General features: G+C 35.4%; 1 protein-coding gene across 2 annotated transcripts; it reads right to left on the bottom strand.

Annotated features, from left to right (window-relative positions):
- Positions 1–355: 355 nt before the first annotated feature.
- On the bottom strand, positions 356–42,760 carry LOC145687858 (testis-expressed protein 264 homolog). Of its 2 annotated transcripts, XR_014131803.1 has the most exons (7): positions 42,386–42,760; positions 32,087–32,308; positions 27,847–28,045; positions 24,185–24,237; positions 13,425–13,490; positions 10,529–10,571; positions 356–1,217 (listed from the first exon to the last, which is right to left on the bottom strand). XR_014131803.1 is itself a non-coding variant. In XM_081761348.1 (6 exons), exons 1-5 carry the CDS (start codon positions 42,647–42,649, stop codon positions 10,549–10,551), a joined length of 774 nt encoding a protein of 257 aa, XP_081617474.1. In that variant the 5' UTR covers positions 42,650–42,760; the 3' UTR covers positions 356–1,217; positions 10,529–10,548. The 2 variants fall into 2 exon arrangements, 1 of the variants encoding a protein (XP_081617474.1); XM_081761348.1 differs by lacking the exon at positions 24,185–24,237.
- Between the last annotated feature and the right edge of the window lie 29,329 nt (positions 42,761–72,089).

Genomic DNA, 72,089 nt, shown 5'->3' on the forward strand with positions numbered 1-72,089 from the left:
CCTTTACATTTTCAAGAGACCTTATGGAGTAGATTTTGATGCTAGAAGCAGATGGTTGATATTGCTCGTGAGAACAGAAAAATAAATGTTTGAAGTTAGCAAAAATTTCACCAACGTTGGCAACATTGCGAGTGAATTGCGCGATTCCTATTGGACCAATAAACGAATTTTGGTCCTCCACCGAAACATACAACTTTATACTCTTCCTGCTATTGCGATTATGTTACTAAGTACACTCGTTTCTCTACAATAAAATTTTTAGTTTGACATGTTTTTCAGTTTTTCGAGCAGTCCGAAAAGAGGGCAGCCATTTCAGCAAAAAGAAAAAATATGAATCTAATAATATTGCATGTAGATCCCATATAAAAGAAAATAAATGAAATCTGAGACTATGAGGGGACCAATTGTGGTTTCCTGGACGATTTGAAATGGAATCGGTCAGATATTACTTCCTTTACAAAAGAAAAAAACCTTTTCAGTTAACAACTAAAACATCATTAAAACTCTTAATTACTAAAACAAGAACGCGAAAAAATATGTTAAAAACAGAAGCAAAATGCAAATTAGAAATTATCGGCTATTAAAAAAAAATGGTATTTTAGTTTATCCATTTCAGCTTCTACATTATTTTCAACGCACGTCAGATAGTAAACATTTTTTTAGTCGAAAGCCATCTTAAACTTACGCTGAAAAATCTTATGAACTCCAATACCAGCAGTCTTAGAATTATAAACTGACAAAATGTTAGCCCACTAAATCTGTATACATAGTTTGAAGCACTAGTATATATACATTATAACTTCCGTCTATTCGCTTGTAATAAAAACTCAACATTCCTTGGTATCAGCATTAGATTCAATGTTTGCCCTATCTTGATCAGGACAAAAAAAATGTATCACTGAACGTCAAGTGAGAAAACTGATCCCTGAGTTTGCTTTTCACTTAAAATTTGTGAAGAAATAATACATTTTTCTTAAAAGAAAATCATAAACGAAAAAAAAAAAAAAAAAAACACCGAACACTGAATTCAAACAGCTCGACTGAACACACTCGAATGTGCAAATTGGAAGACTCCTCTCAAAACATTTTTTTTTTTCTATAAACATTACAAAACACAAAAGAAGGCACAATCATTATTTGTTCAGTTGTTTGGTGAGTTTATCGCCACTGAAACCACACACAATACTCGCATACGCAAGGCGAGTCTCGCGCATCACCTGAAAGACAGAATAGTACGTAAACAGCAGGTAATATTTGCACATAAAAATATATTCAGATAATACAACCAGCATTTTGAAGCGCATAAATGTGAGCTCCGTTACTACCTTCTGCAGTTAACAGTAAACAAAGAGGTTCCACCTATACAACTTCTTACGCTAGTAACTAGAAAATAAAGTCAAATTTGAGTACATATTTTCATAGTTTGTAACAAAAGAAATTTTGTGGAGACTCGCTTTTGCTACCGACTGTACACAAGCAGGGCCGGATTTAGGCACGGGGCACATGGACCCGGAACCAGGGTGGAAAATTTTGAAGGGCGGCAAATTAGAAAATATTTAAAAAACGATAAAACTATTGAAAATACGTATTTTACCAAGGACTCAATAAAATAAGCGAAAGTCATTTTTTTTTTTTAGTGGCCGTGACTACGATAATATTGTAGCAGATTAGTCGTAGCAAGTACTATCGTAAGTCAGTTGATTATTCTGGTGGTTTGATCAGTTGTCGATGGATCTTCTGAAAAGGGTAGCAGTAAGCAGCTCGACACTCGTACTTTCACAAATTGGCGTGTATTTATTTACTTATTTCTTTATTCAACAAATACCACATACAGCCCGGAGGCCATTTTACACTGGATATGTAACAAGGGAAAGAAATCGGGAAAATCCGGAAATTCTAGGGACCGCTTTGTAGATTTTTTAATAAACCAAGGATATACAGGGAAGGAACTGGCTGGATCAGTTTTTTTGTATTTCTTATGGCTTATAGCTTATAGACATTCAGAATTGTTGCGGACAATCTTTTGATAATGCATCAAATATGTCCGGAATATATTCTGGATTACAAGCTAGACTAAAAGAAGCAAATCTATTAATATTTTGTGCTATGCTCTGCCCATTCCCTCAATTTGGTAGGATCTGTCACAGCAGAAAGTTGTTATATCTCATTTTTTGACTTGTTACAAGAACTCTATAATTTTTTTTCTTCCTCGACCCATTGATGGAATATTTTAGAATCATTTTTCAAGGCTGACGATAAGAACATTTCTATCAAATCACTGAGAATAGCAAGATGGTCCGCAGGGGAAGATGCATGCAAAAGCTTCAACAGAGATTTTGAGGCAATTGCAAAGGCTCTCAAGTGTATGATTCTCAGCCAAGATGAAAGTGAAAAAACAAAGACCAAAGCTAAAGGGCTTTCAAGAAAACTTGTTTCTCCTGAAACTTCGTTTATGGCAGCCCTATGGAAAGACATTATCAGTAAATTTAATTATGTGAATGAAAAATACAATGCCATAATATGACTAGCTACCGTTGTGAGTCTGTACACATCTCTCATTACATTTCTGGATGAACTGAAAGGTATGTTTAAGTTCTATAAAGATGACTGGTGAGAAAAAAACTAAAAACTGTCCAGACTGTTCTTGAAACTGATGGTGAATGCATAGGAAACAGGCCTAAAAGATTAAGAAAAAGGAAGAATTTTGAGAAACAAAATCATCTGAATCAGAAGAGGAAAAGGAGACAGAAAAAACCCAGATTATCGTCTTCAAGAAACCTTTGTTGTGGTCATTGATAAGCTTCTTTCCGAATGAGAACTAGAGAATCGCAGTCTACAATGAATTTTTCAACAGATTTTCCTTCTTAACAAATCCATGCAACTTGAGTGCCGAAAAAACCACCCCAACAGCGACTTTTCTGCAGGAATTGTATGCAGCTGACATCGAGGAATCTTCGTTTGTTGTTGAGTGCCTTCATTTAAAAAGGACTTTTAGCTCAAGAGAAGTTGGGAAGTGCTGAAGAAATGTCACTATCGCAACTTAACCGATTTCTCATATCGAAAAATCTTCAAGACTTATATCCTAACATAAGTATTTGCCTTAAAGTGTTTTTATGTACACCAGCAACTAACTGTGCGGCGGAAAGATCATTTTCCACACTGTCAAGAATCAAAAACTATCTGAGATCTACTCCTTCTCAGAAGAGACTGGTTCATCTAGCTGTTTTAGCTATTGAAAATCACTTGACTGTTCAACTTGATTTTGATGACATTACTAATGATTTTGCCAATGACAAAACAAGACGTAAACAGGTTTGATACACAAAAGTTTTAGAAACGTCATTTTGTAAATTTTTAGGTACAATAATATAACTCTTTATATCGTTTAAGATCGTTTTATATTTTGCCGTATTTTATACCATGTAATGTTGAATAGGTAAGGCAGAAACCAGGTAAGTTTTAATGAATCTAGTCCAAATGCTGGCCAGATACAGGAATTAAAATATATGACGTAAAAGGAGTAATAAGAAATAAGAACAGCAATAACTATTAATAGTAATAATTATAATTTAGTAACAAACGTAAAAGTAACATTTTAACAAGTGGATCCAGGAGAATGGAAGTTTTGGGGAGCGATGCAATTAGTGGGTTAGGGGCGGCAATTTCGCTAGGGACCATGGGCGCAAAACATGGAAATCAGGCCCTGTACACAAGGAATCACAAATTCGATTTCATGTGTAATTACGATATTAGAGTTTTCTTTGAAATGGCCAATTTCAACTAGTTCTCGCTTGAATCTATTTTTTCAAATCTTACATATAAGTTTATATTTTACGCGTATTTATATTTTAAATGTAATTTTTAGTAATATATATCTTTACAAAGTAACTTATTTCAGAGTGAATTTCTGTAGTTTACTTAATCTGTATTGTTCATGGTATTTAGTTTATTATTCTTATGATAACTTAAAAGAAATTTGTATCTCGCCTAAAACCCAAACAATAGTCGTTGGCATAAAGTATAAGACATTTTCGACAAAATAAAATTATAGAATAGTGACAATTTAATAAAAAACTAACACAGTACAAAACACATTCGCTAAAACGTTTAATCACACTCGAAGGGTAAGTACTACAGAAAAATTTAAGAGCACAGTAGACAAGCTTCCAGATGGGAGTCATGTGGGAATGTAAGATCACGTGGTGGCATAATAGTGTTACCACGCTAAAAAATGGAGTTTGCCAGAGGTAGATAAAACTAACGGAACGGGCAGGGGTGCAGAGAACGAAGGAAAATGAATTAAGAGTTGTTTTTCTCGTATATTGTGAGGGGCGAAAAAAACTGAAAAATAAAAATGAAGAAATTTACAAAAAAAATAGCTAAATTAATCAAAATGTAAAGCACTGAAGATAATATAGAATGAAGTGTGTAGGAGAAATAATAAAAGAAATTGGTTGAGATAAACTGTGTTGGGAAACGTACAAAGGAAAAAAATGTGTTTAAAAAATTCCCTGAAGTTACCACTTGACTTATTTTTAATATCCTTGTACCCATATCAAATATCTACTACTGACAGTGAGAATTTACATTGCTTTTTATTTTTTACTGCAGTATGTGGCAAAACAAACATTATTGATATTCGCGTACGGACGGCGTGCAGATGCAACGTAAGTTTAATATGAGCTGTGAGCGCTACGTGTGTGTTCAGTTGTGTTTGGAACTGGACTAGCGTAGTGTGCAATTGGCAGTAAGATAATGTTACTCACAACAGAGAAGAAGGTTTATGAGTACTATTTCCGCTCATACGATGTGGGGCAACGTCTCACTGCAGGACATAAGCGCGTACGTCTACTGTATTGATCTGCAATGTTAGCAACAGCATACGAAGAATTCATCAGCAATATATGGTTCAGTGATGAAAGCCATGTGTACCTTGATCGCTACATCAATCGACAGTTGATTATTGACCCATTCTTCTATGATTTGTGCAGTTTTGCTGCACCAAAAATGTGTCGTTACATGACGGAGCTACTGCCTACACTGCAAGTGAGTCACTTGCCCTTCTGCTCACAATAAATAGTTCAGACATCACTTGAATTCCCGTGGAAGGATTTTCCAAATCCTTCCCACTCACGGCTGCAGATGCCTATATATGGAGTATGCTGAAGGAAGCAATTTTCGGAACAGATAATCTCCCTACTACTATACCAGAGTTAAGAGAGAATATTTCGTCACTTCTTTTGTCCTCGTGTTCACTAACATGTTCATAATCTACACGACCATTACGAAGAACGTGTGTGAAGTAATAGTCAACATTTTGAACACATGATGCCAGGCACGAGTCCCCTTAAATTTACAATATATTTTGAGTAACATTTAGTTGACATCCATTTGCCAACACGGGTTCGATTCCCGGTGGGAGCACTCGGTCGAAAAAGTGAGGCTTTCCTGAATGAGGTTTTCCTCATTCACACCAGGCAAATGCCGAGGTGGTACCTAACTTATATGTCCCAGGCCGCTTCCTTCCTTCCCCAATTTTTTCTTCCTTCCCTTTCCCCGGATAGTGTGCTCACCGAGGGACGTCATCCCTCAAACGTGACGGGCTAAATGGCCTTAGATGCCGAAAGCTCAGAAATCTAAATCCTAACTTCTAACTCTTTTTGCCAACATTTCTTATGTTTCATTATGTTGTACAACAAATAAATTAATACATGTCAACAACGTGATTGCATACTGTATAAGTAAAGCTTTACGTCGTATATTTGAAATTTATACTAAGTCACGTACACCGTATTATATATTCTGTAGTGCTACACGAGAATACTATTGTGAGCATATACATATTCTGACAGCATTTCCATGAATAACAGTGATCCATCTATTGTTTATATTTGTACTACGAATACATTGCACGTAAAATAGAGGACTGCTAAACATGTAAATGAAGCCAGAAAATTCACAGATTGACATTATTTTCGTGAAAGACTTAAAAAAGGTACGTGACTTGGTGTAAATATCGAATATACCGCGTAAAGCTTTGGTTATGGTAACAAATAAAACCAATATAAACTCTCACTGTCAGTAATAGATATTTCTGATAATTAGTACAAGATTTTAAAATACTAGTCCCTACAGTCAAGTGGTAACCTCAGCGAGTTGTTTTAACACCACAAGTTTCTATTATTATTATTATTATTATTATTATTATTATTAATAATAATAATAATAATAATAATAATAATAATAATATTTTTTACTGTGTATGAAATGTAATGAAGTAGGATATTAGAACAGGGTGGCGGTTCGCGGACAGTGTCTTTCCATTTCTGTGTGAGGGAAAGATTTTAGGATGCTTACGCAGAGGATGTATTGTTATGATGGGTTGTATAGACGAACAATTTGAGCACTGCAGGAGTATAATGGCTGCTGATAACAATCAGCAGAGAAGAAGGGTGGACAGTGGGTGCATTTAAAGGTGTAAATTACTTTGGAAGAATCACAACTACCGGAATGATTCAAAGTGTGCGTTATTTTTGTGGTGTGACATTGGAAGGTCAAACTAGTGTGGGATATAGAACAGGTTCTGCATCTTGGTTTCTGGCATTTTTTCGGTGGAGCTGTATAACCTTTCAAGGAAACAGTTCTCTTGTAGTGATGGTGTGGAGGTTGCAAGATCTTTGGTAAACTTTTTTGGGGGGGAGGGAGGGGAGTTTCTTCGAAATACCGTGAGTATGGGGTAAACAACATTCATTAGGTAGAGAATGGTAGATGGCGTAAGGAAGTTTGAAGATTCTGCAGTGGCAAGAGTAGTCTGTTCTCGAGGACTTCTTGTACGACTAAATAGTTTGCTGATTGAGGCTGGAGAGTACCGACGACAGGATCTTGAGGTGATAACGTAATAGGCCCAATAAAAGTATTTGTATATAGGAATGTTTGTAAGAGCACTATTATTAATTCTCTGTAACGAGAGAGAGAAAATCTATTACTTCCATTCCAGTGTCTGAAATGTGTTGCCACATAGTGTGCAACTGCGGAGCTAGAGCCAGAAATTAACCGTGCCGTTCCGTGGCTGAATCACTTTGGATTTTCGCAGAAAAGGTATAAGAGTAGAATTCTAGACTTACCATATATGGGTCGAATATACATATGTGTATTTATATAATGTGTTAAATATTATGTAGAATGGGAAAGGAAGTTCCGTAGTACCATTCTGAAAAAAAAAAAACACTAGTATTTCATTTATTTGGTATTATTAACTTCAAAAACTCAACCTTTAAGATAACATTTCCACGAGACCTTTCAACCAATATTAATAAAGTGGTCAATATTAGGATTGAAGTTTGAAGTGTTTCAAATATAGTGTGTAATTATAGAACAAGTATTCACGTTATTAAGATGTGCATATAATTATTTATCTACTATCACTGGTTGTTTTCAACTTCAGTCACACTTTAAAAAACTATATTTCTACATTTACATGTTAATACATATTTGTCTATTGAAATTTCTTACTCTCTTCTGTGCACGATATATACTTATTTTGACCCGTGCTGGCCTCCGTCTATTTACAAAATTACTAGAGAGATTGCACGTTATAAGGTGGCTGTTAACGAAATTCACCTAGTCCTTCGCCAACCAGATTGTAGCCTTCCTTGATTTGGTCATTATACTCGAGAAAAAAAGTCAAGTTTGACGCATATATCAAACGTACCTAAAATATGCAATACCTCCCACTTACCAGATCAGATGTTCCCTACGCTATGCCTTGGCGGAAATAGGGGATCCTCTATCTGTTCCACGACAACGTCTCTTAACAACCATCTCGAGATACTGTCGTCAGCACTCTCTAACCGAGGCTATCCCCACAACCTTATCAGCACACATATCAGTCGTGCAAGAAGCCCCACTGACAACAATAAATCCGTCAATGCATAACCTTCTACTACAAACTTCCTTTCTAATACGACCTCAACCTCTATTCCCTATAGAAACTAACTATATTTTGCGTACCCCATGCTTGCCTTCTCGCTTAAAACTAAAAGAATTTTCCGTCACGCCCTAAAATTGTTTATAAATGTCTCTCAACCTCCACATCATCATTACGAGAATTGGTCCCTTGAAAGATCTCACATTTCTTCTACAAAAAATTCAGATGTAAAACTTGTCCTTCATTCAACATCTGTGAACATTCCGTCACGAGGATACAGGATACCTTTTTTTATCATTCCGGTAGTTGCGGTTCTTCCAACCTAATTTATACCTTAATATGCACCCAGTCTACTATGTTGGCGAATATATATATATATATATATATATATATATATATATATATATATATATATATATATATATATATACACAAAGGGTGTTCAAACAGGTTTGCACAGTGGTCTCTAATTTTTTTATTTGTTGCAGGAGGAGAATGAATTTTATTGTGAACATACTTGGAAAAAATGAAATGAAATCTTTGAGTTTTACGTCCCACGATTATGCCTGTTAGGCTAAGGGAGACAATGATGATGAGTAATGAATGAAATGGTGGAACGAAGAAAGTGGGAGAAACGGAAGAACCCAGAGAAAACCCACGCACACGGTGTTTGTCCACCACAAAGTTCACTTGGCGGGGGCTGGGATCGAACCCGGGACCCCAAGCACCAGAGGTGAACGCTCTACCACTGAGCCACCGCGGCCCGTGAACATACTTGGAACATTTAGCTATAAGTTGGTATATAAAAGTATTTTCTTTTATTTACAGGTGAGCCATAATGGACCGTGAGCCATAATGGATGTCAGGTTGCGACAACGGTCGGTGATGGAGTTCCTCTTCAAGACCGGCGATGACTTTGCCACATCGATTCACAGGAAGTTGCTCCCTGTTTATGGGGAGGACACATTGGATCGCAACAGTATTCAGCGGTGGTTGCAGAGGTTTAAAGAAGGTGATTTCTCTCTAATGGACAATCCACGATGCGGTAGATCATCGACGGTAGTGAGTGATGTGAATAAGGAGAATATTAATCAAATCATCCAAAATGACAGATGTGTAACGACACGACATCTTGCTGAAATGACTGGTTTGTCAATGGGTAGTGTGGTATCAGTGGTACAGTCACTAGGGTACAGAAAAATCTGTGCACGTTGGGTGCCTAGATTATTGACAAAAGAAATGAAAAAGACGAGGAATGGTGTGTGCGAGGGTCTCATGACGACCTTTATTGAAGAGTGGAAACAGTGTTTTGACGGTGTCATTACCCAGGATGAAACATGGTTGTTTTTGTCCGAACCTCAGAGCAAAACACGTCTGAAGGCCCACCTGCGCGGTAAAACATTTGATAGTGAGAAAGACCTTATTTCTTGTGTCAAGCGATGGTGTATAAGTCAATCCCAAGAATTTTACCAAAGTGCATTTACATCATGGAAAGAACGTTGGACCAGATGCGTCACAGCTGATGGAGGCTACATTGAGTAGACTCAGTGTATAGCTAAATGTTCCAAGTATGTTAACAAAAAAATTTCATTCTCCTCCTGCAACAAATAAAAAAATAGAGACCACTGCGCAAAACATTTTGAACACCCTTTGTATTTACTTTCTGCTTTCAATTTTTTCGACCTATATTATACAAAAATGTGTTCACCTATTAGTCTTTCCCTCTCCTGAACCCATACCGACCTAAGTAGTCCATTAGTTTTATCTTTCTCAACTTAACAACACCTGCTTCAAGCCTAGTAACACTATCACATGACTGCATTCAAACATGGCGCCCATTTACTTTCTCTGTTCTTCTTTTCACTTTCCCCTACTTCTCCCCTTCACTATCTAATGAAGCGTAAACGGAAATTCTTTCACTTTCCTCTTAGTATGTGACCATGCCTCTATTTTGCATCAACATATATGTTCTTCGAGGAAATTATACACATCATATAACCTTCCCTACAAATACTGATATCACAACTACTACCCCTTATTTCATAAACTATAAACCATACCATACATAACTTAAAAACCACAAACCACTATTCCTAATAAATAAATAAATAAATAAATAAGAAGTATTAAATCTTAACTTTTACAACATACTCTTGTGTAAATTAAAGAAAGCATTAAAATGATCAAACGGAAGCAAAAGAGAAAAAGCTCAAGAAGAAAACATTATAAGATGGGGATCTGAATAACAAAAAGTAGAAGGTAAAAACAACTCTCCTCCACCACTCCAAGACTTACAGTGAATACAAAATGAAATGAAATTCCTACTTTTTGGTCCCACGACTGTTATGCCCTTGAGGATACAGAAGGCGGGTGATTGATGAAGGTGAGTAATGAAAGAACTGGTGGAATGAGAAAGTGGGGAAAAAGAGAAATCCTCCCCCCCCCCAAAAAAAAAAAAACATCGATGCGATACCGTTCACCACAAACTCACTTCACCAGAGACCAAACCAGAAATCCCCTAGAACTAGACGTGCGCGCTCAACTATTGAGCCACCGTGCACCCTACAGCGATATACGGAAACAACAGAAAGGCATACTTACTCATAAAAGGCACAGGCAATTCATACGCTGTATCGCCTCCAGACTTCAAATGTAAAAAAGAAGGAGTTATTAAGTAATAAAAAAAATAGCTCAAAAATAATTAATGTACACAGTATGTTTCGACCTAACATGCTTACAACCTTAGATTTGAACACACAGAAAGATAGTTTGTTGATTACATTCACCACTGCTTACAAGCGCTTATAGACCCTCATAAAGACACTTGGATATGAATAATCTATCAACAGATTTCCATACAGAAAGATCCTTTGCCAATTGAGAATGAAGTTTTTGATCGAAAAATACTAACATAGCTATGTAGTTTTTACTTTTATAAAATCACATCTTCAATCTCCACGTTCCTTCATTCTCAGATTGTCTTTCTTTCATTAGCAACAATAATTAGCAACAAAAACATACCGCAAGGAGAAGCTTGAAACAGACGTAGTAGTCTTGAGGGCATCTTTAAGTTTAACCACCAACAGGAAAATAAAATTTTGAACATCACTGTTTGCTTGTTGCACGCATCATACTGACAAGTTCATACTTGTTGTCTTTGAAGAAAATTAATCTGAAATAATGGCTACATTTTCTCGTGCTTGATAACACTGTCGGCGCTCGTTCACCAGCATTGGCTACCAGCTTCCTACGTGTTCAAATTTTCAGACTGTAAGCAAAAGAACGCCCCTGAACATTTCCATAAATTACAGTTGACAAATATTCAGACTTCTACCCAACGCATATTTTCGACATCACCTATTAAGACAACTTCGTAGAAACAAACAGCCCACTCAAAGTACCTGTTCTAAAATAACACTCTCAACTATTTATTTTGAAAGGTGAGAATAAAACTTTTAAATACGTGACAATAATGGAAAAGTAGCTTCAGAAATTCCCTTATGGATAAAACTGTGACAATGATGACTTGACAATATTGTGTATATATATATATATAGGGTGTTTCAAAACAACACCGACAACATTTGAGAGGTAATTTCTGACACCAAGATAAGACGAAAAGTATAGACCAACCTCGGTGCACAAATGTTTCCTCCCGGAGTTATAGGCTGCCAAAGATATGAAAAACTGAACTTTAAAGGTCCATAGCTCCAAAACTATGGGACCTACCGTAGTCGATTGAAGACTTTACTTACGAACTAATATGTACCCTATTCAAAATATATATTTCAGAATCCTAACATACTATCGCATCAATGTTAATAGAGGGAGTTTGGCTACGGGGTAATAATTTAAAGTACTCACAAAGTACGTTTCTAAAAATTGTTGTGGAAGCACCGCAGGATTCTGAAATATGGATCTTTGGATAGGGCAAATATTAGTTCCTAAGTGAAGTATTGACCCGACTACGGTAGGTTCCATAGCATCGGAGCTATGGACCTTTAAAGTTCATTTTTTCATGTTTTCAGCAGCCTATAACTCCGAAAGGAAGCATTTGTGCACCCAGGTTGGTCTATACTTTTTATCTTATCTTGGTGTCAGGAATCACCTCTCAAATGTTGTCGGTGTTGTTTTGAAATACCATATTATATATATATCGTTCGTATTCATTTATTTTCATATTTAGGAAAACCAGCGAGAAAATTCCTGAAGCCAATTGCTCACCGTTATACTGCTTGCGCTATTTAAGAACAACTAAAACTACGTTACATCACACCACCTGATGCACCACAAGTAGACTCTGTTTGTCTCGAGCTGAAGGAAGGAGGCAGGATAACATGTGTAACTACAGAAGCAAAGTTTACATTTAAACAGTAAAATGCAGCAAATGATTTTAATCAATCTAACATGAAATGAAGAATTCACTCTTAGTTCTTCGAATAGGGTAACTTTGATTTCGTTGTTGCTTGGTTTACATTGTTGAACTTCCCTCAAATAAATCAATAAATAATACTAAATGGACCATCATTATAGGAAGAAATTACGAAGCTTTTAGGTGAAAATATGCCGATACGAAACACGGCAATCGAAAGAATAATACAATAGAAAATATAAAAAGTAAGAGTATCTATCTACGAGTATAATTCCTTTTCCAACAAAAAGGTCTGGTAATTTTTCATGTAAGGCGATCCTTGTTGCAAAAACTTACAACGTAATATACACGAGGCTTTCTTGTCTAATTCGTATAACCCAAAAACAACATTTGGAACATCAATGTATCCACAGACAACTAGCAATTGATCTCGAATATAACAGTCACATTAAGTTGTACGTTATTCACCTCTCTGATGTTTATTATCCCTTTAATGATTTTTAACCAAATTCTTAAACATAGTTTCTACATGTTTCATTCAACATGGAACGCAACTAATTCTAACTTACACTGCTTTCCTTTTTCCCCAAGCAGTCAGTTTACCTACACATCCTGAACACAAGTAAATGTCTAGCAAGAAATGACGTAACTCATGAACGTTTTCAAAGGAAATGAGATGTACAGAGCTAAAGTGAATCACGTCGTAAACTGTCGTATGTAATAAATTAGCATGTTATTGCTTTGAGGTAATAATCAATTGATCCTACTAATTGCAAATAGTTCATCCAACATTTTGAATTTAACTTCTATTTTATCAAAAAAAAAAAAAAAAGTTATTTATTTATTTGATCAAATTTTGCTTTCAACACCTCAACAATGTGATTGATTGCACACTCAACGCAGAAACAAGTTTACCCAGTACAAGTGTGAAATAAAGTTGAATCAGTTTTTAACACGCACCACTCAAAAGTTAATTGCAAATTTCAACGGTTTAGAACTGGTTCAAGTTAAATTTCAATACCTTACATTACTACCTAGAAAACACAATAAAAAGTACGCATATCAACTGATTTAAAAATTCTTATAAATAAATAAATAAATAAAACAGGATTGTAAAACGCATACTTTGCTCAGACGATGCAGACAGCAGTTGACGCTCTCGCTGCGGAGATTCACTGACCACCCTGAAAGCTACATCGAAGAAAGAAAGAAAAAAATGCATTTTAACATTATTCACGCATAAATGCACGCATATTTTCAGGTAATTACCATACTTCCTCACTACATATATATTTCAAATGCAAATACCACGGAAACTATGTTAAAAAATAAATTTTGAATGGATGAAGCACGCAATTTTCACAATTCCAGTTGTCAACAGAACTCTACGGCACCAAACGATGTATCTAAGTATGTTGAGTTCTAGTGTGATGTTTGTTTTTAGCCCACTGATAAGGAATTATTCTTTTTAATGTTTTTTTTTATTCATTTCTTCTTTTTATCTTATTAAAAAGCCCCTTACTTACTGGTTGTTCCCTCCAAGCCCTCGGCCTGCTGTACACTTTAGGTTAAGATCATGCTTGAATAAGGGCTCTAATTAACACATAAAGAGTGAAAAAGTGAATGACTGGACCCTGATTTGAACCCGGAATCTGCGGCATACCGTGCTTATGCGTTAACCACTAAACCATCCAGTCCACTTAGCAGAACAGTTAAACACTCTCTCACTCCTGAAGTCGGTGTTCTCTACTCGGACCACAAGGACAGAGTTGCGTAGTGGTTAACGCATCGGCACGGTACGCCGGAGATCCCGGGTTCGAGTCTCGATCGAGTCATTCACTTTTCCACTCTTTATGTGTTATTGTACTCGCACCTATAGAGGATCTGGTATGTAAAAAATTTGGTTGTTTCCTCCTTTCTTTAATATATGAATTCTAATTGTTTACATTTTTTTCTTACCAACTAACTTGCGCTTACACAAATCTTAATCTTCAACAACTCTTCTCTTAATAATAAATAGAAAAGCACGTTTATGTTCAGTATCATCATATCCATTTTGAAATATTTGAATTGAAAACTACAGTTCTTCAAATTGCAACTGAACTGTCACAATAGTTTTACATCGGAAAATTGTCTGCACCCTAATTGGTCTTCGTACATAAAATTCTAATAGGACCAGAGCTTATTTAAGACAAAATTCAAAATTTGAACATGACTAATGAAATCAGAATGAACTGTATTGTCTGTTCTATTATCACTTTTAACTGTTTTAGAAGTGTTTGAGTACTAAAAATTGAAACTATTATACTAGGTTTATAAATAATCAAAAGTACTATTAAGCGCACTCGTCTTTGATGCACGAAGTCTCAGGCTTGATTTCTGGTGGGAAAGTACCGAACGCAACAAGATGGTTTGGTTCCATTTTACGAGGTGTAATCAAAAAATACGGTGCATTATTTTATTAGAAACAAAAAGCTCACAGGGAATTTGATTTAATCTTCAAAATACTGTGTTTGGCTAGAAACGCACTCATCCCACCAACGTTGAATCCATGACTGGAAGCATTTTTTTCCCCCCTTCTTTCTTGGAAGGGCGTTTAGCTGCTCTGTTCTGGTCCTTTCAATGTTAGAAATGGCGTCCAAATGTTTTCCTTTAACCACAGGTTTAATTTTTGGGAAGAACAAGAAGTCGCATGGTGCTACAGGGTGTCTACTGGAATACCAGAAAGTAAATTCATGACTTTTTCATAATTTTTCATGACCTTTTTGTTCAAATTTTCATGACCATGGCGATAAAAATTTACCATTAGCAATAATAAACCCCTACCATCAGTGGTGCATCGGAACTATGCGGGTTGCTAGTCTTAAATGTCACTTATTGTGAATCTTAAAGAAAGAATCTAAAATTCTGCCGCCTTGTGCTCGAGCACAGAATAGCACTTACCTAAATACGGGCCTGCTCTTACCAGTTAATCACTCTATACTGTATTTGAAGTTTTAATTCTGAGTATAATTATCCATCTAGCAGAAATTTGTCTAAAATTAAGCACTCAGAGAACTGCCCAAAGACAAAACAAATTATAAAAGAAATTCGTTTTAAAAAAATAGATCATCAAATTTAAAATCTGCAAACTCAAACGAATAATAATATTTGCATAAGTCTAAAGGCCCAAAAATACACAATTTACATTTCTTAGAAGTAAAGAAATAGCAGATCACAAAGTTGGACAGTAAAAAGTTGTTACTATATTACAGAGACTAGAAGATGAAATGGGGAGCAGCTAGGAAGACAGTAAAGTACCAGTTAGCCAGCACTAACTGGTGGGGGAAATTCTCACAATTACTGACCTGATACAACTGTTTCAATACATGCAGTATGAGGTATAAAAGTATGAAGTATAAAAATATACTCTGAGATTTCAGATTTTCATGACCAGTTGGGTAAATAAAGGACTTTTTCATGACTTTCATGACCACTAAGCAAAATATATGACTTTTTCATGACTTTCATGACTTTCATGACCAGTAGACACCCTGTGCTATATCTGGAGAGTACAGTCAATGTGGACAGACAGGAATATTCTTTTTTTTTTTTTTTTAGCCGAAAGTCGCGGATAAAAAGGAAGGTGTGGCACGACGCGTTTTCAAGGTGAAGAAGGAAGCCATCTAATCGGCGATTAAAATACTTTTGAAGGACCCATAGGAGATGTATAGTTCTTCGGAGAACTCTCGAATAGTCATTCGCCTGTTTGAACAAATCATTTGTTCCATTTATTGCATGTTTTCATCTGTTTTTGACGTCGAAGAACATCTCGATCGTTGCTCGTTTTCAACCGACTCCTTGTCACTTTTGAATCGCTCACACCACTTATAAACAATCTTCAATGCCACTGCTTCATCACCATAGACTGATTTTGACATTTCGTAAGCATGTTTGGCACTTGTTTGCAGCTTAGAACAAAACTTAATGTTGGCGCGCGCCAGATACTCTTAACACGTCCTCACTGTTCTGCCTCTGTAAGCCAACTAACATGTCACAACTCGTTCAAACCCGACACTGAATGTACCAGAAGTTTAGGCTACCGGGCTTACTGGTTGCAATGGGTACAACATCGGTAGATGGCACTGTATAACTACATTCACCGTTCTTTTTGATCACACCTTGTAAACAGTACGTCTACGTCTCATAAAGCTTCGGTGCCGAAAAGGGACATTATGCTCTACCCAACCAATCAACTCAAACAAGTGAATACGGAGAGCTTTTGAGTCTGAAACGACTCGTCAATACAGAAATGAAATTAAATGTCTAGCGTTACTCCCATAATTATGAACCGAGGCTAAGGGAGTGAATGGTCATGGTAAAGAATGAAATGGTTGAATGAAGGCAGTGGGAGAAAACGGGACAACCCCGAGTATCAATGATGACAGGAAGTACCATAAAACAAACAAACAAACAAAAAAGTGACAGTTTGATAAGTTGTTCTCAGTTTACAGTTAACAGATAAAATAAAGGTGCGTTTTCTCCTTTGTGTCTAAACGGGGGATGTTTCCTGAATGAATTATGTTAGGATGTAGACAGTTAAATTCGTTACAATTAGGATTGTAACGGGTATCTTTGTTTGGGTAAAATCAGGTAGAGAATTTCGACATTGCAAACAGTAACGCTGATTATTGACACATACATGTATGAGAGTGTGTGTTTCCAATGTGTTACGATGATGTATTTGAGGAAATTAATATATGTGAGAATTCAAAACTATCGGTGTAACGCAATGACATACTACAGATTTCGGGATGTTCGAAGATCATATTGGTATCGCACATATATTGCATACGTTGTCATTTTGTGGGAAAGAAAACGAGGAACTTTATATTAAATCAGTTCTTGTGAGCAAGAGCGTGTAAGTTGGTAAAGCTACAGTAAACAAATTTTTAGGGAACAGAAAAGGTTTCTGTCTTTTCAAAACTGTGCACTATGTGTATGCAAGGTTGAAAACCTTTTGACCTAAATAAACATTGATTGACTGATTGGATTGATTTTAAATTTAGCGTCCCTTTCAGCAGCGAAGCTATATGAGACGTGGACCTACAGTTTAACATGGAATCCAAGCCACGTGAGGTGGTACGGTGGCTTAGTGGTAGAGAGTTTACTTTCGGTGCGTGGGGTCCCAGGTTAGATCCGTGTCAAATTAGTTTGTGATGAACAACATCGTGCCCATGGGTTATCTTGGAGTACTCCCGTTTCCTCCCACTTTCTCATTCTACCAATTCTTCCATCATCATTCACTCCCCTTAACCATCGTCTCCCTTAGCCTAAAGGACATAATCATAGGACGTTAAACTAAAAGATTTCATTTCCCAAACCACACAAGTTTCCGTTCGGAATCAGAACACACACACACACACACACACACACAAAAAAAAAAAAAAAAAAAAGAAAAGAAAAGAAAAGAAAAGAAAAGAAATGTTTAAGTTTTACGTCCCACGGTTATGCCGGTTAGGCTAAAGGAGACGGTGATAATGAGATGAGTGAAATGGTGGAATGAAGAAAGTGGGAGGAAACGGGAGAACCCCGAGAAAACCCACGAGCACGGTGTTTGTCCACCACAAAGTCCACACGGCGCGAGCTAGAATCGAAGGAACAATCAAAAAGAACCATGTAAATATCTTATATTTTACTTATAATATATCCACATTAGAATTCCCTTGTGAGAATATAACATACCCAACTGTGCCAAAACTTTAGTTCAGTAAATTATTAATAATTACCATTGCACTACTTACAAACCAAACGGAACTCAAGTTTAGAATCACTGTCATTTCTACTATGTTATATGAACGACATCACTCAACTTAGACCTTATATACCTTTTGTGCTCCACTAGAAACTAAATTTCAAAACAAAAATTTAAGTCATACACAGCACACTTTTCCACAATGTGAGGAAGAATTCTTTCTTCTCCTTGGACTTTTAACTTACATGTAACAGATGTTATAACCAACACAAGACAAATATAGGAAAAGCATGGGAAGCAGTTAATAAACGGACAAAACCATCACACCGTGTTAATAAAGAAAAGAAACCAGCAAAATTACATTGATTTAATTTAGAAAAAAAAAAGCGCCAAGTATTACATTTAAGCTAAAACTGTTAGCAAGCAAATTGCATATTTTTATTTACAACACGCATATTGATGGAACAACGGACACCACGTTCCAAACTGTAAGTTGCATTTCAGAGTGACCCGTTGGAAGAGTAGATTAACAAAAAAAAATCATCTACCGAAATGAAAAAACTTGAAAATGTTTGAAGCTTCGAAATTAATGTAGTCGGCTACGTGATGGGGTTATAGTTAATACTGCAATTTCTTAATATTCTTGTTATGGATTAGAAATGGAAAATATTTTTCCCTTTATTATCTTTCACTTTCACTGAACGAAAAAAAAAGGAGCTGTAAAATATTAAAGTGGTAAGATAGCTCTTTGCAAGAATGGTTGATTATTAAAGTACTAGCTAAAATGTCCGTTCTTCGCATAGGAAATTTTATGGAAAACATCTGAAAGGTATATCTGTATTACTTTTATATATACTGAGAAAAATGTTACAGAAATTGCAACCCCCTTCCCTTAGAATCAATGGTATTACTCGAGCAGACGGTTCTACCAAATGTTGACACATTTCTTATATTTTCAAGTCAGGTAAGAGCTTTATACTTCTTTTAGCAGAGCATGCACTAAATAAGAAGCTCCACTACCACTTGCAGATTGGCTTTAGAAGGACTAAGGAACGTACGGCATAATAACTACAGTGCAAGGAACATGAACCAACTTGTGCTAGGTGGCCACTAAAAAGCACGAATTATATCTAACCGATTCAGGGCAGGAGCGCAGCAAAGTGCCCAAGCAATAAAGAGGACAGCGTCCGTAGGGAGCAGGCGCGTCAGCGACGGGGATATAGAAATAATAAGGATAAATAATACTTTCACTTATAATTCATTTCAATATGCTGTGCACTAAGAGTAATTATTTATATTCACTCTCATTCCTTCACAAAAAATGTTTCACATCGTATTTTACCTATAAAGTTTCTATTTGGTAGAACCGTCTGTTCGAGTGAACTCGAAACAATTTTCTACAAGGCTGGGGAACATATCCACTTATTTTTAATAAAAAACTTACATGTGAAGTTGTATTTTCTAACATACTCGTGATATACTGTCTTTTAGCACACATTTTAACCACCTCATTGTTTCGGATACGCATTTTAATGGAAGTAACATGACACAAACCCGGCTCGACCCCGGTGCTAACTACGGTCGAAAATTCGTTTCACAAACGTTTCAGCTGTTTTCGTGATGGTGAGACAGATGTTAATTGGAATTAGAAAAAAATATAGAAACTATCTACCCCCTCCTGCAAACAGAATTTTTTAAAACGTTCAGATACATGTCCAAATATTGAGAAATTTATGTACCAAATTTTAACTTCCTAACTTTAGGACCTCAAGAGAGACTATATTTTGGCATAAATTTTCACGCACCCCCCACGATAAGCATTTTAATCACAGTGACATAATAAAGGCTCTATTTCAGGTAATTACAAGCTACAGTTAAAAATTCATTTCAAACAGTTCAGCCGTTTTCCCGTGATGTGATCGGAAACCAGATCACTTTCATTTTCATTTAAATTGATATATAATATTACAAACCCACTAAGTGAAAAAGAATCTGTTAAAGGCTATATCACCAATACAGATTTTTAATCAATCCAATTATGGTAGCGAATGTGTAGTTATTTCAGTAACTGGAGTATGGCATAAAAAACTACGAAAATATTTCTACTTCAAATACGATAAGTTTCCGCTCTCTTCCAGTTTCATTCAGCGTTTTCAATTCAATATCCCAAATCTGCACTGTTAGTGAGCAAGATTTATTAACCCATAACATGTCTGGTTAGTGGCGTCCTTGAAAAAATAATGTCCCGAAATTTCTCAATTTGCGTAACTTCATAATTGGATTGCCACTGTCATACACTACGCAATAGAAGAGCGTACTATGGAGTCCCCAAAGCAGGTTTTTCAACTTTCTGCGACGACTTATGAAAAACCCAAAAACTCTCTGCGAACATTTTAGTTAAAGTGCAGTAAAATTATAACGAAATTTGTAAGCGCATAAAAGCAAAATGTTTTTACAATTCTATTTTTCTAAACTTTTTTTCTTTTACGCTTTTTATTTATGGAGAAATATACAGGGAGAAATAACTGAATAAGAACCAATCAAGAAATCTCCATCTATATTTACTCAAAAAGAATTACAGGTACTTAGTTGGTATTTTTTCTTTTTCTTTTTTACATCTTAAAACATAGCGATGAATTATTTAAATCTTGAATCCTTCTTACAACTTTGAATATATCACCTCTTCAGACATTAATTTGGCTCCAGAAACAGACTTGAAATGATTGTGGTATTGACTAGTATATCTAGGTATTTCTGACAAAGCCATTTTCAAAAATTTCCTGTTTCTCTTGTGGCCAGCTGGTGGTCCATTTATCTGGATGTAAGCAAACATATCAGTTGTGCTAATCTCTTCAAACCAAAAATCACCGGCTGCAGGGCAGTCAGTCATAAGATTCCTAGCTTTCAAAAATTGTCCTGAGGTAGCCACTCTCTAAGTATCATAAGCATGTTATAACCATGACGACAGCACTACCCAGGAATGGGAATGCGTTAGCAAGCATCCCGCCACCGGACAACTGTCTCCTCGAGTCTCGATTCTGGTACATAAATTGTAGCAGTGGGGACTGTAGCGCTTGTATTGGCGACTATATGTATTGCTTAGTCTTCCCTTTCGCGCCACTCAAGTTTGTTGGTATATTATCATATCAAATGTTGAATCATTCCGAATCGTGACTTATTCACGGAAAATAAAATCTTTTTGTAACCGTAATTTTTATTTAGAGTAGGCAATCTTTCGGAGGCAGTAATTTTTGGCTAGTGGTTTGCCAATCTCTCTGCAGCCCGCATTTTCTTTCTGCGACATTGTCGCACCGTCGCCTGTTGTTCTGCTTTGGGGTATGGAGTTATATAAAGAAATCAAACTTTCTTTAGGATTGTATTGACTCTCCTCGCAGAGAACACTCGCCAGTTTGTTTCCTGAAGCAAGTACATCTGGCATCGGTAGTTACACAACCGTTCTCATAAAATTAAGATTTCGCTCACATCAATTCATTACAATATATATGTAACAGGGGAAGTTTCGATTCATCGTGTGGTAAGTATACGGTGTAAGAAACATAAATCAGATATTACAGCAATTTTCTACCTTAGGAGCGGAATTTTTGGAAAACACTCAAACCATATTCCCTAACTTTTAATTAAGGATCTACATATCGAATTTCACACCTTCAACTTAAACGCAATCCTCATATTCAACATCTTCTATATAAAGAAAAGGAAATTTGATTATAGAAATTTCATCTGGAGCGGAATGTTTGAAAACTGTAAAACAAGTTTTCAGTTACTTTTAATGAACAGTGTATACGCCGAGTTTCATATCTCTAACTTCAAGGTTTTGTGAGATACTCAATTATTTTGACAGAAAATTTGAATCTCTCTTTATGCCCTTTAGAATAGGTGTTTCAAGATTCCCTTCTTATCTCTTACCTCCGTGGCAAAAGAAATATTCTGGCCACATTCCACGTTTGTATATATATATTATTATAGTCTGGGCTATTGAGGAGTCCGTCACTTCCATTTTATATAGTATACATTAGGGATTCCCACTGGTTGCGGTTGATATCTATCAAGATTAAGAGAGTAAAAAGGTTAACTTCCCCTACGTGGAAGTTTCCTTATTTAAATAATAAGGGAACTAGCTGAACCTACCCTCTCTACACAATCATCATTCACATATGAGCATGAATCATCTCCTCATTCCTCACAACATCTGTACATATCCCTTTACAGACACAAGTGAAAGAACTCTTGATAAAAATCGGCAAGGGATACCAAAAATGGGAGGGTTTTTTTCGATTATTTTTTCAATATCTCGCACCGTTTGCAAGATTTTAGTCTACTTCCGGTTGGAGCTTCTAATTCATTTATGATCAGTGTTTTCTTTCTTCTTGCATGCAGTATGTAATAAGCAAATACATTACATATACAATTAATTATGTCAGTGATATATGGTGTTCATTGGGCAAAACACTCCAAACAATAAAGATTCATCTTAGACTGGAGAAATGGTTATCCTTTGTTTGTCATTATCATTTGGTCATGAAACAAACGCCTGATATATATGCAGCTGTTGATATATTTATTTTAAATACTTTCTCGATATTTAATGAAAAATATTGTGGCCAGGAAAAAATAGGGAATATATATATCCCCCCCCCCCTCCACGGCGACTTAAAATACAATTCTGTTGTGTGCAAATTTGGCAATATTGTATTTTATACATTAAAAAACAAAAAAATTAGACCAAATTAAATTCTACCACGTCTAAAATTGAGAATTTACGAAAACAATCGATATTTTAAAGGAACGTGTATTTAAGTAACCCTGTTATTCACTGCTGACGTTAAGATTTCAGGTGTTGAAAGTAAACAAATTAAACACTTTCCCCAGTTTCGAAGTATGGCTTTTTACACATGCTTTCTATATTTTGTTACAATGAGGAGTTAATTCTGTAAGTGACAAACTACTCCACAAATAGATTCAAACAGAATGTTGCTCATTTGACTGAGTTTTCTTTTCCCTTTATTTATTTAGTACAATTAGTATTAAAAATGTCATTAAAATTCTAGACCAGTTCACAGTTCCAACGTAACATGAAATAAGGATGCAGTAACGTGATATTTTGGCAATGATACATATTATATATATATATATATATATATATATATATATATATATATATATTAAAATACTAGGTTTACATGTTTGTGGTCAAGAAAAGTTTATATGTTTGTGACCAATTGCTTTGACAATGAAATCTCGGAAACCACAAGCTATAGAAAGATGCCGTGTTCACTGATCGATTGTAAATTCTGTGTAGATTGTTCAGTTCTAATTGAATATTTAAAAAAAAATGGGCGTTATTTCTTTATTACACTTTTTACGGGTACACTGAAAGTATTGAAATTTTAAAAACTAAAGCACCATATCCTATGAGATACATTCCGACACCACACATTTGTATACTGGAGTAGTATATCCCTTCGGCGTTTCTTTCATCGTCAAATGATAATGAAAAACGAAGGATAATCATTTCTCCAATCTAAGATGAATCTCTGTTGTTTGGAGTCTTTTGTCCAACTAACACAATACATCACTGACATTATAATTAATTGTGTGTAATATATTTGCTTATTACATACTGCATGCAAGAAGAAAAAAAACACTGATCATACATGAATTAGAAACTCCAACCGGAAGGAGGCTCAAATCTTGCAAATGGTGCGAGGTATTGAAAAATAATAGAAAAAAATCTCCTTTTTATGGTACCCCTTGCCGATTTTTATCTATTCACTTGTGTCTATAAAGGGACATATACAGATGTGAGGAATGACAAAGTGATTCATGCTCATATGTGAATGATAATTGTGTAGAGAGCGCAGATTCAGCTAGTAAATTTAAATCATATCGAGGAATGCATTTCACTCTTGAGTAAAAAAAAATCTCCCAATCTTGAACTGTTTTGCCTTAGTCTTCCGAAATAAATAAATAAATAAAAAAGTCAGTTGGACACATTAGTGACAAATTCGTATGAAACACTCAAGTTCGTAACAATTCAAGTTAGTACTTCTAACATGCTAGCAGAACAGAAAACAAAAGCATGGCTGTTTCTATTTGCTTATGACGTCACAGGAACTTAACGAAGATTTACCTTTTAATCCTCAGGCACCAGACCGTACGAAGCACGGTAGCTATGCCTTTCTCCTGTTGTTTAGGGAAGAATGTCATAATAAGATTTAGTTTGTACTTAATCTACAAATACATTTACTCTTAAAATTATTTGTATTACAATACTTAAGTATCTGAAAGTAGATTTCATAGTATTCTGCTAAAAGTAAAACGAGAACCTGATGGAAATCACGTTACAAGAATAGTTAATATGTGGCATTGCAGTCTATTAAGGGCTTTAGCAAACCGAAAAAAGTAGCACGTTTAACTGGCTGTTGCGTGGTGAGCGCATCTACTCCCACTGCTGCACTCACCTTCATATGTTGGTAGTTCTTTTCCCCACTTGCCCCTACGACGCCAAAGCATCATCGAAAAAAAAAATCTTACGCCCTTTAGGGAGATCGAATCAAACACTGACGGCTGGGATAAGAGTAAACTGGAGCACCGTTGTTTTACTCAATAGGGTGGGAAAAAATTCAGAGATAACTAAGAAATTGAACTAAGATTCAATAAACGAGACGAATTTTGTCAGGTAACAAATCCATAAAATTATTATAATAAAACAGCGTAATATTATATAAAATACGGTTACACACCAAAAGAAATACATCATCTTCGTAGACTGTTGCTAAATTAATTACAGAATTTCATGACGTTGATCAGTGCTTCACTTAATAAGAAAACAGAGAAATCCCAGTTCCTTTCAGAAATTGCTAACAAAGTACTTATCGAAAACTTTGTCATGGATAGATTCCCTTCTATTAACATTAACCTCCCATTAGTACAGTCGCCAAGAACAGAACGTATACTCCCATACACAGGCCCCTATATAATATTTTACGCTCTGGACCTAAGAAGATGTTGCAGCCTCCCCTCTCCCTCTTATTTCTTCGTATTTAGTACAGGTCTAAACAAGCAGTATCGCGTACGCTTTTACTGCGCCACCAGCAATGGGGCACGACATAAAAATTCTTAAATTCACATCTCATGCTTCATTTATTTTTGACATACAGGGTGATTATTTTAAACTTGAAACTGCACAATATCTGGAATAAAAGGTACAGGCCACCGCACTAAACTTTCTCGCTCTAATGTCTTAAACTAAGTGGTAGTGTGCTGGAGTTGTTAATGAAACATTTTCTTTGAAATATAAATAAAATTGTAAGGCATTTTCGGAAAACCTCACTAAAAGAAAACTTATCCCCTTGTGGATTCTTCCATAAGAAATGGCATATGACATATGTTAATGGTTATTAATGGAATATTATAAAACTATTCTAATTTGATATTTAAAATTTTATCCTTAGAGGCAGACAACCAACAATAAATCTACAAATATGGTTTCTACTACAACATCAATTCTCATTTGAATTTTTCAAACATGTTAACGAATGACGCCGCCATAATGCTTTTTCAAATTTAATTATATTTCGGTAATATTTTACGAGATTTTTCAATTTTATTCAAACTATTTGAAATAATATTTATATACCACAACGATTCTAGATTATTTATATTGTTTTTTGATGTTTTATGTACGGTACAAAATAAATTTATATAAAATGTAGTTTTAGAAATAAATTATAATTACATAATGGAAAATACTCTTGTTACCACAGGTTCCCAAAAGGCGTGACATTAAATTAAATTTCTATTCTTATTAGAGAACAAACACCTCACCAGTACATTCATTTTCAAGAAGATTGGTTTACATTTACCCTGTTCCACCGTCAAACAAAAACATCTCAAAAACTACTAGATACATAATCACTAAATTTAGTCAGAATATAAAGGAATCAAATTCGTTTTTCCAGATATTCAAACTGATAGCAGAACAACTACTTCCTGTTAAAACAGGTGATCGCCGTAGAATAAAAACAGTTTCCTGCAATTGACTAAGAGTCGCAAGAATACATTTAATCTCAATCCTCAATTCTGTACTAAAACTGAAAGTGGTAGAAATGCACTTCAACTTCCGGTTTTAATAATCTACATAGAGAAAAAAATGATAAAGGATAGCGAGAAAATTTCTTGGAATCGATTTAAAGTTCTAAGTGGAAGTATCTCATCATCTCTCTCAACCAACTATTCAAAACCGGAAGTAGTTAACTACTTCGGATTTTAACATTGATAGCCGTAGAATAAAAACCGTAATAGATAGCGAAAAGCAGTTTACTGTGATCAATTACGGGTCTCAAGGATATATTCCACCTCTATTCTAATCTCTCCACTTAAACCGGAAGTAGTAGAAATATACTACCACTTCCGGTTTCAATACTGAGAAAATATCACGTCATATAAACCAAACTCCTTCATGTGGTGTATATGTGACAATGCTACTTTTTATATGTAAAGATGACCCCATTTGACCCGGAAAAGGAAATTAAAAAAAAAAAAAAAAAAAAAAACTCTGTTCACCCGTATATATAAATGAATAACTCAGTCATTCGAGGTACAGGGAAGAACACAAATTGGAAGGAACACTACGAGGTGAGCAGTTCGATTTAATAACCTTTTACTGCACTTCTGCTCTGATAACTACTGTTGTACGAACTTAGCATACTAATGCACTGAAAAACACATTAGAAAACGAGTGTATTATCTAATTATTGATTTTAATATGTTCTTATTCTGACTTTAGAAGTGTTCAGGATATTCACTGTGGAATAATTAGCCTTACTCTATATTCAGTACAGTTACAAAGTCGGTCAGCCACGCAGTAGAATATTACATTTCATACATTTCACTGAAAGAAAAAGATTCAAGTAATATAAATAGTGTATTCAAATAATAAACTTAATCCTTATAAAAAAAAAAAATCTTGCAGTCATGGACGTTTAGGTACAGTAACATTTTATCATCATTATTATTATTATTAACAACACTAGACAAAAAATTTAGTCCGTTTCTGTCATCACAGATGTCATTCTACTGAAAACTCGCGACCCACTGACCAATCACCGCTGAGGCATTACTTTTGTAGTTACATTGAGTGTGGCAGTCGGTTGTATAGAAACGGTTTGTCAAGATGGGTCGAAGAGAATACAGGTCAGAATTATCAACAAGCAGCCATTGTGTCTCAGCATGTCCATGGACGCACATTAAACTAATGTGTACAGTCCGCAGCAAAAAAACCTGCAACATGAGCATGAAAGTTTATAGTGAAACAACTAAGTCTTTTGCTCCAAAATAAGTGTGCAGGGGAGGACGCCGAGGTTTCTCGTGGCGTGATTCGTGCCACTTAGACGTTATGTTGATTCCCTGGGCTGTTAGGCGTAGTTTCACAATAAACTTACATGCTCATGTTGCAGGTTTTTTGCTGCGGACTGTACAATTTGTTGATGTATCAAAATGGACTATTTGGAGCAGTGGGTGAAACGAAAAAATAGGCACCTGAAACTACGACAACTACTAATGAGCAAGTAGATTAATATACTGATATTAACGTATACCTGCAAGAACTCATCAGGTCACTTCCACAATCGAGATCAGAGGCAGTGTTACTTGGTACTAGGTAAGTTATGCGCGGGAGTAACTAATTTTTTTGTCCAGTGTTTATTATTATTGTTATGCATTGGACGATAAAAACTGGAACTCTTGAAATTTTTTGTAAATGTAAACTACATTAAAATTGTAGGCACTTACGCTCATAACTACTGCTTGCTACACTTGTTACAGACATCCTTGAAACTGACTGTCGATCGTCGTCGGATGACTTGGTATCATCTAAACACACATTTACATCTGGTGGATAAAATTCCATCTGGCGAGAGAGAGGGGCGAGGAACAAAATCTCATTTGTCCCATAAATCTCAATCATAGGGTGAGCACACAATCTATGTTTCTGGAATAAAGAATATTATGTGCCTTATACTTACATAGATATAATCGGGCTTGTATCGAAATAATCATGGTATTAACAACGTTATCGAAAAACAAGATGTGATCGGAAAACCTGCAATTAAATTTATCTCCATACAAGATCTGACCGCTACACTTTTAAGTAACTAATATTACTGGAAATTGTACAAATATTACTCTGCTTACGAGCAAACAGTTATATAGAACCTTAGTGACAACGAAACGAAATCTCACGAATACTTCAACAGTTGAAAAACTCAAGCCTTTTCAATCCCATGATCATCTATTAAATCTTCCTGGAGTACAAAAAAGAATATAAAGGCCCCGCAATGTTCTTATGGAAAATGAAATTCGCTTACACTAATTACTTGTCCTTCTCGAGGTTATCTTAAGTCCCAATAGAGACAAAACTCAAACACTAAAGAAATATATATCGCACTAGGAACATTTTAATTAATTACTTAACTCTGTTAGTGCTTTAAGAGCATCATGAAACAAAAATACTTCAGTGGCTGAAGTGATGCCTTACTCGTGACTGTTCAGGTTAAAAACGTTGTTTTATTGCTTTTCCAATAATTTCGAAACAACTCCCAGTAGAGTGAACACCTTGGAAAGAACTGTACTGAAACTGGCACTGCATTTTTGAGTTCAGTCCGTCGGTGTATATTACTGTTATCCCTCTTTGTGGTTCTGGTTTCGGGAATGTAGCTGACTCAAAAACGAGAGGCCGAACCACTGAAAGGAAAATCTCGTCGCCGGGCAAACGTCGGTAACGTACTTTAAATAATAGTTTAAGAAAGAATACAAGCTTTAATTTAAGACGTGTTTAACGTAAACAAGAATATCATGTTGTGTATGAGACTATGTCAGTGTGCTGAGTCACTGAACAATGATACACTGACTTCCTATCTCAATGTGACTGAAGTCCAGGATTGAAGTCAGGAAAGTCCTGCCGTGGGAAGTTTATAAATTTTTCTTGCAGACTGTTTGTGATATAGTAGCCATATGGACAGCCAAGTTGCCACTAATAAGATTAACGTAGGTTAATCATAGATAGATGTGGAACTTATTCGCTGATATTAACAGCCAAGTCGGCAAACTACTGGCAGTCTCCAAATTTGCGTCGATCATACAGGAATTCACTAACTGTTCCTTTGACGTCAATTTCTGACAGTCTCTGGATAATATTGTCCACTTCTTTCTTCCTGATTGCTTCTATCCGTAATCTTGATTTTAAATAAGGGTTACATATCAAAATTAGTGTTGAGGTGTCTAGCCTGATCTTAGAATTTTTAGACACAATCTACATCTTTCCCGATAAGGTCATACATTTCAATAAAATGGAATTTAGTATATGACGACTAAAATGTGTCCTTACTAACATTCACGTAAAGAAGTAATTTTCGTTACATAAATGTGCCTTCTCTTCTCAGCTGCTAAAGAATCCTCACACACACTGCAAATAACTGATGTTTTTCCCCCCTCAATGATAGAAATTAAAATTATAATAAAAGATAGATAATACTTAAGTATCGACCCATTACATTATTAAATTCTGTTCAAAATCACATAACAATATATCTTCAGAACTAAAGTAACAGTAAAACCATTAAACAGGAACAGTAAAGCTAAAAAAGAAAAAAAGAAAAAAAAAAACACTGCAAGTATACTAACAACTATGAAGAGGGCCATGTCAAATCACATTTCTCAGATCCTAACACTCACAGTCCTCTTATTCTTCCGGTACAAGGAACAGATTGAAAATTCTGACAAACTGTCCGAAGAAATTAAGGGGTTTACTGTGTTGTTAAATTAACCTGAAAGAATGTAATAGTGATCTATACATTATGTTGTATACATATAATATATATTCCAGCATAACTCTGGAACGCCTGGAGCAATTAGAACCAAAATTGGATCACATACTATTTACAACCTGGAAAAGCATACTGTGGAGTTAAGACTCTAAAACACAGAGGGAGTGGGAAAGATGACATAATAATGATTAAAAAAAAAAAAAAAAATGATCGATATTAGTGTCGAGTCCATAATTTTCGGCGTCGCTGAGGTGGATTGTGACACTCTCGAGAACTTTTAAATACAATTTTAGCTTGCATTAGCAACCGTGAGGGCGGGGGGAGGGGGGTAAAATTAATCGAAAACAACCGATATTAGTGTCGAATCAATAGTCTTCAGCGTCGCTACGCTAATTGGTGACATTCCTGATGCCCACACCCTAGCGATCGTAAGGAGTGTAGGGAGGAGGAACGTGTGAAAACAAAAATTACTTACATTAGTGTTTAATGCCTAATTTTCGGGGTTACTGAGATGAATAGTGACACTTCCGATGCCATTTAAGTTCACGTTCTGCCCCCATTAGCACCTCTAGGGAGTGGAATGGGAGTAATATGCAAAAATAATCGAAAACGACCGACATTACTGTCAAATCCATAGTCTCGGATCGATGAGGTGAACAGTTACCTTAAAAATAACGTCGAAGTAGGAATTCAGTTCTCATCCGTATGGAAATTGGGGATAGGTGTGAAAAATGAAATGCCTAAGACGTCAGAGATTACTTCGGATCCATCGTCGATTACTGTTTTTGGAGTCGATTAGCTGTTGGATACCAATCCCAATGACCCTTAAGCCCAACCTTAGGCAAGAACGGGCATGTCAGCTGGCTGAGAAATTTACTAGGGAACGCCGAAGACACTGCTTGTAGTTATATATTCTACTCAGTTCTTTGCTCATACATCTGTGTGTATATATAAAGATATGTGTTCCACCACAACTGAAATGCATGAAGTTATTCCAACTAAACTGGGTACACACATGATTTACTATCTGGAAAAAATTGCTGTGGAGTACGACATCCCTAACTCTACTAGGAGTGGACGTAGATAGAGGACATAAAAATAATAAAAAACGACAGATACTAATGTCGAATAAATAATTTTTTGGGTAACTGATATGAATACTGATACTTCTGACGCTGTTAAGTCCAAATTCAGCCTCCATTAGCGTTTTTTTGAGGGAAGGAGGGGAGAGACGTAAAATAATCTAAAACAACTAATATTAGGTCGAATCAATCGTTCCTAAAATAAATTCAATTCTTACAGGAATTGCAAGTGGCTTGGTTATGATTTTCAATGTGAATTGTGCGTGTTTGCTTTCTGCATATCACCGACAAATTTGATGTTTCGAGTGCTCTTCCGATGACATCAAAAGAATGTAAGTCTGTGAATGCTTGAAATTAATAGTTCAACAATTCTACTGTTATTCCTGTGCACACTAGTTTTGACCATTTGTTATGAGAGTTCAAACAGAAGTTTATAGTCAACAAGAGAACTTCAAAATTTAAGCCACCTGACTGAAGTCTACTACGCAGCGGCAATTCCAATGCAATTCTTTCCTAGGCGTTTAATGAAAGTTGTTTCGAAATTATTTGAAAATAGTAAGGAAGCACCCTTCCAACTTGAATCACCATGAATAAGGACAGATCGATATATACACCGAAATACTGATGCTTCCTAATTCTCCCAAGATAAGGACGTGAATTAATTAATGCAGAAATTCGTTAATTTTTCTGCTACAAGCTGTTCATGTGCACGATGTATACGATCATAAATATAAACAAACATAGTGTTACCTGGAGTTTATGTCTATTGGGCCCTCTGATTAAAACATCGAAAACTAGAACATTTACTAATTTTAGTGAAAATGGCCTAAATCCGCTTTCCATAAAAAGATTGTAGCATATATTGTAGCTAACCATTAAATTCCAATTATATCACCTTAAGAATGTATCAGTCTACTTTCGTTACCACAAGCATTTTGTTCACTACCTACTGCAAATTTCCTTGAATTTCAAAGTTAAAATACGCGAGTAAACAGGGTTTGAAAACCCAGATCACAACCATACCATGCCAGCGCGTTTGCAAAATACTTCAAGTTACAGCCTACAGAGTAACTCAAGAATTATGCATATTGTTGAATGTCAAATGTTGATGGAAATGTTACTTACTCTAATGTACCCTGAAAGTTTTGGATAAACCCTGGCAATGGCAACAAACGCTGACAGTCTCGTGCGGAATGGGAACGACGCAATCAGAGCGTGGCGCACTGCAGGGAGAGTCGTCAGTTCATACCCTTTGCTACGAATCGCTGTGATCTCTTCCTCGGGTGGCAGCTCATTACCTTCGTTAACTATAAATCCAATAACAGATTTGAATGGATGGACATCTTTCTAGAAAGAAGATAAATTATACTCATAACCTCAATTCATTCCCACTGCATTTTTCATTAAAAAAGGAGCCGATTTTACACAAACAATATGTAAATACTGGTAAGCGATACAATAGGATGTACATACAGAAGGAATACCTTCGCATACGTTGACTGAAATATTAGTATAATGCTTCAAAGGTTTTCAGTCTCCTTCATCGGTACCTTTGTAGAAACATGAAGAGGAAACCTGTAGAAACTGAATGCAAGGGGAAAATAGTATTTTCTTCTTTAGCTTTTCTGAGCATATTGTAAAATTTATAATTTCTAGAGTTTAAAACAACGGAACAAAATAAATATTCATGCCTTGAGCATTTACAATGAATGAAAAATCAAACACATTAAAAAAAACACACACACACTTAAGTATCTACTATCGCTTGTATGTTAGAAATTCACTAAGGTAGAAAACTTTTTTTTTTTTTTTTTTTTTTGTACAAAACTGATGCCTTTAAAGACGCCAAATAATATTTTGTTGAATATCTTACCTTTTTCCGAGTTATGACGTGACGAATCAAGATGTACAAAACAATTTTTACGTACACTGAAAAATATCAATGAGGGAGACAGTCTTTGAACCAGTATACAAATATGGTCAACGGACACGAATATAAATCTTCTATTATGAAATGTGAACAACTAAGTGCGTTATCACAAAAGAGAATGTCAATTAACGTAAAGAACTTGATGGTAAAATAAACTCATAAGCTTTCAAACCACAGCACACCATACAACACATAATGCTGCTAATTGTTTTGAGGTAACCGGTAATTAACATCATAATAAACTGTGACGTCACAGCATTCAGTTGGAAATCACTACTTAAGATGTGCAGGAACTTAAAGAAGTTAAAAAATAAATAAATAAAAATTAAGAAAAACTCAGAATATTTCACACTACTCCTTAATACGAACCCAGCTTCAGATTACACATAATTCGTGCCGAAAATTTTGTGAACTTATCACAATGTAATTTTAACACTTCATTGACGAAACTATCAACAACGAACTATGTGTTAACTATTAGAAGACAACCTGTTTGTCTCTCCACAATCCTAACAACATTTTCTAATTCTCGTATCATTTTATTTAGTCTTAAAAATCACTCCTACACAGGCAGATATTCATGTTCTTCAAATGTATTTTCGTTTGTCCCTTGTCATACTGGAACTTTGTAAAACTAGTACCCGCATTAAAAAAAGTGGTATCTATAGCTTTGACCGAGATGAGATCATGAATTTAAAGAACGCCTAATGATCGTGTTAAATTAACTGAATAAATAATAGAAAACAGAATACGAAATTTTCACCTTTCAGTGGTCAGAACCTTTTGCCTTTGTACAGCAAACCGATCGCGGAGCAACAATATTCCATTCACTAGTATTTCTGTACAAAGCTCTCCATATACAGAGTAATAGAAAAGTCGTGCACATCAAAGTTAGGCACGAATGCTTAACTTCTTTATCCCTTTCCAAGCACTTCCGTACGACATTTCTTGAATATGCTGATAGCCTCATCAGGCTTTCTGATGATGAACGATGAAGCTCGGTCTCATCAATATCTTCCTCTCTGCAACTCAACCCCATTCCCGACAATGGGTAACTTATCGCATTATTGTAGAATTGTCTGGGTCCCTACATCCGGATACAGGTATTTCTGCCTAAACAGAAGATTAAAGAAAAAAGTGTGGAATTTGCCGAGAGACAGGTGGTATTTTCTAGAGTTAATGTCCGAATAATGAGAATTCTGCGGAAAATTTAGTAGAAGTTATTATTACCAGGCACGTTAATGTTATTTCCACAATTATAACTGACTGCTGGAAAGATTATTCATCGTTACGTAGTACTGGATGGTATTATTTGACGAAACAATTCTTCTGACTTTACAGACCCAATTAGTAGAGCCTATCCACAAAATACACGAAAACCTTGGTATCATTTAAAAAGATATTTAGAGTAAACTTTACAATACACTAGGGCTGGCTGGTTTAAACCAGCTGTTTTTTTTTTTTTTTTAAACAACTGGTTTAAACAAAAAAAAAAAAAAAAAAAGAAAAATGTTCGTAAAAGTTTAAGTGTTTGTAAAATCTTGATGAACACACATTTGTGGGTTATCACGTTTCACTCCCGTATATTACTCGTATTATATTCAGACCTAAATTCCCCATTCATTACTCAAAAAGGTTATACTACAAAAACAACTTTTTAAATAAGTTTGTAAGTATTTGTTTTGTGATTTTTTTGTAGTAGTAGTTATTGTTATGTAATTGCAATCAAAAAAAAAAATTCTAAATATTGTTTCGTTTCAATGTTTACTATTGATAAAATACATCGAAATGCCGTACTTTGTGTGTGTGTGTGGGGGGGGGGTCATACAAACCCCACGAGAGGCATTTAGTGAATTGAGAAGTATCTTTGGTATCTATTTATGTATAAATGAGTCTGAGCCAAAGTGGACTCAAATAATTCGTATCTTTATTCACTTTTCTTACTGATATGCAAATTAAGTCGTTGCATTTCTTTAGTTTGGACCAACAAAAGTCGTTGTTAACTAACTTGAACTAAATTAGTTCTTCTGTACTCGTAGTACTTTGAAATTGTCCATATATAATTCTGTATAATGGTTTCACTTGTGCAACTGTTTATCTTTTTGTCCTTCTCCAATGATTCTTGACAGTTATATTAAGAAGCATGTAAAGATCAGTACAACATATTTTTATCAGGATTCCTTCGTGAGTGAGTCGCCAGACGTATAGCATTTGTGGCCAATTAGTCCTGGTTCCGAGTTCAAATGGAGGACAATTTCTCTCGGATGTAACTCGAAAAGCGGTTTTTATTCCCCTTTAAGCTTATATGACCCCTTCCAGCATAACCCGGTTGTTGCATAATAACATCACGGCGAAACAGACTTATTTCTGTCCATATATGATATGAATACATAGAGCAAATTATTTAAACCAAAAAAAAACTTTGTTTAAACCAAGAAAACAGTTTTTTTTTCAATAAAAACCATGGTTTTTGCCAACCCTGCAATACACCCTCCAGCTGCGCATCCATAAGTAGGACCGCTTTAAAAGGGTATAGTACTGTAGGGTAGGGTATAGCAGAGTAAAACAGGGGTAAGAAAGGAAGTGGGTAGGAACGGGTTAGCTTAAGGTTACGGAAGTTTTCAGCCATTTTCATAAAATTAATAGAGCGCAATTTCTCGATTGTGAGTGAATATATCAGCTGGAGCGGGTATTGTAAAGTTAGCCCGATTTTTAAATTCTGATCATGGTACACAGTGCATGACGTTGCAATTGGCGTATTATTTAAGGTACCGTAGATGCGGGCTACTTGGACCCAATTTTGCAACAAATTCGTTCTTTCGGCCTATTTTCATCCACGAAAACTCGAAAGTTATTGTCATAACCCATATTAAGTGGAACTACAGACTTTATTGCACATATCGAGGACAGTTTTAGTTACATATATTAAAAACAAAGCACAGGCGATTATTATAAAAAAATGGGTCCAAGTAAGACTCGCGTTCGGGCTACTTGAACCCACCCCCATATTTTCCTACAGAAAACCATTGAAATCTGCTCTGAGACTAAGTAGGACGTAGGTGTTCCAAGAACAACACTTTTTATTTACTGCAAACCAAAGAGAGAACATTTTAAGAGGTACTATCAAATATAATGATTGTAATAGCTGATTACGTTTTCTTCTGCAGCTGGACGAGTCCTATCTATATTAGCAGCGAATCTAGTCGTTGACTGGAGGTGCATTTTCTAAAATAACTTCACTCAATCTCGACTGGGAAGATTGTCTTAGAAAGCAATGACAGTTCTCCCATGCATGGCAAAATAGGACTTCACAATAAATCTGAAATCAAGTTAATTAACGAGGAATCCGAAATCACAAACTTTATCAAGATGACTAGCAAAGGTTAATTATTCTTCTTCAGTGAACACTTTCAGATGGCCCGGAATCTGCCTTGACCTGTTCTTTAATCTTCTTTCTATGGTGGAACGACTTATCTTGAAGTGAGTTTCTGTTTCTTTTCGCGACATTTTCCCCGACTGAATTGCTGGTAAACATTCTTCAAGCTGTTATGAAAAATCGGCATTTTTTCGACCTGCAGGCAATCTTTTATATTGATGTACCATTTTGTACCGGTATCCTTAAGGAAACAATGAAAAGTCCTTACTTGTGTGACACGTGACAACATACCCTTATTTTTCATTGATAAAGATAACAAAGGATGGGGTGGGATAAAGATAACAAAAGATGTGGGACAAAATATCCATGTTTTCCAGGTCATATATACACACTTCATATACTGTATAATGCAATTACGCACACATCTTATTGTATATGAGAAAGTTTACCATGTCAGTTTCATTAACCTATATGTAACTACTTATGTGTTTACTTTGCATTGGTTCCACTTCCTTGCAAATAGTGTACACACATAAAAGTTTGGCGCCCAATAAATACACTCTTTTCGTCAACGACCTTTTTTACCAATGCTGCTCAATCGTAGCCTACCACAGAACTAGTTTCAATGTGTGTACGCCTGCATTATGATCCCATCTAACGGATCTAACTCTGAACTCACTCATTATTGCATTGCATATAGGACTTTAAACGAGTTTTTGGTATGGGTCCAAGTAGCCCGCAATTACGGTACTCAAGCCGAATTTTGTAAGGAAGCTACAATTGGTGAAAAGTATATCATTTTTGTAAAATATGCAAATGAATTGTACTCTTCACTTCTCGATTTCAGGCAGGCTAAGTTTATTTTTTCTTTTATATACATGCATACCAGGGTTGGCTGGTTTAAAAAAAAATTGGTTTAAACCAAAAAACGAAAAATGTTCGTAAAAGTGTAAGTGTTCGTAAAATCTTGATGAACACACATTTGTGGGTTATCACATTTCACTCCCGTATATTATTCGTATTATATTCAGACCTAAATTCCCCATTCATTACTCAAAGACATTATGCTACAAAAGCAACTTTTGCTTTTTTATAAATTTATGAATGTTTCTTTTGTGATTTTTGTATAGGTTGTTATTATTGTTATGCAATTACAATCAAAGAAAAATTCTAATTATTGTTTCGTTTTAATGATGTTTACTATTGATAAAATGCATCGAAATACCGTACTTGTTTAGGAGGGAGTTCATACAAACCCCACGAGAGGCATTTATTGAAATCAAAAGTATCTCTGGTATCTATTTATGTATAAATGGGTCAGAGCCAAAGTGGGCTCAAATAATTCGTATCTTTATTCACTTTTCTTACTGATATGCAAATTAAGTCGCTGTATTTCTTTGACTTGGACTAATGAAGGTCGTAATGAACTAACTTGGAGTAAATTAGTTCTTCTGTACTCTGTAGTATTTTGAAATTGTCCTTATGTAATTCTGTATAATGGTTTCACTTGTACAACTGTTTATCTTTTTGTCCTTCTCCAATGATTCTTGACAATTAGATTAACAAGTATGTAAAGATCAGTACAACGTATTTTTATCGGGGGTCCTACGTGAGTCGGCAGACGTATCGGATTTATGGCGAATTAGTCCCGGTTTCGAGTTCGAATGGAGCACAATTTCCCTTGGATGTTAAGCCGAGAAGCGGTTTCGATTCCGCTTCAAGCTTATGTGACCCCTTCCAGCATAACCCCCTTGTTGCATAATAACACCAAGGCGAAACAAACTTATTTCTGTCCATATATGATATAAATATATAGTGCAAATTATTTAAACCAAAAAACCTGGTTTAAACCAAAGAAACCGGGTTTTTTGGTTTTTTCAATAAAAACCATGGTTTTTGCCAACCCTAATACATACATACATATATATACCGTCTGTTACATAACTGCACCCCTTAAGAATAATCGATACATTTTGCGAATTGTTATATATATTATGAAGGTTATTAATTGCAATCGTTTCAAATTATTTCTCATACATCGTTTGGTGTTGTATCAACTACATATATAGAGAAAAATGACTCAAATACAATATATTACATAATAATACCCTACAAATAGCCATTATTACAAAAAAAAAAAAATGAAAATATTTGTTTTCATGCACCTTGTTGAATACATGTTAACATCTAATTAATGAACAAGTAAAGGATGCAAGCTTTTTTTGAACAGTACTGCTAAGTGTAGAAAGCCATAATAACTATGTAAATACCCTATTCAATACTTTGTATGTTTCCCATGTGCCACTTTCAGTGCTGCCAACCTACTTGGCATGCTGTGTACGAGAGATTGGCACAAGGATACGTCTAACTCATGGAACCAAACTTGCACCAGAGCTTCAATAAGCTCCTTTCTTGTTTAGAATATCTTCCCTGAAAGCTTGCTGAACATGATATGCCATAAATTTTCTATAGGATTCATGTCTGGAGAGTCAGGTGACTACCACAACCTTTTTATATGCATGTTTGAAAACCACTTCTTAACCACAGCAGCTCTGTGACACGGCACATTGTCATCTTGCAATATGAACTAACCTAAGTTTTCGCCTGAGAAATGATTCCCTGCTGTTGCTAGAAGTTTACGGTTCGAAATGTCCATGTAATACTGTGCATTAACAGACCTGTAGCAACTTTCTAGTCTTCCGACACCTTTTGACTTGGAACAGCCGAAACGGCCCCACAACATTACAATTTCACCAAATATCTCTGTGGGTGATTTACAGGAGCTATTAACTTATTCCCCATTTTCATCCATAGTCGGACGCCACTGTCATTTCCAAGCACCCTAAAACTTTTTTTTTCCATCGCAGAAAATTATATGTCCCCATTCTTCAATACCCCACGCTTCGTACATGCTAAGAAAGTGTTTCCTGGTTCTTATGTGAATTGCGTTAAGTATCGGCTTCTTTCTAGGTGTTGTCTTCTGAATTCCTTGTTCCTTTAGCCGTCTAACAACTGTCACGTAGCTTACACTAACACCAGTGTCATCGGACACAGTTTGAGCAATTTGTTGTGAAGAAGATTCTCTGCCTGTCAGAGCTAGGGCCTTTACTTTTCTGTCTATCCAATGGCTTGCTTTTCGCCTTCGGCCACATTTGTCTCTCAAAGAGGACTTATTATACATTGTTTGCTTGCTAATAACTCTACCAACCGTGGTATGATACAGTTCAAGTTCTTTTCCAATTTGACGATGCAAAATGCCAGCCAGTACAGCGCCAGTATTTTCCCTTGTTTACGAGGGATGTGTCGTTCAGTATTTTACCCATTTTTAGTACGTAATCGCACTAACTATTGAGGAACAATCACAAAGTACTAAATATCATATACAGATCATAAACAACAACAAGAACAGAAGTTCTCGAATGGAGCAAATCTTCATTAATAACGATCAGTCAATCACCATTCACTTGTGCATACATGAGGCAGCCATTTCAATACTGAATGCATTGCCACCTGTTGAGCAATGATCTTACAAAATCCATGAGCAGTACCAAACAAAAACATATCAAATGCAATGGCTAACAATTATATGATACGTTAAGCCCCTTTAGAGATAAAATTAATTAACAATTTCCTAAGGGAAATCAAAACATTGAAATTTTAGCAGGTGGTGCAGTTATTTTGTAGCAGACTGTATACATACATACATATACATATAACTACATGAGCTGACATAAATTATTGAGCACTTCCTGTAGGGCTACAATGATTAAATTTGGCATGATTGTAGCTTTCCAGAACTAACCGACAGGAAAATTGCCAGAAGTGAATATTTTTAATTTTTTACGGGGTCTAAAGAGGGGATAAAAAATTTCTCCATGTTAGGTACTTAGAATTGGAATAAAAACGTGGAATTCGGTATGCTTGCACATTTTCGTTAGCACTACCTAAATAAAGTAGTAAAAATAAAAAATCCAACTTTCGAGTGGTTTTATAGGGAACTGAAAAATCTTCCCCATGTTATTTATATGGGACACCTTTTACACCCACAAATTATTGAGCACTTCCCGTAGGGCTACAATGATGAAATTTGACATGATTGTAGATTTCCGGGACAACCAGCAGCAAACCAAATACTTTGCTTAATACTCAAATACAAAACAAATCAAGAATAAAAATAATATGAATAAAAAAAAGAAAACACACACCATTTCGTCATAGGAGAACACTCATGAATGAACTCATAATTGCTGATTGCACAACGAAAAAAAATAGCAAGAACACATGCGCAATACTCAATATTACTGAAAAATGTTCCTTTCCGCACACACACGTCGTTTTATTAAACTGAGCACACTTACTATTATTACAAACAAGAAAAACCAATAAACGCCCACTTTTACCATACGTCGAAAATATCTTCAACCTTAGACCACAACCATGATAGGTTTTCTCTAACTCAATTAAACCAAAACTAGAAAGTGCTGCAAAGCGATATGAGTTAATATCCGAATCTACTACAAACTTATTTAAAAACGACAAGTTCAAATTCGTTCTATTAAATTCATGAAATGGTTTCTCAATCGCATTTGCTAACTCGATCGTCGCATGAATCGAAAATTCAATTACGCGCTCCCCGTATGTCACCAACAACAGCACACACATACAAGCAAACAGAACATGTGACATCACACTAACAACCTACCATATGACTGTACATAGACACCTAGTGGGAAAAATATGAACTAAGACGTCACACCAAAGGTACGAACAGTTCCAACAAGTGACTCACACGCGAACAGTTCCAGGAAGCGACTAAATCTATAAGAACCGATTAAAGTCACTGAGTCAAAGTAAAGACTTGCCATGTGCAACATGTAAGTCATGCACTTTAAGACATATAAAGTGTTTTTCCACTATCCTCGTCTGTGCATATACCCAACACCGCTGACGCGCCTGCTCCCTACGGACGTACCCCCATCGAGACCCTGCCGCGTTCCTGCGCTACATAGCATTCGTGCTTTTTAGTGGCCACCTAGCAGAAGTTTGTTCGTGTTTTATGCACATGTTTATATTTCGAAAAATAATCACTACCAAGTGTGCAAGGGTCACAACCTAGTATTTTGGGGGGGGGGAACTAAACATTCCTTTTTCGATTTTCGCCTGGGCCAGCGACACTGCAGCAATGCAGTTTCACGTTTCACCCTTGAATCTATGGTGGGAGAAAAGTTCAATGTTCGGATGACTTTCGAAATCACATCCTCCATTCATTCGTCTAGCAAAAGCTACCCGCGCAAACGCCAATAATTTCCGTCCGTCTGCTATCAGCACAGCACGCGATGTTTCATTACACTTACGAAAATCCAACTGATAGCACAAACTGATTCGCGTCGTTCGACGTTTTCCGAGACAATTAACTAGTTTCCTATGAGTTCTATCACTTCAGTGCATACTCTGTTTAAGGAAGAAATACACCTAGTGACTTGAAATTTCCAAGTAGTCGCTACCATATTATTTGTATCAACGATAAAGATGTTTGTAAACCTGCCCATGGGGTTGGGTTGATTATGCATACGAAGCAACAATAAGTACTAAATTAATCATGAGCAGCATATCACATACGAGAAAATGGAACTACCCAAATATAATGCTTGCACTTTCTATTACAGTATTGAAATGAAATGAAATCTTTGAGTTTTACGTCCCACGCTTATGCCGGTTATGCTAAAGCAGACAGTGATGAATGAAAAGGTGAAATGAAGAAAGTGGGAGGAAACGGGAGAACCCCGAGAAAACACACACGGTGTTTGTCCACCACAAAGTTCACTTGGCGGGGCTGGGATCGAACCCGGAACCCCAAGCACCAGAGGTGAACGCTCTACCACTGAGCCACCGCGGCCCTTCTTACAGCATTATGTCATATCAGCAGACACACCTGAAACTTCCATTACCGACATCACATTACATTATTTCCAAGTACATACTTTCTATCAAAACAACATTCGATATACATTTAACTGAAAGGTCTAAGATTTCTTACATACAGAATGATACATTACCTCCATTATTTTAACGGTATAAACCACTTTACAAATATGGTTAATGCAATAAACATGCTTACTATTAACTCTGGATCCACGAAGATGCATATTATCCTTTTGTTAGGCCATGACATTTGTATATGTTTGAAGAAACCGTACGTATTCCGAGTACGGTTTGCAGAGCTTCTTCCTGGACAGTATTTGTAGGCAATCGTTATTTTCTGCAAAGGAGGTTCGCCGGTACGTACTTCAATTGGAGCCATAGCACCACTTGAGTATATAACACCAATTGCTCCCACAACTAAAGTAATAAAAATTAATAAGAGCACCGTGATCATATCCATAATGTCAAAAGACACAAAAATCACATTAATTCGTTCACGAAGCCCACAGCTGACTTTTCCCAAACCTCATGGAACGACATCTTCGATGCCGCCGCTTCTGACATCGCACAGGGGTGCCAACTTCTACATTTTTACATCATTGTAGATTTCCAAATTAGTTTTGTTTCATTACGTACCGCTTCACACGCTATAGTTATTATTAGGGCCCGGATTTTTATGTGCTAAAAACTGTAAAATATTTATATTTTTATGTGCTAAAAATGAAAAAAATATTTACTAAATTTTAAAATATTTAACATAAAATAACAAGGAAGACTATGGGACAAAGCCCAGTATAAAATAATAAATACTGGTACTCACCAAAATCTCATGTTCATCAGAAGTCCAAGGGGCTGCTGCGGCTCAGTGGTAGAGCGTTCAACTCTGATGCATGGGGTCCTTGGTTCGATTCAGGTTCGCGCCAAGTGAGCTTTGTGGTGTGCATGGGTATTCATGGGATTCTCCCATTTTCTCCCACTTTCTTCATTCCACTACTTCCTTCATTTCTGATCATCACTCTTCCCTTTAGCCGGCATAATTGTGAGACGTGAAACTAAAATTATTACATTTCATTAGATGTCAAGGTCTCATGGAAATTGCTGTGAGTAACTAACGGATTCCCAAATTGTCCTGTTGTCATGGAATAATACCTTATTTTGAGAAAAGGAACATTCTACATCACACGACGTTAACCTTGCGTATTTGAAAAGAGGTATATCACGAATATTCACAACATAAACTTTACTTGTATTTTGGCCTTCCAATGAGTTCAGAGTAATATTAAAAATACTGATGTGCTTATGGTTACCTCCCCTTCAACTACGGTCACTCGTCCTCCCCTCAGTTTTGGCTTCAAAATACAAAGCGCTCCTATAGACGGTTTGAAGGTACAAGTTACCCCAGCGCTGATAGGCAGAATTCATGACAACGTTATTTCTGCAAGTGGGAAATTGAACGTAAATACGATGGATGAAGTAATTTAGCCTATTTTTTTTTTCGATGTTAATTTCTCTCGATAGAAAAAAAAATCGTTGTGAAATTTAGAATAAAATAACGGAAAATTATTTAAAAAAGTATTACAGAAATGTCCAAAATATTTATTTACATAACATTTTTTTTCAGAAAAATGTAGTTTTATGTGAATAAAACTTGTAATATACACTTACTGACCCTTAATTTGGAAAATATTCGTTTCGGGCTTGTAAACAAAACTGTTTTTACATAAAAATCTGGGCCTTAGTTATGAATAACCCTTTTAAAACTTCCACTTTTTAAGGTAAATTTTAGACTTTCAGTCAAGCAGCTATGGCGTCGAGACCATTTATTGTAGGATCATGGTTCATACCTCGTTTTGTTAGGATTAAGCAGTGTTTCCAACAGTACCAGTCAGATTTTCCTAATATATAAATAAGGCAATTAAATTCCCTCCTAAATTAGGAAAACGGAACTTTTTTTTAAAAAAAGTGTCAATTTCCCGCGAATTTCTCCTCTCCCGTACATTACACAGACATGCAAATGTTACGAAAGAAATGTTTTCTTCATCCCAAACAAAACGAGGTATAAACCATGATCCTGGAGTAAATAGTCCTGGTGCTAAAATTCGTTTACTATTCTTCCCGTCCCATTGTTTCCTAATAACTACTAATTTACTGTTATTGAATAAGCTGTAGATTCAAGACTCTTTATCGTGAGTTTGAACCTTATTGTGTTCGTAATGAAGGAATGTTTCCAACTGTACCACTCAAATTTCCCTATCATGTACCAGATGTGGAAAAATCCTGCTAGAAAAAAGAGATCTTTGCCAGGAAAAAATAATAATTTTTCACGAATTTATTACCGAGCCCTAACAGCACAATAACATAGCAGGCATATGCTTATCATGTTCCCTCAGGTATATGCGAATGTGTCCAGTATGTGTCTTATGTACCTCTGAGAGAGAAATCACATGGCAAGTGATAGTCGCAGTCTATGTCCGCCCCTAGGCACATGCCTGACACGTACCTGGGAACGTGCCTAGTATGTTCTAGGTATGTTCCCCATGCCGTAAGCGTCAATGAACCACAAAATTACTCCCCCAAAATATGTTAAATCTCCCATATGCGTAATGTGTTTACATTAAGGTGAGTCTTAAGAACACTTTAAACAAGTAAAAAATGTAGGGCTATCCTAGGGTGGGCGCGAACCACAACTGTTGGATTAGTAGACGCGTGCTCTTCCGACTTGCCCACGGAGGCTATAAAATGAACGTCGCTTGTAGAGAGATAAATTGTTGAGGTCTTTTGAATTTGGCTAATCACAGTGCTTCTTTAACCGCGTATATTCGACGATAACCGTTTGGGATCAGGTAAAATCTGCTCGCCAGGTAATTTTATAACAAAATGACGAGTATCTATTTACTTTTTTTCATGGTTCATCCATATTCACTTTCAAATGATCGGCGACGGTTGCCATCTAATAAAGTTGATGTGTTTGTTGCTTCTAGTACACATTCGCTTAGAAAAAAAGCAACAAATGCAACAGATGAATTTAGAAAACCTTAATGGCGCATGCCTATCACATCTTCTACTGTTACGGTATCTGAAACAATATGTACCTAAAGGACGTACATAGAACATGCCAGATAAATGTCCCAACTGACGCCATAAAAACAAATGACTGTTAGAGTGCAAAACTAAGCCAGGTATATCAATGCTATATTTGTGGTACATAGTTGCAAATGTCAATAAGATGTAACAAGTACCTAAAACTGTAGGTAGCTGAAGTACATATTTAGCACACGTATATCATATGTTCCAAGTGTCGGGTACCTTAAAAAGTAGCTGGGACACCTAAATGGCATATCTTTTGCTGTTAGCGAACGAGGTACGAATCATGATTCTAGAATTATTAGCCATGTGCTATGATTTTTTAAAAATAAAATTTACCCTTTTCTTTTTCCCTTCATCCATGTTTGTGATGTCGCTGTCACCAAGCATCGTACGCGTGACTGCAAAGTGCCCATGAAACATATCTTTTGTTGCTTCCGTGTTTGAATGAATGCAAAAGAACCCGATGTGAAAAGCTTCATTAGAGATTTATAAAGCAAATTCCGAAGGTCGACGCCATGATACAGATCTGTACTAAAAGTCCCCAAAGGGTTAAGTACTGATTTATTTCTGGTATAGCACGACCAGCGAATGAGTGCAGCCGGCAGGTATTGTAACTGGCCCAAAAGTAGGTATATACCCCAGCATTGATCAAATATAACATTCTAGGGTACGGGTTTATTTGCTTCGGCTGTTCTGAGCTTAGGGTATAAGTAAAAAGGTTTTAAGAACAAATAATAAAGAAACTGACGGATAACAATAAAAAATGATATTATATACACTGAACCGATCAGTACCGGACTGTATACTTACTTTTGGGCCACCATTTATAAACTTCAGTGTTACCAACCGGTTAACTTGTAATTAATCTATCACAGTTCTTATTGTTTTGGTTGTAATAAATCACTTTATTCATATGTTCAAAACTTTTGGAAGTTATTTCCAGAACATTTTGTCACTCACCAAAAATTATACACATCCTTGATAATTATTTGGTAATAATTTTTATAATAAAAATAAATAATTTTTTTTAGTTTCACGTCCTACAGTGAAGCCCTTTAGGGTATAAGAAACGAAATTAATGAAAGTGAATGATTGTAAAATTAAATTTTTCCTACTCTCCAACCGGGAATCAAACCTGGGACCATGTGCATCAAAGACACACACGCTAGTCATTATTATGCTATTAAAGTTCATCGCAACCGGGACATTGGTTTCTGTGGACATCTTACGTAAATTCTACGTAATTTAAACACGACAGGGACATGAACACACAAATATCAGTAGAAAGAATCGTAATTCTACACGACAAAGGATGCCTACAGAGCTGTAAGTAGTGTGTGCTAATGAGATTTGCCTTGTTGTACAAGGTAGAGAAAGTGTTGCAATGTTAGGTGGTACTTAGTCAAAGTAGGTGAGGCTTTTTCTGTGAGATGAATTACCTGTATTACGTGAATCTTGATCAATCTGACCGCGTTGGCAAAATTATTCTTTCGTAATTTTTTATGGGTCGTTTTCTATTGAAGCTCGTTGTTAAAATTGTGATGTAATAAAATTAAAAATTGGCCGGAAATTTGATCCTTATGGTCCCTATAACCCCTGACCCCTCTAAAGAATGATCCCTTTTCCCTGTAAAGAATGATCCCTGTAACCCCTCACCCTGTAGAAAAACTTTTCTATTTTCTCGTATTATTTTTAGGGATCGTATGCATAGCAAAGTTGTGATGTAATAAAATACATCTTGAACACATATTATTTATTTCTTAATTGGATCGTAATTTTAATGGTTCGCTTCTATAGGAAGCTCAGCTTATTCACTTTTAGTGTTATTTATTTTTTGTGTTATTTATTCTAACACTTGTTTTTAAAATTTTTCCGAAGTATTAAAAAAGTCGCTGAACGATCTTTGATTGTGGACATATTATTTATTTTTGCTGCAATACGAAGGTCATCGACAAATGTAGAACAACCTTTGATTGTGATCGAATAAAAATATGGGAGGGAATAAACTTTATTCATGTGAGACATATTTTTCTTTATTCGTAATATGTAAAATATAAATTGATAAAAGCTTATAGCAGAATGCGGAGCAGTCTTAAGATAGGTCCTTTCTTCTGAACTCAGGAAACTAACTGAGGTTTTCGCGGGTTTTTAGAGCCTGGATGGATGGACGGAAGTGAAAGTTGGTAGCCTGGGATATTGACCTTATTGACACATGATGAAAACGACAGTAAATAGAAAAGAAGTTTGACGTCACGAGGGGTAGACATCAGAGAATACCGACGACGCGATAGAGAAGATTGGCGCCGTGAAGGGTGAACACGTGATTACCTTGGGACTATGAAAATACTTTAAAGACAGGTTATAACAAAAATATGTATAGATACATCATGAATTCCTACGAGAAAAAGAAACTTTGCAATGTTAACATTGAAGTATCATTGTCTGATACAGAATCAGAAATATACGAATATTCGTAAGATGAAGAATTTGATATGGACGCAATAGAATCACCAGTGCTAACAGTTTCATAAACCACGCCAACATCACCACCTGTATTATCAAGAACATCGAGATTTTGGAGTTTAGACTGTTGTTGTAATAATCAAAAAGTGGATCGAAAATGTATAAAGAAGGCTATCGAAAAATGGAATTTCAATAATACATTAATATGCGATAGTTTTAGAGAAGGATCCTATCATGATTATGCTCATGATTGTATGAATGTTCTCCACCTTGGAAACCAGTGCGTGGAGCATTATAGCAAGCCCTAGTGTTGAAGAAGATGTGTTTTCCTGTATGCAGACACATATGTGGAATTATTAAATTATGGAAATACTCGACGTTTTATTAAGAAAAGACAGACGGAAATCTGACATTCCAGATTGAAAGAAAAGTATAACAATAGTGGTAGTGTTTCATGTATGTTATGTACTGCTGAAAATATTAATGTGTATTGTGTATTAAAAATTATAAAAGTATACTTGCGCAGTAATAATGCAACTGAATGCGTGGAAGGCAAATTAAATATTCTCCATGATTGTACTCATCTTCATAATACTGGAACATTTGCAGCGAAGTACATATCTCTTGATAAAACTCTTAGTGAACTTTTTGAAGTGTTTGAAAAAGAACATGGTGAAATCTCATTTATTCGCTTTATGTGTAAACTTATGATCTTTTAAAAAATATAGAATTTGTTGGACAAATTATACCTTTCTTCATTCAGCGAACAAATGAAATTTCACCATGCGTAAATCAATATATTATTAATATTTAAGATTTTAAAATGTCTGATAACGAATTTATTATTCGTGAGTTTTGTTTAACCGCATGTGATTATACAGTAAATTTCCATTGCTTGGTAAAATCACCAATAGAATATAATTTATTGTCATTAGGTTGCCAAAAAATTTATTGGTTAAAATTAAATTTACATGGTTTAAAGTAAGTTAGCAGAACTGGATATACTGTATCATTCATACGGAACCTTGAATATCAATTATGTCCAAAGAATTCAACCTTTTACTGTAAATGTTTATAGAAATCTCTTCGGATTAAGAGAATAATTGCATTAGATAATGTTATTGATTTGGAAACAAAACATTGCCCTTCATTAAATGAAGTGTGTGGAAGCAAATTTAATGAATATTGTTCTTTTGACACAAATATTGCAAAGAATAAGGGTGTGCATATCGTAATGCACAACAGATGAATTATTGGCGGAAATATGAAAGATCAACAGCATTAACTAATGTATTATCAAGATTTTAATGTTTTTGTTAGGAATTGTAAGCAAAATGCAGGAGTGTAATTAAAAAAAACTTATTGTGATTTAAAAAAAATATTGTAGTAAAAATGTACATATAATAAAAATGGTATATATATAATTAAAAAATGTAAATATATAATAAAAAATAAAAATATGTTTCTCTTTTTAAAATTTTTTCCATGTTTTTAAACGATATCATATTCCTTTTTCAAATTTTTCTTGTTAAACATTTTTAAACACATTTGATATGATTGTTTTTGAATAATATGATGCAAAAAGAATAAAACAAAATATCCGCAGAACACGGAATCATTGTGCTTATATTGTTGATTATTTGTAAAATATATTTCAGTATTTTTTGATAAAAAGTTTTTGTATTTCCTTGGGAATATCAATAGGAAGACTATCAAAATAATATCCTTGTATTTTCTCATCGATGTACACTGCAACCCGATGTGATCCACTTGATTCAGATGTATCGAGATTAGTCACAAGTGCTGTAGGTGATTACAGGAAGTTTGTCAATAGGATAAATCCCAGTAACACTTGCACCAATCACTTTATCAGCTAGTAACATTTTTAACAATTCTCCACTACATATGATGATATTTTTTTAAATTGTAGTAGGTATGTAATTATCAGTTATTCACATGTAAAACATAGTCATACACTTTTACATATTCACTATAGAGTAATGCTTCATGAAAAGTGTACCTATATTGTCCGAAACTATGTTTATTATGTGCACATCTATGAACGTGAAAACTCAATGAAGTATACTTTGGACAGTCTATTTCTTCTAAATTTGTAACATTTCTTTAAAGAATTTCTTGAAGAAAAAACTTTCTAGTTTTTCCGTAAGTGTATATACTTGTAGTATTTGAACAATATGTTTGAAGTATTTCTTTAAGATGTGAATACTCTGCATCGCCTTCATGTCTGGTAACGCCATACACATTCTCAATTAGGTACTTGTTTGTATTCATGATCGGCTCAGATAACTTATGGCTTAAAAGAATATGGCGGTTTAAAAATCCAATTTTGGAAAAAGGGAACGTCGGGATTTAGAATTTGCTAATTCGTTTACAATAAATTCATTATCACTATCGTGAAAAGCAAAGAGTGTACAACAACCCTCATCATACTCAATTGAGTAAATTAGAAGGTGCTATTAGTATAAATATTTCTATCTATGTCTACTTGTGCTAAAAATCAAATTGTGCATACACAATGGATGAAACAGTCTCAGTTAATGTTTCTGAAAATGATACTTTTAAATTTACAGGGGAATCACGTACCACATCGCATCTAAAGTTCCTGCTGGGGACAGAATGAAAGCATACAAAGCATATCCATTTGGAAATTCATCAAGAGTAACAGTATGTGAATAATTTTGATAATATATACCAGCACCTGAAATCTAAATACAGTAACTTAGAAGGTATAAATCATTATTAAAATCAGAGGTGAGAAGGTTGGAATGAAATGATTTTGAGCCGACTTGTAATTGTAGTTTGTTAACTTTAAAGTTTTGAAATTCAGAGGGATTAAGATGTGATTTCCTATTTAAGGCTGTGTTGGAGATGAAAAAGTAAGCAGGCCTTTAGGAACATTACCCAAGAAGAGATTACCAACGCTGTAAGACTTGTACAGGTATAGTATAAGATCTTATCTTTACGTTTGTCAGAGGTAACTTGGTCGTTACCGAAACCATTCGCGTATTTAATTGCATAGCTAAATCTGCAGCTACATCAATCCGTCGTATATGCAGAATAACTTCCTCAATTGCAACTTTATAACTTGTATTTTCAAGAGACATTAAGCAAAAGTTATCTTTACTGCGGTGTAGTTTTACACGTAAACTTACTTTATTGGGAAGTTTACGATCTTAACTTACAATATCAGTATGAAGACGTCCATACATTTCAAAAGATTTACTATTTTTCACCTTATTAGCACGTTTTTCAAAATCAGCATTTGTATTATCCAATTTATTAAATATCTTTGCAGTATCTTTATGCCACATGGCACATGCTAAATGTGTTTCAGAAGCATCATAAGAATAATTTAATAATGTTTCAATGTGTGTACGATAATGATAAGATCCTGATGAACTAATTAATTTATCATTTAACGAAATATCAAGTTGACTAAATAATGAATGTAGGAAATTATTTACTGGTTTGACAGTATCATCTTCAGTAAAATTTGTACCATCAGCTTTTGTAAGTTTAGATCGTGCATAAAGATATTGATATACAGGATGAATAAATTCCCCTGTTTTTCCAGGAATAACAAATTCAATAGGCAATTCTGAGGTTAATGTAGAGTTAGGGCGATATTTAGCATTTGTAGTTGCTTCAATAGCTGCTTGTGTCATTGGTATAGAAAAGTTATCAAACTAATTGGTACAACATTCCGAACTATCTAAATTTAGGAGTGCCATTATGAAAATATATCGTTTATATGTTTACGTTTTGTCGGTGGTCCAAACTTTACAATTGCAAGAGCCTTCCTTTTGCGTGACCGTCTTTTGCCGCTACCAGTAAGCAACTGTTTGACTTTTTTAATGGCTTTTGTCTTTAAACTATCACCAGATTCTTTTATACAAGCGCAAACAGATTCTTTGAATGGACGATTTTCCAATACATCAACCGCAACTGGTAATGCGGTTTGTAATACCCGTTTGTAATGCTTAGCGCCGTACAGTTCTTGCACCTTGTTTAAGAAATGGTAAAGCAAAACAAAATAATCATTTAAGAAACTATCTATACCATGTCCCCTTTGATACACAGGTCCTGAAAAATATGGTATTCCACGTCTACGATGAGAAGAAATACGTCTTGATATCATCATTATTATAAGTATTATTTATCAGATGCAGGAGAGCGTTTAAAGTTTAGTGTTAAGGTCAGTGTTCCAGAATGAAATGGCAAATTTAGCCCTGCGTGATCTTTTAATAGTATTTCGATTGTGCTAAACAAAATTTTGCAAGTGACGTAAAGAATATCTTCAAATGTAAATGTTTGAACATTTCCGTATTTAATACCATAGATTTTTACTATACGTAATAATGGTGCTTTTGTATCACCTAAAAGTTGATATTGTATAATATCGGTATAAATTAAAATTTGATGTGGATATCCAATATATTACTAACACGGACATAACCACCAGGAGTAAATTTAGAACTTGTATTCTTTTTAGTCATTCTATTTCCGTATAATGTTTGCCACACTTGATTCACATTGGAATCTTTTACTTCTGCAGGTGCCATTTTAATACTTGAATGATATAAATGATTATAATTATTTACAATTTGATCTAAGACATTAATATATCGATAGGTATTCTTTGGGGTAACGATACATTTTTTAATGTTCGTATAAAACGTTCTGCTAAAGCATATTTAATTTCAGAATGAACACTACAATGATAATTTCATATTCTGTAAATAATTGTTTTACATGACGATTATAAAATTCACCGCCTAAATCTGTTTGTACGTTAAACCCGGGAAACTTAAAATTTGTTAAAATTTTTCTTATTGCTTTTTCCACTTCAGTACCTTTCTTTGTTTCAAATGCAACAGAATATTTATAACGTGAAAAATATCAATACAACATAATATATATTTATAATTATTAATACTTTGCAATATTTTGCATATTTGCCAAATCCACTTGTAATGGTTCATTTGGTGCACTAACACAATACTTTATACGCAGTGTGCGAATTAGATAATCTATATTGGGGGGGATAAAATTAGGCCAAAGGCCATAATCTGAAGGTTCAAATTTCAAAATGAGACAATAAATGCCTTACCCCCCATATATATATATATATATATATATATATATATATATATATATATATATATATATATGTCTTTGTGTGTGTGTGTGTGTGTGTGTGTGTGACATCTGTAATAAAAGAGATTTATTCATTTAATAAATCTACCGACAATAACTATGCACATATATATTGTCTGACATACACACACCCCACTAAACCTTTCTGATCGTGTTTTAATGTTGTACTCACTCTTGTCCCCGTAGCTCTCTAACGTTTATTTAGTTAATAATTCGGCTAGAACGATAGCCATGATCACAAGCATATGTAAATTTTTCCATATTGAAAGCTTTCACTTTGCATTAATACATACAGGTTGCGAAAAGAAACCTACTTCAGTCTTGTGAAAACCACTAAAATTTCAGTTAAACCGGATACTTTTTTATTTATTTATTTATTTATTTATTTATTTATTTATTTTATTTTATTTTATTTTATTTTTTTTTTAGAAATCTAGATATTAGCCTATCAAATAAGAAATGGATTGTTGCTGGTCCCGATTTCTCACATCAAGGTCAAATCGAAGGCCAAATATTTAAAATATCTCAATTCAAATTTCGAGCTTGTGCTTCTACTTCCCGCTGAAGCTGTGCTCATCACGACTTTTTTTCTCCAATATCGATTCCGTGATGGGCACAGAAAGTCAACACTTAAAATTTACTTTACTGTTAGGTTGAAGATGAGTTGATTCACTATGGGCTACGTTATTCAAATAAAGTAAAACATTACACTGAAATTTTTCAGACAACATTAATTGCGTGGACAGCAAACTGTACAGCGAAAAGATGGAAAAATGAAGGGTTAACTTTAAAAAAAACCCGCTCCAGTTGAAATGCTTATACAGACACGGACAATGACACGGAGAACCAGTCGTATTAACAAATGCTGAAACAAATCTTGAATTATTCGCTTATTCACCTAAAAATCACCTTCATTAACATGTCTGCTCACTAGGAGCGTATCCCCAGCGTGTACGTTAACATATACTTACGAGAGAATACCTATATCTCAGATTTTGAGTACAGTTTCAAAAGTTCATTTCCGTAAACTGTAAAAGCAGTGATTACTATGTTAATTATCACAAATTAAATGCAACTTTTGAGTTGCATACACACAACCTACTAGGGAATGAAGACCATGTGCTAACAAAGAGTACACTGGAAAATGAAATAACATGTTATAACAAAAATTAAAATAAGATAATAATCGATACAAATATAGAGGATGAATATGACATATCCGAACTTCGCCAAGTATGGTAGAAGAAGCTATTTGTTTACTTCTTCTTGGCCAACCGCTAAGAACATTTATAAATCTATATGTGGCTTTGTTATACGCAATTAGTACATTCAAATTCACAAACGATGACGAACTGAAGGGTACGAAGGTACAGTTGCAAGTAACAACCTTAGTCATAATAATATAGTTCTACTAAACAACGTTGAAAATAGTGGGTAATTAGGTGGTAAGTAGAAATGACCAAAACTGAACAGTTCACATCGATCATTTCGAAATACAGCTAGAAGATTAAATTTACAAGAAATAACAAAAATCAGTGAAATTTGGAGTTATACTAAGCATAGTTTGAGGGGGAAAGCGAGCATCCCCGGTGGGGATACTTCAGCTGACTTCTTTGGGGGGGAACAAAATGTGATTGAGGGGGAAAATCCCCCTCATCCCCCCCGGTAATTCGCACCCTGTTTATACGTTCAAAAACTTTATGAGCAGGTGCATGTAATGTATAAGCATCTTCAGATGCTAACCATTTCTTAATTTTCTTTTTAGACAACTTTGTTTTACAATGTAATGTTTTTTGATATAGAATCAGGATTTGAATAATCATAATATATTTTTGATAATTTTGACATTTTTACATACTACATCCTTTCCAATGTTTAAATAAATTAGCTACTGCTGCAGGAGTAGGTGATTTTCTTGGTTTACGACTGCGTTGTATTTTACTACTACTACTACTACTACTACTATTCACTTTTGATGCTGGTATACTAATAGGTGTACCAATAAATTCTTTAGAAACATTAACATCTTCTAATAAATTTTTAAATTCATGAATACCTAAAGGATTTCTTAAATATTTTCTTCTACGAACATCATTTACTAAATCTATAATATTTGAACGTGATACGCTTTTCCTTGGATACGTACTATATCAGACTTTTCCCAATGAATTTTATCAGAACTTGTCAACTGTTTTAATAATAATTCTGTTTTCCTACGTAGTGTTTTCGGTAAGAATTGTAAAACGACTGATACAAATGGTAAAATAGAAGTATTGTTATCATGTTGGAAAGTTCATGATGATGATGATTTTTCTTCTCCTTCTTCCTGAATAACAGATAATGTAATAGGTTTTTGTGAAGATGAAGAGTATTGTAAAAAATGAAATGAAATCTTTGAGTTTTACGTCCCACGGTTATGCCGGTTAGGCTAAAGGAGACGGTGATTATGAGAAATGAATGAAATGGTGGAATGAAGAAAGTGGGAGGAAACGGGAGGACCCCGAGAAAACACACGCACACGGTGTTTGTCCACCACAAAGTTCACTTGGCGGGGGCTGGGATCGAACCCGGGACCCCAAGCACCAGAGGTGAACGCTCTACCACTGAGCCACCGCGGCCCCACGAAGAGTATTGTAAATAACAATGCAAAGCTTGTTATAATTTCCACTTTTTGTATACTAAGATCATGAACTTTTAAAATGTTATTCATTTCTTCATCTAAACGTGACTGATGTGAATCTATGGATTTAAGATTGAATCGAATTTCATCTAGAGCATTTTCATGAATTACCTAAAACCTTTTTACGTAATTCTGACATAGTCAATGTCTAAAAATACTACTGTCCTACTGCTGGGAGAAGTGGTCCCAATATTATTGGTGGGAGCGCACCACTTTTTGTACTAACTTCTTCTTCTTCTTCAATGCCGTACGTTGTTGAGATAAAGCACGAATGATCTTTTTATGTCTACGTAAACGTTGCTTTTGATGAGAATTTAAAGGGGTGTTTCCTTTTGTTGTGTTTTAGCTACTTGAGAAATTGTTCTTATTAAATCCCCTGAACCCTTTTGTATAATTTGTTTTCGTTTTGTACTAGTACATTTGCACAGAGCAAGGAGCGTGTTGTAGTGTTGTTTCACCTTCAACATCTTGACGCAGAATAAACAAAAATTCCTCTATGTATGTCTTTTACGTTAGCGTACACATACATTATTTCATTGGGAAAAATATTTGTACGTATTCGCAATGCATCGTTTGTTTTCTGTGTCAGGTCAAATAATAAATAAGTGAGAATCTCACGTGTCATTTCTTCGAACACATTCACGATTTTTTATTATACCGAGGAATACTTTGCCTAGCTAAATATTGTATTTGTAGTTTTTCACGAGAATTATTAAATACTATAATATAATGTGCATTTAAGCTAATATCACGTGCATGTTCTCCCTTTAGAAATAAATTTGGAACAGCAAATATTACAGTTAACTTTTTATAATGTGCATACTTTGTAAATAAATCAGGAACATCAGCATTGGTTTCTGACACTAAATCATCAAGTATTACTAATGAATTTTCTTTAATTTCAAAATTATTCATTTCAGGTATTCCCTATACAAAACATATTTTTGCATTTGCATTTAATTTTGGTATTATTGCACCATAACACCAAGCAACATCATCAGATTTTATACTAAACATTTGATCACGTTCATTAGGTAATCGATTTACAAAAGAAGTTTTTCTAGCACTTGAAGGACCGGCTGGAAAAATAGTAGAGTGATATTCAAACTTTAATATCTTGTACTCAAATGAATGCATACAATAAAGCGTTTGCTTTATATACACACACTCACACACTAAACGTAGACTTTCTATAAGAAATAAAAATATAGAAAATCACTGGGTTGTAAGAATATTAAAGCTCTCGAGTTAAAATAATGACTCATAGAGTGTTCTTATGAGCTTCTACAAGAAGTAAAAGAGCCGGTTAAAAATAAATTAGGAATAAATTAAAAGAAATAAATCAAAAATAAAATAAGAATAAATAATTTAAATGGGTCACAACACGAAAAGAGACATTCACACGGGTCACATTTACTCGTTCGTGGGCCTATAACCGTAAGGGACACTTGTATATTTTCGTATGGTTTCATCGTCAGGCACGTCATGTTCGTCAATACGTTTACGTTTCTTGTTGACCTCACGGTGTGTCTTAGTCTCTGTACAGCTAAAGATGCAGAGTACCGGTCTACGTATGATACTATTTGGATTTTATATTACTGTGGACTGATTGTCCAGACACTAATTAATAGAAACTCTCAAAATTAATTTTCTGAGACGTCCTATCGTTTAGTGTAATTCCCCTGATTTTGAGAATATATTGAACATCAACTTGGGCATTTATTTTGGATAATACCGTAGTTTTTGGCGCCTAATCTTACAAAGATTATAAACTTCCAACCTTCTGGTGTTTCATTTGTTAGATCACCCAAATGTTTTATAAGCCGTACAAAGTTTCCTCATCTTTTTTGTAAGAATGTGATACTGTCGGTGTCACAGCAGATTGCTCTGTCTGGTTATACAGTCGTCAGTAGTTCGTACAGTCTAAGTCTAGCCCACGAAGTAATAAATGGGGTTAGTACCACATTGGAAAACTTTAACGGTACGTTTTCAGTTTCAATGTCTCTGTAAGTGATAATTAAATGATCATCATTAATTGGGACCACACTTTGAATTTCATACCATGCAAACGTTAAATACCTAAGAAACGTTATTTCATCACTAACGATTACACTATGTGACATGTCTGTGCGCTGCCTCCATTTACTATATAATGAATTGGGGTATAGTTTTGCACGTTGCCTCAATCGCTGGTTCGTCCTAATGTTATCATAATTCAACTGTATACCTTCATGGGTATATATTCGTCAATATATTTCTGTCTGTCTTCTTCCGTTTTACAATAAACGGGAAAACCAGAGGCTTTCTGCTTCATCTGAAGGAAGTAATTAACATAAGTACCGAGCAAACTTCCTGAATTCCCCTCTTCAAGATCCATGAGTTCGAATTCCTATATTTCGTGTATATCGAGTATTTTATAACCTTTTTGAAGAGCAAGACGTTCCTCTGAGAAAACACTCAACATCACTATGAGTACAACCGTTAGTGATTTCCTAATCCATACATGTACGACAGAGACCGAAAAGAAATTGGCCTCCCGCTACGTACTTTATGATTGGAAAACGAGGTTCTTTGGGGGCAATATAGTGCATTTTACTACACCATGAATACTTTCCACATCTGGAAAGTCCGGCCCCGTATGTATCTTAGGTGAATTAACCGGCATAGGTTTATGTGCCAGTACCTAGGGATAAAGACTTGTGATATCGAAATAATTTATGACATCATCCCTACAATTAACACAGGATCGAAGAACTTCCGTGCGGCCGCCGTTTTAACAATTCTTGGGAATAAGGAAATCATGCAGATTTGTACAACGTTCTTGAATAAACCTTCGTACTTTCTTATCCGTCTTTACCTTATTATCCCAAGAATATTCCCACATTTCGTAAAAGTTTGTACCTATTATTTTCACGTACTTACGGCGCAGCATTGTTTGCTCGTACATTTTTCCCACTGTATTCTACGAGTCATGAGCGTCATGCAGAATGGCGTCACGGTTAAAAGGGAAACAAAGCTTACAACGGTGATAAAACACTCATAGAAATCGAAAGCCTCGTTTAGTCCTTCGTGGCGTCCATCGAGCTTGTAGTTAATACTACTCTTTTCCCCACCTCTCTTAGCATCCTGGATTTCTATCCCTAATTGGTCTTCATATAGACAAGAGATTGCATAACTTTAGTAGTATACTTGGTCTTTTAATAAAAACCCAATGCGGAAATTATGGGAATAGTATTCTCAGGTAAGTGCAAGGTACGATATGTCCGCATGGCAAGACTTGCAATGGTGGACGAAGTAACGAAACATTCTGAACCATTAGTTTCCTCTTCGATAATGCTACTAAATTTGATTATCGCTTCTGCTAGAATTCGAACATCGTTTTAACAATAAGAGAGCATTTCCTTCTCGAGGTTAAACTCCTTGCCACTTAGCGCACGTTCTTTGTGCCACGCTTCCAATTGTTTTTCCTCAGTTGAACGCACTCAGGATCATGGAAATCAAGCACGTGATAGGGACCAACATAATTTTGATTTTCTTCAGTATTAAACAAATGTGGGATATCTACCTTCTTTACATTTTGACTAAGGCCTAAAATTTTGGGTAATTTTGATAATTTAACAAGGAAAAGAAAAAATCTCTGAAAAATATGATGCCAATGTTAATATTTAAAATTTTCTGACCCTGGAAAAGGACATTGGGAATGATATGCTGCTCTGCTATTATATTTCTAAGGCAGAAAAGACCATCATAACGACTAGAGTTATGCGCGACTGAAACTATCTTGCAAAAGACAGGGCGCTCTACTAAAACATGGTTAATAAAAGCCGTCACCGTTTTAAAAGTAAACGAACGATTTCCAACATTATCACGGCACGTTTTACAAGGCTCTTCGATACCTTTCACTTGACAAATGTGCTGACAACACGCGAGCACATCTTCGTGTTCCCTTTCACATCGGTCATTCGGTGCCTTCAACACCGTCTCTACGTCATAGGCGATGCACGCAAACTTATTAGTGTCTACAGGTCTTTCACTTTGTGAACAAAACATGCGTGTTTTATATCAACATGTGTCTTACACGTCGAACAGAAATGTTCACCACACGTGTATTCAGATTTTCGACGCCTGTTATCAAAGATGATACCACAATCAATGCAGACGTTAACATTATCACATCATTCTGTTCTTCTGGGGGCAATTTTTACTTCTGGGGCCATAGCGGGAGAGTCCTGAACAATACAGGACTCTTCTCAAGCCAGGGACCACCCTCCTTCTGGCCACAGAAACCACTGAAGGTCATTATCCTACTCTTAATGTCATTCACACCTTTTAGAAAATTGTCACCTACTGTTAGCTATGTAGCAATTGATATTACACGAATCTCTACCTTGTAACACATCTCAAAACCATTAGCAGACATTACTTACAGCTCTTTCGGTATCCTCTGTCGTGTAGAGTTACGATTCTTTCTACTAATATCAAGAACAATTAAAAATCCCAACCATGTTCTTCAGAGGGACTCGAACCCCCAATGGATTGCGCCTCATGATTCGAGTAGGAACAACGGTAAAAGTACACAGACGTTGTCAGTCACGTGATTCAGCATGGCTGTCATATAACTGATTTCTCTAGTAGGTCTCCCTCTGGGAGACGAGGTGAAGTATAAGAACCTGTTTCAACATGTTTAGGTGAATGGTCTTTTGTTTTACCTAGTACATATATCGCGTGATATACTATTATTAAAATCAGAATGACTGATTCAGCATTATCGAACTTTGTGAACTGTTAGTTTTAATTCGATCTGTCTGAAAGACATCATTGTAAGATTTTTATTATTATCGAACTTTCTGAGCTGATTAATCGGAGGGAATAAACTTTATTTATGCGGAACTATTTTATTGGATTAGCCGTGAAGGCGTCCTACTTTTATTGGTACATATATCATATGCTATACTAGTAAAAATACGAATATTGTGAGATGGCAATTTTTATTGATCGGTCGTGAAAGTCTCGTTGGTACTTATACACTGTATACTTTGGTTATGATGCGGATAGATGGGTGCTTCTGAACTCGTGGAACTGAGTGAGGTTTCACGCGCTTCGGAACAGATTTGGACGATCATATCCTGCGGCAGTGAAAGTTGTTACAACACACGCGTAGGGGAAGGCGGGGCTAGCTGTGACAATTTTTACTTACAACCTTGTAACTGCTTGACAAAATTTATTTCTAAAATACTTACACTTGTTTACTAAAGCTTAGACTTCCCGGCATTCGCTAAACATAAAACACTCGGGATTGACATAATCGTTTTACAGTAAATTATTTTCATACACAACCATATCTTTGGGCACAATATGCCCCCTTCTGTGGGGCAGGCAGTGACAACATTCATAAAACATTGACTGGAAGAAAATCTGTTTGTTTTAAAATAACAATGTAAAACCAATAAATACTTTCCCAGGAACACCTCAAGAAAGTGGGTGTAACATTGTAAACTGACTATTCTTCAAAAGTTGAATATTGACTTATAAGAAAAACCAAATCCAACTACAATTTAGTATACAAGTTAAAATGCAGAATTTATAATGATTGTGTGAATAACATAAGCTTTAAAAAATAATAACTCAAGGAAATATTATGAAACTTTATTATTCAAAAACTCCGAATATATAGGCTGATTTTAGGCAAACTGGGCTAGGCCAATGAAAACTTAATTTAAGCATCAGACTGGAAATTAAGGCAAACATAATAAAAATCGTTATTTGTGCAGGTCACCTGAGCCCACTTTTTACAATCCAAGCATTGAACCCATTCATATCCATGTGCTGATTTTCTGAAAGGTTTAAAATACACTAAGCAAACACAGTCATCATCTTCAGAAGACTCGGAGTCATCTAATACAAGATTTCTTCTGCGTCGTTCTTTTCCCTTGCCCGTAGTTTCAAACAATCTTTTAAATCCTCACTTTTAATTCTGTTTTCTTTATTTAATTGCTCTTGTCTAAATTCTTAGTTCACAAGGGCCAATCCTTAAAATATTTTGGAAGCTGACAGTGCATAATCGTACAACTCTTTTTGTTCAGATTCTGAGAAAACTATATCTATCCCATAGTGATAGCATCATTTCGGTGCTCTTCTTCTTCATATATCTAAGCAGGGACATCTGTTTACATGGAAGATTTCTTATGCTTTACGTAAGCTGCATGCACCTGATTCTACTTCCTTCGCAGCTTTTTCATTGATAGTTCTCTACAGTTGATTTAGCTCTCTTTGATTATAATTACGAACCACCTCTGAAAGTGATACAAAAATCGAACGTAAGTTCACAGGTGGGGCAAGTTGTGACAATATCACAACATGCCCCACGTCACGTGTCACAACTAGCCCCACTCCGCCCTTTCTTTGTTTCACAGTGTGATGAACTAAGACAACAACGTGTTGCTTCCAACACATCGTATGAACTAATGTAGGAAACACTATTGCCTAAAGATACAATAATTATTTTTACTTGCCTCAATATAAGCTTCAACTGACTGTTCCAAAGCATTCCCTAAATTTTACTTTCTTACACTAAAACTGCAAAATTTACTGTAGTATCAACGCGCGACGACGTGTTGCCTCCAACTTCACCTTGATTACTGCACACCAAACTCTGAAACTTGCAGTGGCGTCACTCATCGTTGGCACCTCACAGAAGAGAATATATCCGCTCAGTCACTACTTGCCCATGTCATTAGTAGCCCAACCCTCCATTACATTACAATAGTGTTGTAAATAGAAAAAAAACCGTTCGTATTTTTTCAGAAATGTACGTTTTTTTTAGAAAAAAACATTGCCTCTCGTTGTTTTTCTAAATTTCGTTTTTTTAAGATAGTCATTTGTAATGCATCTTACGTCTATTTAAGTATGAAATATTTTTATGTAGGTGTAATCACCGTAAAATGCAACATAAATTAAACGCTAGATACTAATACGCTACAAATATTTTAAAATTTACATGAATACCATACCTATTAACAATTCGGGTTTCAGCAGTTTTCATCAATATCAACTAAGAAATAAAAGTAGAAATGAAATTTTGTTTTTTTCGTGAAACCAGGCCTTTAGTATGTACGAAAATAATGTCACAAACAGTATAAAATTCAAATAACTTGTGTAAAGGTAAAAACTAATACTAATTTGCCTAATAGTATTTTTCTAAATATCATATATAAATAATTTCTCGACCAGATATATATGATATGCTGAGCCGGCTGTACCATACCTGTAACACGTGCATTTGCATGGAGCGGCAAAAAATAGATTAGTCATAAATAGTGTTCAAAGAATATAGCAACATACCTGTTTGTTAATGTCTTATTTCATTCTATATGTAAAGAACGAAGCTTGATATGTATTTCATATTATATATATAGGGAGAGAGAGAGATTGTAATGTACCATGTCCTTGTGTTATTTACAGTATATAGAATATATATATTTCCCAATTAAATCTTATTTCAAACAAAATGCATAGAATACGCAACATTAGGCACTAAAGCAATTATTTAGGCAGTGAGGGGCGAAATAGGCAAAAAAAATTGACTTAAATCGAAACTATAATCCCCGTTATAAACTTTAAAACGTTATTTTTGATCATATCTTTAGCATTAAGGAATAGGCATTTTGTCTAACATCCGGTCTCTAGTTATAAGTATATTATTTAAATTAAATATTTCTTGTTGGAAACAGACTTCATGATGATGGTAGTTACATTTACTAAGCTGACCTATTTGAATACTACATTCATAAATTATGTTTAGTTGAGTTGAGTTGATTTTGAGTTTAACGTCCCGTTCAGCAGCGAGGCTATATGAAACGTAGACCTACTGATTAACGTGGAATCCGAACCACATGAGCTCCCGCCGGGAATCGAACCCGGGTCTCCCACGCCAAAGGTGCGTACGCTAACCGCTTAGCCACGGAACAGCTCAAATTATGTTTAGGTTGCATTAGTTTAAGGTTACATAGACAATGCTAAAGCAAATGGTCGAATCAATCCGAGCACAAATTGCTTGATTGTTTTCAAATGCAAGAATTCAATTCTCGAATAGTAGCGAATATCTGTTCCATTTAGTAAGTTATCACAGTTTTGATATGACAACTAGTCTTGTTTTTGTCAGAAACAAGTTCCTTATCATTGAAGATAGAAACAACTTTTTAAAATAATGTTAACAGATGTAGAAGAAAAATCAAGAAATAAAGATAAAAGAACTATTTGCATTGGAGTTGCAAACCGATACATTGAAATTGAAGCTCGATATTGAATTTTTTTAAAAAGGATTACCATCTTTCTTCTGCAGGCGTGTTTGCTTTATCTTTCACTAACATAATAGATTAATATTTAAAGAAAAAACAGACACAACGGGATTGCATTTTTAGTATTTAAGCCTTTCTGAGTGCGACTACACTTACTTTCCAATTCGTTGTTCGTGCTGGAGTAGCATACTTAAAATCGTGACTTTTAAGATTTGTTCTTTCTGGAGGCGGCAAATTATGCCGTTGCACGGGGCGACAAATTGCCTAGGGCCGGCCGTGTGTGTGATGACGAAAGTTAGTAGTTGATAATAATGGCACTTCTTGTATATGTATATACAAGACATGAATATAGAATGACTCAATTTGAAGTAATGCAGGGTGTTTCAAAACTAATATTAGAGTTTTGAAACTTAGTAGTATCTATTACGATTAACTTACTATTATAAATATTATATCAAATGAAAGAGCAATTCAAACAGTTTTGTACGCACGCATGTGCATGCATTGTTTCTTCTGTCTGCCGTTAGAAAGAGCAAGTAGTAAAGATGGAGACTAGAGAGCAGAAAGCTTTTTGTGTTTTAATAAAGACTGAATCTGTACAGTGCAACCGTCTGTGTGAAGAATATTAAGGAGACGCTTGCAACTACGTCCTTGCCGTTTGCAGTTGCTACAGGTCTAAAGCCTACAGACTACGGTTTACGTGCCAATTTTGCAAGTGAGATATTCCTGCATAACAATGAAGATTTTCTGGATCATGTCGTCTCCAATGATAAATCGACATTTCACCTAAGAGCTAATGTGAACACTCATAATGTTTGCATCTGGCCGTCAGCAAATCCTCAGGAGATGGTACAGTTGAAACGAGACTCCCTAACTTGAATGTGTTTTGTGCCATATGGCGGAAGGTTTATGGGCCTTTCTCGCCTATCGACTAGATGTGTACCATGTGACGAATGAATCTCACATCGGACACTTGTAGCAAAGACTGTTTGAGGTGCTCTTTTACTTGATGCATTGCTTATAATTGTACGTAAAATGTAATAAGTACTACGAAGACTTAAAACCCCTATATTCATTTTGAAACACCCTGCATTTCTCACCAACAGTGTAGGAACTAAGATGTAAAAAGGAGAGAAAATTTTTACTATAAAGTTATTGTTTACAACAACGATAATATTATTAGTCGAGACTATAACTACAACAACACGGGTTAGTAGTCAAAAAATGTAATCAAATGTACACTAGGTGGCCAAAGTGACACACACGGGTGTGTCACTTTTTTAATCCGCTCCTGTGTGGACACTAATTAAGATATCGGGATATTATTCTTGCCAAATATGGTTGGACCATAGTTTATCATATTAATTTCTTTTTCTTCTGGTGTCGAATTTCCTTCTCAAATTTCACCCGTCAAAAATTCGAGAATTTTTTAGTTTCGAATTTCCTTTACTACTTTTCTCCCGGTAGCTTCCTTCGTTGTAGAAAGACATTAAGACTTACCAGATAGATACCTCGGATGGATACCTAACTGTTGAAATCAATTGGACGGGCCTACGCGTAGTGTTGCCAATTAGGGAAATTAAAACTTCCCTAAATTTGGGCAAAAAATTCGAGATTTTTGTTTATAAATCCGTACCTGTAAGTCCGAGTGCAAGTCAACTTACGCCAACCGAACATTTGTCCTTACTTAACAAACGCAAGTACAGATCGTTACAATGGGTTAATTAGGGGGGGGGGGCACACGAATAATTCGTATTTAGGTTCTAACCCTTGATTTTTCTAGTTTTTACCTTTTATCAAAAGAGACACTGACCAAAGCTTAAAACTTTATTTTAAATTATAATTTGTAACTGTTTCGGATATCTAGCATATCCTTCTTCAGAACAACATTTATATATATGTCTGTATTTTCATTAATTTCGATCGTGTCTGAAGAAGGATATGCTAGATATCCGAAACAGTTAGAAATTATAATTTAAAATAAAGTTTTAAGCTTTGGTCAGTGTCTCTTTTGTTAAAACAATTAATCCAAAGCCATGAATAGTTTTACCTTTTATGTTTACCGTAATATATTTTTGGTAATTAGAAGCTTTGTTCCTTAAATATCGCCATAATACTTGTAGGATATATTGGTGGTGTACCAATGTTTAATTTAAGATAGTTTGCGTCTGTTTGGAAGCAGTGTTGCAAGCTACAGAAAATTTTAATGCCAGATTTTAGGGGGAAATTTTGGGAAAATTATCTGTTTTGTCTCTATTATTTCCCTCTTGTTGGCTACGTCGGAACAAACGTACTAGTGTCTGGAAGTCCCGTCTTTTCCCTACACAACGCACTATAGAAAGTTTCAATAGAATAATTAGGGGGAGTACAGTTGAGGTTTACAGTAGACCTTGTTCTCTAATTGGAAAAATAACTGATTTTTTTTTAAGGTAGAATGAGATATTTTTATTGACATGCTTACTTTATTAGATATCGTCACAATACTTGTAGGATATATTAGGAGGATACCAAAGCTTATTCTAAGATAGTTTGTGTGTGTGTCTGATAGCAGTGTTGCAAGCTACAGAAAATTTTAATTCCAGATTTTAGGGGAAAATTTTGGAAAACATTCCCTTTTTTGTTTCTATTATTTCCTTCTTGTTAGCTACACTCAAATAAACATACCAGTGTCTAAAAGCTTCGTCCTTAGCCTACACAGCGCATCATAAGAAGTTTCACCAGAATAATTAGAAGAAGTACAGTTGAGGTTTATAATAAACCATGTTCTGGAAATGGTAAGAAAATGGTGAATTTCTGAGGTAGAATGAGATTTTTTTTTTAATTTCGTGCTTACTTTGTTAGATATCGCCATGATACTTGTAGGATATATTCTTGGAGCACTAAGGTTTATTTTCAAATAATTTTCGTCTGTCTGATGGCAGTGTTTTCAGCAAAAACAATTAATTCCCGATTTTATGTGGGAAATTCGGAAAATTTTCCTTTCCCCCTCTATTATTACCCTCTTGCTGGCTACATTGAAACAAACGTACCACTACCTGAAAGCTTCCTCTTTTCCCTACAAAACGCACTATAAAAAGTTTCAATAGGATAATTAGAGAAGCTATAGCTCCGACATATTTGTTGATTTTTGCTTCTGAGGCGTAAAAAGTGTCAAAATTTAATGTGTATGATGACAGAGAATTTTTCTTGCCCTCTTTGAATGGAAGCCAGCGACTTCAGGATTTCACTGTACCTTGTCAAGACACCAAAGAATTTGTTTAGGTGACTTTAACTCATATAACAGCAGTGGTGCTAGATACAAAAAAAAAAAAATTGAAATTCGGTTAGGGAATTTTTTGTAAATTTTCACCCCTACATTTACTTCAATAATTTCCCACCCGTTGGGAACACTGCAATGCAACTTACACCAAAACATAGCCACATTCATTTTCTAAAAAAACAAAGCCTTAACCATATCAATCGAATGAATGGTTTTGGGGCAATAAGTCACTAACTGAAAATGTAGGAAAACGCCAAAAATGACCTGGGTCCGAAAGGAATAATCACACAATTTTGCTCGTATAGGTACAAAGAAACAAACGATTTGTAAGTTACGAGGGCTTCGACTCAAGTTCTGTTGATTATTTTAATAATCTGCAGCATAAATCAATAAATAATAGTTGCCAGAAAAAACAGACATTTGAAAAAAAAACATGAAAAAGGACAATGTTTTCTATTGAAAAAACTTCACAGAAAAAAAAACGTTTTTTTTACAACACTACATTACAATGACTTTGCCGTAGCGGGAAACGCTAATGGAATCGGTGGTGAAAACGTGCTAGAACATGCGTAGGACATCAACGCGATTTTAATACACTGGAACTGTGACTATAATACAACATTAATAAATTAGCACAATGATTGCAACATGGTGGGCAGCAGTAATACAACAGGTCATAACTCCTGTGAACATGTGATTGGTTTACACGTGGGAAGCGTATTATAACTTGCATAGAACAATGACCCTGACATGGCGCGACGCGAATGCAATAGTTCCTAAAATTTGTGAACACGTGGACGTCCTGCGAGTATGAATTTTGTTTTTTGAAATTGCATAGTATGACAACCTTGCAGAATGTGAAAGTAATTTCAACTTACATTGTTATTAAACATGAAAATTGTTCTTAAATTATATGGGAGGTAGCCGGGAGGCAGAAAACGTGATTATTAACTTTCGTTCCAGTCGAGACAGTAAATCAACCGGTAGTCCTAAATCATCAAGTCCACTATCCTGATCATTTCTAGACCGCCGGTCGCTTGATACGAGAGGAAGTTACCCCCGTACACCCTCTCCGCCCTCTACTGAAGCAAGAAAATGAACGTTTCTAATAAAAGGCCATATCTCCAAAACGAATGAAAATATTAATGAATTTCTTTTCCCGTTTTATTTGTAAAGTGTGCTTTACGTTTTTATCTATTCATACTTTGGATAAACCCAACGGTTTTTCGGAAAATTTAACAAACATTAAATACTGACATATTTTGACCTTAATATATTCTTTTTTGCTCTATATCTCCCCAGTGAGTTGAGATATGAAAAGAACATCCCGAATTAAATTTGTAGAGCAATATCTTTCTAACGGTACCAATATTGTTAGGTTTATTTCCAGGAATATCCCTACAGCGAGGTAAGTTTGAAGGCAAGTGTGCTTTGATTCGAATGCTAATGCTCCGAATGGCACCACTGAATTTCAGCTCTCGTCAGTGAATGAAGGTTTTGTTTTCGAGATAAAAACTGATTCTTTTCCAATATTTAAGAACAGTTGAGTTGAGTTGATTTTAGTTTAGCGTCCCGTTCAGCAGCGAGGCTATATGAGACGTGGACCTACTGATTAACGTGGAATCCGAACCACATGAGCTCCCGCCGGGAACCGAACCCGGGTCTCCCACGCCAAAGGCATTTAAGAACAGTTCTCATCCTTCTTCTTTCAGATGTCCTGCACTGATATGATCATTTCTAGATCTCTGGTCAATTGATACGACCGCGCGCTAAGGATCACAAAATTTTGAGATAAGATGTCTTTTATAGTGTTGAAATCCATTTACAGTTGATATTCAGGATAATTCCGATTTTTCAACTCTATTTGTGAGCGACATTTCCACCGGTCGTTGAAAATAATTCCTTATTTCTTTGACTAAAATATTTATCTTACCATAATGAAAAAGGAGAAAATATAAATAATGTAAGAAAATATGTAAAAATGTCTTAAGCGAGATGGGCAAAAACCACTTACAGGTGATATACAGGGTGATTGATAACATCGTTATACACTCAAAGGATATTTCTAAAATCACGAATGGGCCTGTATTCTCTCAATGGTCACTTTAAAAATGTTTTTGCATAAACCTCAATAAATATATTTGTAAGTAATTTATGAGAATATTATATCGAACTTGATTAAATACTTACTAATTACTGGAAACAAGCAGAAGTATAATAATATTCTATATTATCATATCAAATATGCGCCAAATATTTGCAAAATTACATATTTCTTTAGTCTTTTGAATCCGCATTAGATAAAGCTTTACTTCTTCACATTACAGCTGCAGGCTTTTATGCTGTACAGCTACTGAAGCCGAACACACTTGCATTTGTTGGTGTAGCACATATGTTTACATGTACACCTTTTCGGGTTGAAGGAAATCAATATTCAATTCACTGGCATACCGCCAAATGTATTGTTTGAGCAGAACTGGATTAACCCATCTAGAGGCCCGGAGATAGAATAAATATGTGGCCCCTGCTGACTTCTGTGACAGTACAGTGGGAAAGTTAAGGGGGTATGTTTCATATTCTTGGTCGTATTTTATTTTATGATGATGATAGGATCTTCATGATCCTTTTTATATATCCAGTTGAGATTTTGGGCAGAGTAGAGGCCCGGGGCTATAGCCCCCTAAGCGCTTCCCTTAATCCGGCCCAATGTTTGAAGGTGGGCTCGTTTGATGTTAAGCACTAGAGCACCCTTCATTGGTGGAGGATATTTTTTGTGATCGACCAAATCAGCACAGACAACACTGATCGGAGATTTTTGTGAATATGTCTAGAGATTCACCACTAAATCTTCTGTAGGTGCTATCGTCTCATCATCCACATTACCAGATCCTAATTTACTTAACAAATATGATTTTTAAAATATACATTCCAATGCTTTCTTTTTTTTCAATTTCTGTGAACTGATTGATGGTAATTTGGCGGATATTTTTGTAAAATGTATGTTGAAGTTTCTAAACACGGCGTGCTCACGAGTTGATGGTTTATTCGAACACTACAATCCATGTTCTATTAAAGGAGATGGGATACAAGATTTAAGCAAACAGCAAGTACTTACTGATTCGGAGTAGTATTGAAGGTCAAGATTGTCTGCTTTCTCAGCAGTAGAAATGTTTTATTGATTTGCTTGAAAACAAATCTGACCTCGTAGCCCTTAGTTCTTTAGAGATGATTAGGTTCTGTAGTCAAACATTGAAAGACGAACAGTTTGTCATCATATCAGTTGGATTTACAGACTTACTTCAGGTGGAATCATCACAGTGAGAGGACCTACCATTTCAGGAATCTAACCATAAATAAGCTGATACGAGGATAATACTTCACACACACGACGCTTCCAGCTGTGGTTGTAAGCAGTTGCTCACTGACTCCAAAGACACCGATGTTCTTCATCTCCTTATACATTTTAAAAACATTTAAGGCAGAAGAAATATGGATGTCTACTAGAACAGCAATAAAATTACAATGTATTCCCATCCACACAATTGTGAATGAGCTCAACGGTGAAATATGCCATTGTTTGCCAGCATTCCATGTACTTACTGGAAGCGACACCACCCATCAATTCGCAGGAATTGGCAGAAAGATTGCATGGAATGCATATTTTTAAAAATCATACTTTCTAAGTAACTTAGGATCTGGTAATGTGGATGATGAGAAGATAGCACGTGCAGAAGAATTTGTGATGAATCTCTACACCAATTCACAAAAATTCTTATTCAATGCTCTCTGCGCTGATATGGTCGGTCACAGAAACCCAGACCAACTTAAACCAACGAAGGATGCTCTAGTGCTTAACATCAAACGAGCCCACCTTCAAACACTGGGCCGGATTAAGGGAGGGGCTTAGGGGGCTATAGCCCCGGGTCTCCAGGTGGACAGGGACCTCTACTCTGCCCAAAATCACAACTGGATATATAAAAAGGATCATGAAGATCCTATCATCATCATAAAATAAAATACGACCAAGAATATGAAACATACCCCCTTAACTTTCCCACTGTACTGTCACAGAAGTCAGCAGGGGCCACATATTTATTCTATCTCCGGGCCTCTAGATGGGTTAATCCAGTCCTGCTCAAACAATACATTTGGCGGTATGCCAGTGAATTGAATATTGATTTCCTTCAACCCGAAAAGGTGTACATGTAAACATATGTGCTACACCAACAAATGCAAGTGTGTTCGGCTTCAGTAGCTGTACAGCATAAAAGCCTGCAGCTGTAATGTGAAGAAGTAAAGCTTTATCTAATGCGGATTCAAAAGACTAAATAAATATGTAATTTTGCAAATATTTTGCGCAGATTTGATATGATAATATATAGAATATTATTATAGTTCTGCTTGTTTTCAGTAATTACCTTAACAGCACAGTTGCATAGCAGGCATATGCTTATCATGTTCCCTCAGGTACATTGGAATGTCTAGTATGTGCCTTATATACTTCTAAGAAAGAAATCACATGGATGGCAAGTGATAGTCACAATCTATGTCCGCCCCTAGGCACATGCCTGACATGTACCTGGGAACGTGTCTAGTATGTTCTAGGTATGTTCCCCATGTCGTAAGCGTCAATGAATCACACAATTACTCCCCCAAAATATGTTAAATAGCCTATATGCGTAATGTGTTTACATTAAGGTGAGGCTAAACAAGACTTTAAACAAGTAAAAAATGTAGGGCTACCATAGGGTGGGCGCGAACCACCAACCTTTGGATTACTAGTGGCGCCCTCTTCGGACTTGACCACAGAGGCGATGAATAGAACGTCGCTTGTAGAGGGATAAATTGTTGAAGTCTTTTGAATTTGGCTAATCAGGGTACTCCTTTAACCGTGAATATTTGACGATAACCGTTTGGGACCAGATAAAATCTGTTC

Source organism: Thermobia domestica, chromosome 6, assembly GCF_964235325.1.
Source record: "Thermobia domestica chromosome 6, izTheDome1.hap1.1, whole genome shotgun sequence".
Lineage (NCBI taxonomy): Eukaryota > Metazoa > Arthropoda > Insecta > Zygentoma > Lepismatidae > Thermobia > Thermobia domestica.

Bases quoted from the DNA above. Each gene is read 5' to 3' on its own strand.
- LOC145687858 (XM_081761348.1), bottom strand. From the start codon at position 42,649: ATGGATATGATCACGGTGCTCTTATTAATTTTTATTACTTTAGTTGTG. The intron at 32,309-42,385 runs GTAAGCATGTTT...TCTTCTTTCTAG, and splicing joins TCGTGGATCCAGAGTTAATA to AAAGATGTCCATCCATTCAA. The intron at 28,046-32,086 runs GTAAGTAACATT...TCTTTATTCCAG, and splicing joins AACTTTCAGGGTACATTAGA to AAACATAGATTGTGTGCTCA.